Source organism: Protopterus annectens, chromosome 9.part0 (genome assembly GCF_019279795.1).
Source record: "Protopterus annectens isolate FY-2018-M chromosome 9.part0, PAN1.0, whole genome shotgun sequence".
Taxonomy (NCBI): Eukaryota; Metazoa; Chordata; order Ceratodontiformes; family Protopteridae; genus Protopterus; species Protopterus annectens.
This window is the reverse complement of record NC_056743.1, coordinates 281667977-281740065: the sequence shown is the minus strand read 5'-3', so window position 1 is coordinate 281740065 and position 72089 is coordinate 281667977.

The following is a 72089-nucleotide window of genomic DNA, read 5'->3' as shown; positions in this document are numbered from 1 at the left end:
AAATTGAAATCCTTTTTTTCCATAGAATAGCTACTGCTCTTTTTTGATTTATAGGAGGAATGTGCTAAGGTCACATATTTGTTGAAATTCCAAAATTGATTATCTACTTCTGAAGAAAAATGTGTTTCTTGAAGGAAAACATTTTGTTTGTTCTGTTTTAGAAGATTTGCCCTCTTTTTAGGATTATTTAAAACCATTAATGTTTAATGATAGTAGGTTTAAATCCATATTCTAGAAAATAAAAAAAATACTTATAATCTTGAAGTTTAATGCACAAAAGAGGAAATAGATCTTAGGCTGAAGAAAAAGAATAGTAAAAAAAAAAAAAAAAAAAAAAAAAAAAAAAAGTTAATCCAAAAATACCTACTCATGGAATAACAAAGATTCCTAGTCTTCACTTCAGAAAACCAAGTCTCAAGACTAACTCTCACCTCGGACCCGGAAAAGAGAAAAGTCATTATCTGAAATATCTTACTAGAGCTCAGCATTATCAGAATGATTTAATGGGAATCAAATTTAAGACATAAGTTATATGTTTTAATATAATTAAAGAAACACACAAACACAAATGTAACATATATAGAAATAAGGATAACAACATGAAGTTATCATTTCTACTTTTATTAATCTAGGTGTTTTCTCTAAAACTGATAATCATGTTTTAAAAGTTCACATGTTAATATTACAATTCTAGCTAAAATAAAGTAAATAAAAATGATTTATAAAAATGACCATTCATCTTGATATTTTCTTTCCGTATAAGCTCTAGCAAGGTTAGAATTAAGTAAAAACAAAATTAAAATAAAAATAATGATTTAAGAAATAATTCAGTGATTAGCTTATTAGTTCATAGTCATAAATAATGAAGAAATATCTATATTTAATAAAGAGTGGAATCAGTATCTTAAGCATGTTGATTGCACCAAAAGATATCTAGTATTTATTAGATAAAAAAAATTAAATAAATTGACTGAAATGGTTGAGTCAGAATCAATAACTACAAAGTGTAAATTGCAATACTAGTAAGGTTGGACATAACTGATAGTAACATTGCTTACATATTAAAATGTACTAGAATACAAACATTTTCCTTTCACACACACATAATGTTATGAGTGGAATAATCAAATCATACTTGGTCAAATGACAGAGATTTTACTGTGGGAAATTACTTCCTTTTGTAAAGAATCACACATGCATGAATCAGGCCTTGCATACTTCTCTTTAAAATGAAAGTCACAGCCTTGCATTACTTTTCATCGACAGTACAGGTTTCAGTGCTATTGTGTCCTATATCTTGGCCTATTCAACCTGTTCCAGATTTCCATTAGGGAATTTTCTACTTGAATTCTCCTGAAGAAATTGTTTCATTTGCTTAGGATGTAAACTCTGTGGTAGTGTTATCACCTTGGTGTTTAGTGCTCATATGAACTGGTAATATCAAACTGATCTTCTGGAAGCAAAGTTTTACAGAGGGGACCACATGTTTAATCAATGTCAGCTGCCATCAGTGTAACACTGAGACTGAGAAAATAATTCTGGTATAATTATTAAACTATCAGACTACTAATTATCAGACTGACATTGCTAGATCTATAAATAATAAGAGTTAATGGTTGCCCACATTATGATATGTAAATAGACTTCACCCATGTTATAGAAGGGCTATTATTCACCAGTGACAGAAGAGCAGAATACCTCATTCCGTTCAAATGTCTTAGGCTTAACACTTATAAAGCAGATATCAAGTAATAGAAAGCAACACTGGAGTATGCTGTAGAATGTTTATGATTTCAAAACACTATCACAAAGTTTACACAAATCTCCCAAGAAATATAATTGTTGATTTTTGTTGCTTAACAATGCAATGTCTGATAACACTATGCTATACTTTCAAAAAAGGTTAATCAAAAGAACCAGGAACATTTCTTTTCTCACATCTTAACTACAACCTCATCTTGTACTTTGGTCTATTATTGGCAAATTTGTGATCTCAAAGGCTGATACAGGAGGCTGAGCATAGGGGACATTTTTATTTTTGATACATTGAACCGGTATATTTGTACTTCATGCAATGATTTCTATAAAACTAACCCCAGTGCCACTAGTCACAGTCTGAATACATCTACAGATCACTCGTAGTTTAATTTATTTCATTATAAAATCACCTTTCTTACAGAGTAAAAAAGCTGAAGTTGCATGAACTTAGACTTGAATTCTTTTCATGTTTTGGAAAGTTATGGGGGAATGAAGACTTATGTAATAGGCAATTACATTTCTTGACAAAAATATTTCATAATAGATGATGAGGACATATTTTAAACCACTGAGTGTGAAATCTGAAATAAATAGAGCTAGCATGTTGTCTCATAGTATAATTCTAAACACTAAAATGTAAAAACTCAACCCTTTTTTCTTTCTTTTTTCTTTCTCTTCTCAGACTATTCTATAACACATAGATAATTGTCTATCATTAATACAACAGTATTAATGATAAACAATTATCAATTCCTACAAAGTCCCAGCTTATCACCAGAGCAAGTTTGACTAGTCCTTTTGTGAAGCTGTATTTTAAGACTGGAAATAAATGTTGTAATATAAAGGATGTCAGCACTAACACTTCTTCTTACAGAAAAACACATAGACAAAAATTATAACAATACAAGGAATCGGCTCTCCAAAGGACCCACTAAAGGCTCACTAAAGGTGATCAAAAGTTGTACACAATGTGATAAACTAAATGCTCAAATCCTTAATTAACCAAGACTTTATCTGAAGTTAGAAAAGCATGCCATCTACTACGCTCTACCAAATCCCTGAAACCCCTTAAAAGCATTGTATCCATTAAAGGAATAAAAAAATCAAAACTGGCTCTCCTTATCACACCACTTTCTGGCATTGAACTATCTAAGTAGCCCTTCATCTTATTGGATAGTACTTTTGGTACATAAGTGAGTGAATTTAGTTTGAACTAAATACATTACCTTTGATAAGAAAATAAAGGAATGAAAAACTGTTCAAAGCCTCCTTTTAACTTTAGCTTCATAACTCAAAGATTATCACTACATTAGTCTTTTAGAAACCGTTGCAAGCAAGTAATGTATTGAGATGTTATTAGAAACAGAGTGCATTTACAAGATAATAATTTGAATATTCTAATAAAGTCATTTCCTCCTGAAGGCACATACTAAGCAGGAAAATCATCCTTGTGCTCAGCAGCAAAAGCTTCAGTCATTTATATGAGCTCAATTGGCAATCAAAAGTCAAGAAGAAGGAGAAATGGATATTTGTGATGTCAATCTAAAAACAACTTGCACATCCATCCCACAAGTCCAAACCAAACCAAAACTATTCAAGTCCCTAAGTCTAAGCAAATCAGTTCAGGAACAACATAAAAAAATAAATAAAAAAAAAGCAAGGACTCACTTCCTCAATCTCTACACTTGCAAACCTCTCCGATATGAAAAGCACCACATCAAGACGACATTCAGACTTCAGCAGTCTCCTACCTTACCTCTGCTATACAACATTATAAACCATTACCAGCAAATCTGATTAGGATGTTCCCACTCACCTGTACTGTAGCTACAAGATTGTCTGTTAAAAACAAAAACACAGTCATCACTGTTCAAAAACATATTTAAATGAGAAGAAGGAAGGAAGTAGCATATATTAAAAAAAATACCATCCCACCTTCTGTTTTGCTTTAAACTCATTAAAGCTTAAAAGGACAGTATCATTAATATTTAAATAGCCATCGGAATGAATAAACTTCATAAGTTAAATAGCTTTACTTATACAGTATATTATACAAATACTTAATCAATTTAAAGTGAATGGGAAGAAGGAAGGCATACTATGGTTTGTAAAGGAGAAAAAAATGTTAAGGATGTAGTAAGTGATAGAAAGGAAATGTATAACCTAAAAGTATTCTAATAAGTTTTAAAGGAAAAATAAGAAAATGAACATCTAATGAAACTTTTACCTGTTATATGGCTGGAGAATATTTAAAATGAAAAAGATATCTTATTAAAATAATGATATAAAACTTATTAAACTGATAAGCCCATTTTTTAGAAATTACATCTTTAGAAAAATCTATTGTTTTGCTTCTTTTTCTTGACATCTGACCAGTTTTCTTTGTCTGATGACCTTTTAGGAGTGGAAGATATCCAACCCATATTTTCTGAAAGAGAAATTATGTTATTATGTTTAATAAAAGAGAGTGCTTCTTCAGTACTGGAAGAAGTTATAGTGCCAGAAGACAATTAAAGTTTTATTCTTGCAGGGAAAACAAGTTCAGCTTTAATATTGTTCTGTTTAAGATTTTTAATTAATGGCCAAGTTTTTCCTTTCTAAGTTCCATAGTCTTGGATGAATAATCATTTCAAATCTAATAGATGACTGATCAAATTTTGTTGGAGCTTTTGACCAAGCAGCCTTAATTACTGCTTTTTTTTTTTTTGTCAAGACAGGATAAAAACTTGACTATAATAGATCTGTGCTTAGTTGTAATATTATAGGTAGATATTTTTCAAATCAGTGTGCTCTTTCTTGCAAGTTAGGGACCTTGGGAATCCAAGTTTTTTTTAAAAAAGAGACCATATCATCACTTTCTGATGTTTCAGGCAAACCAAATATTATTCCTTCTCTCTCAATATCAAATTTCTGTATCAGCCAAGAATTGTGATTTTTAGTGTTTCTTTTTGAAATTCATTTTCTTTCAATCTGTTGTCAATATCAGATAGTGCACATTCAATATCTGAAACTTTAGACTGTAGCTGTTGAAAGATATTAGTTTGTCTGAGACTGTTTTCTTTGACTTCTTGAAGATTTTCTTGGAATCCATCTATTTTGATAGTTAATTCTTGAAGTGTTGTAGTCATCATATGTAAGTCCTTCTTAATGGTAATATCTGAATGATTGTTCTTTGAGTATCTTTGTCTCATCTTTCAGAAAATGAGACAAAAAAATCCCTTGTATAATTTGACAGTAAATTTACTACAAAAGAACCACAAACTTTAGGATATATTACATAACAGACTTAGATGAAAGCTGTTTATAAAAAATATGAAGATTTGATATTTTTTCCTGTCAGAAATTATAATATAATGCATAGCTATGAAATGACATGTTAACTCAGTGCCATCTTTGCTCAGCTTCCTACCCTGCATGTTTTGTGAGGGAAGATGTGTAAAAGAAGGCAAAATGTTAATTGAATATTCTGTTTTGGAATTCATTCTATTTCAGATGGAGTCCTGATAGTTTTTTTCTATTTGTGATGTTCTATCTCATGCCAACATGGGTAGAGCCAGCATACAGAGTTCCAACATGGAACTTGTGCCTAATATCGTAAAGCACAGATAAAGGGTCAGCAGATTCTTATTTAGCAAAGATAATGAAAAGGTGCTCAGTTTTAATTGTTCACTCTCAATAGTTTAATAGCTACAATATATTTTCCTTAGATTAAAAAAAATAAATAAAAATAAAAAAAATAATGAATGTTCTTGTGTTCTGGGAGACAAGACCTTGATTGCTTTGTCTGCCATGTACGTGTGTTCTCTGAGATAAATGACACTATTATTCTATGTTGTTTTTAATAATTTTTATCTAAACAGTTTGGTAATGTAAAGTTTGCAACCTTCGAGCCGTTTGTGGATCACTGCAACAGAAATCACGTTTGGGCCCATTTTCAACAAGTTTTCTGTCTGAGGAATTTCTGGTGTGTCAGTGCACAACTATATTTTCCACCTTCACCAGAGTTTGAGGTCTCTGCAATAAGTTTTTGCTAATGATTTTTGCAATAGATGAAACTGTATGAGGATTATGATAAATTGTTTGACGATTGTGTCAGATTAAGGAACAAGGATAATGTTTCCTTGAACAAATGAGAGCAGTGTCTAATCATAAAAATGACAAGGAAGGGTTTCCTTGAAATGTATGAGAGCAGTGTTTCATCAGAAGTACATTTCCTTACCATTATGATGGTGGGTTTTAATCATAGTTGCACATTTATATATTTTAGTATGTGTGCGCATTATATTGTATTACGAATACAGTGGGTGAGAATTTGGATGTATGAAAAGAGACAGAGTCTGGGATCCCAGCAAAACATATGTTTAATAAATATGGTCAAGACAGCTGTAATTATTTGGAAAAATGGTCAGAGCTCACTAAGAATGATAGTGCACTTCAGTTCTTATAGAGAGGAACTTTTGCCAAGGACATTTTATTTATTTACTTATTTGACATTTGTTGACCAGGATAGTCCCACTGAGCTATGGCCCTTTTTCAGCAGTGGCCCAGGGGAAAATCTCCGAAGTACAACTAAACTAGTATTGTGTTATGAAAAGTAAAATAAAATAAAACAAATTATGCAGCAGCCATTTCAGTGCAAGTAAAAGAAAGCAGCTACAGAGACATTAATACAATGTTGTACATATAAAACCTGGTAATTACAAGAAACTGGTAGTAACACATATTGGATTGTCATCAGTGGACAGGCATACAATTTGAATGCAGTTTGTTTTTTTTAGTTACAGGAGGTGTAAATATTTATTATAAGAGCCATACTGTAAATACAATGCAGATGGCAGGTTATCAGTACTAGGGAGAGTAGGAGGATGGACAGTAATAAGACAATGTCATGTAATAAGAGGAGATAACTTTATAGAAGAAAATTAATGGAAACAGAAGAAGTGAAGAAGAGTGAGGGATGGGGTTCAAGTTGAATGATTACAGTGACAGGTCCAGGTACTGGTTAGGATGTTTTTGAGAGCTTTCTTGAATTCCTGGACTTGAGTGATATTTCTGAGGGTCATAGGAATCTTGTTTCATGATAGAGCAGGGAAATAGCTGTAGAAATACTGACCAACAGATTTTTGTGGCTTGTGAATCTGTAAGAGACATTGGTTTGAGCTTTTGAGGCTCGGGGGGGTATAGAGAGAGACAAGTGAGGGGATGTTAGGGGTGGAGGAGCGCTTGTTCAGGACAGAGTGGGTGATGAGTAGTTGACTAAGTAAGAGTTTTGAGAAAGATCTAGTCAGTCGAATGCACTCCACCACAAGTACAAATATGACTCTGTCATTGTCCATGTTGGAGTGAATGACTTGAGACGTACCTCCCTGGACTACATGAAAAGAGACATGGAAGAGCTCTCGGATCATGTGGCCCAGGCAGGTATGACCTTAGCCCTGAGTAGCATCCTGCCTTCGCCCAGAATGATACCACAATATAAGGATAAAATGATTGACTTCAACAATTGGCTAAGCTTATGGTGTCATTCAAAGGGGATCCAGTATCTGTCTGCCTGGGATGACATGATTGACAGACCACGATGCTTTGCCAGAGATGGTCTGCACCTGTCGTCCCTGGGATTCAGGTTACTGGCTAAGGCTCTTGCCACCCCTATAGTGCCTTTTTTAGGCAAACTTCAAAGGACAAAACCACCACCGTAACAGGTACAAGCATGCAAAATCTGAAGGTAATGCTACTCAATGCTAGAAGTCTAAACCTCAAAATGCACTCTCTCGAGGCACTCCTAAAAATGGAGAACATCGATATCTGTGCAGTAACTGAGACCTAGTTCAAGGCTCCAGAGAGCACCCCTGCAATACCAGGCTACAACTCTTACCACACTTTTCGGCCACCAAACCAGGACCAAAACACTAAAGGTGGAGGAGTGTCAATATTCACCAAGGGTATTCACACCACCAGGCTAGTTGGCCAACACAATGTGTCTGAAATTCTCCAAGTGCAACTAACACTAGGTAAGACTGCAATCCAAATTGTAGCTTGCTACAGATCCCCCACCATACCCCAAGATTCTCACTACACATTTCTAAACATACTGGAAAATATTAAGATAGAACCAAACACCCTAATACTGGGTGATTTTAACTACCCTGCCATTAACTGGGAAAACTACTCATGTCCCAACACCTTTGCGCAACGGTTCTTGGAATTCATAAATTCCAATGCCCTGGATCAACTAATCCATAGTCCCACCAGGGGCTCCAATATCCTAGACCTGGTCATTACCAACATAGGAAATCAATGCTCCATACCTATGGTCACCCCCTCGTTAGTCAGGTCTGACCATAAGCTAATCACCCTTAACATCCACATCCCACCCCCACCCCCCAGTAAAGAAACCACCATAAAAAACTTCTCCAAAGCCAACTTCATGCTACTGAAGTCAGAAGTGACAAACTTCATAACACCCATGCAGATGGGAACTGAAAGTTCAACTGCTGAATCCTACACTAAGGCACTGTACGAGCACATCCACTCATGCATGAATCGTGCCATCCCAAATAGAACCAAAATGTTCTCATCCAAAAAAAGGAAGCCAATCTGGTGGTCCCCTGCCATAAACAAACTTTACAACAAAAGGAAGAAACTTTTGCAGAAAAGAGGAAAATCCCAGGATGCAAAAAACTCCCTTACTGGCCTCAGTAAGAAACTGAGATGCCTCATAAAATTCTCCAAAGCTAGTTACGAAAATAAAATTGCCAAAGATTCCAAAGACAACCACAAAGCATTCTATAACTATGTCAAAAATCTAAATGGCAATGCTCAGATCTGCACTGAGCTAAAACAGAATGGCATTAAATATACTGATCCAAAGGATATTGCCAATATCCTGGCAGATCGATTCAGTGCCAACTTCACCCCCCTCTCACCCCCTAAATGGCCCATCTCAATACCGGAAGATTGCCAAATTCCAGTAATAACGGCCACACAGGTACAAAACGCACTCTCTAAAGCCAAGAATACAGCATCCGTGGGATCAGATGACATACCGGGCTGTGTACTACATGAACTACAATATGAACATGTACCTCACCTAAGTGTCATGTTTAATCATAGCCTCACCTCAGGTTTCGTGCCCACTGAGTGGCGCAGAGCTACAGTTATCCCAATCCACAAGGGGGGATCCACCTTGGATCCCGGAAACTACTGTCCCATCAGTCTGACAAGCCTTATCTGCAAGGCCATGGAGTGTATTATCATGAAACTTATAAACAAGGACATTGGCAACCTTCAAACACTGGACCCCACCCAGTTTGGGTTTGTGAAGGGCTGATCTTGTCTCCTGAACCTGATTGACTTCTTTGAATCAGTCTCCAGAGCCATGGACAAGGGTAAGGTGGTCCACACAGCCTATCTAGACCTTGCCAAGGCCTTTGACACCATCCCCCACTCTGGAATCATAGATAAACTTACTAAGTTGGGCATTAATCCCTATGTCACCCAATGGGTTGCTAAATGGCTTACTGATAGAACCCACACTGTAAAAGTAGCCAACTCCAAATCCAGCTCCAGACAAGTGACAAGTGGAGTACCACAGGGTTCAGTCCTGGGGCCGCTCTTGTTTGGCATCTACTTCTCTGAAGTACAGGTCAACACTAAGGGACTCTGGCTAACAAAGTTTGCAGATGACTGCAAACTGGGAGCCATTATTGAATCCCCAAATGATGTGGATACTCTACAAAAGGGCCTTACAGAAACAGATGCTTGGTGCCAGAGCCATGGGCTCAAGCTCAATGCCAAGAAATGTATTGTTATCCCCTTTGGGAAAAAACATGTATCCATGAATTACCATATAGGTGGCAGTACACTAAACACAGAAAGTGTGATAAGAGACTTAGGGACACAGGCGGACAGTGGTCTCACCTTCGATAACCACATCGCCACAACAGTCAGGAAATCCTTCTATATGGCACACCTCATCACAAAGGGCTTTTCATCCAGAAAAAAGGAGGTCATTGTCCCACTGTACTCATCCCTCATTAGACCCATTATAGAATACAACGCCCTATTTGGTATGTACCTCTCAAGACATCTGCAACAACTGGAAAGGCCTCAGAAATACCTCACTAAAAGAATCACAGGCCTAAAGCAGATGCCCTACGCTGACCGCCTTAAAAAACTCCAGCTATACTCTGTCGCATATCGTCTACTCAGAGGCGATCTCTGCTTAACATACAAGGCCATGTCAAACCCAGAGCTGTTGGACATGCTACACTTAAAGAAATCCCAATCCCTCAGAGCTACATGCTCCAGGGATCTAAACCTTGTCATCACAATAAACAAAACATGCTGGAGGGATAGGTTCCTGACCCAGAGACTCCCCAGACTCTGGAATAGATTGCCCATACATGTCAAGCAGAGTGCCTCTTTGGACCTCTTCAAGAGGAACCTTGACGATTGGATGGGAGAAAGGAAATTCACCCCAGGGATCACGTCAGTCACCCTGCTAGACAGGGGTCCAGGAAAGTAAATAATGTGGGAAGAAATAGCCAGGGAATTGCTATGGCTAGGCTTGTATAGGCCCTAGGGCTGATAGCCTAGTACCAACCTATGAACCTATGAACCTATGAGAGCATGACAGTGGTGGGATTTAGAAGGAAGGTTAGCAGTGAATCAAGCAACTTTGCTGTAGGTGTTTTCAAGTTTGGAAAGTAGTGAGGACTGTAAGTTTGTTAAGACTTACAAGCTGTAGAAGAGGTTAGGAAGAAGGTATGCTTGAGCAAGTGAGATTCTGGAGTCTGGTGTGAGGAATCTTTTGTTTCTATACAGTAAGCCAAGCTTTTGGTGAGTTTTCTTGATACAGTGAAGTAAAAGAAGGTCACACAATCTTAAAGGCAAATTGTAACAGAGAAGACATGAAATACCTGCCTGTTGTTATAATTCAGCAAGATTGAAAACACAGCTGCAGGCATCTAATAGAACAGTAAATGTTGTTGTTGTTTGTCTTTCGGCTTTTCCCGGTTAGGGGTCGCCACAGCGGAACTCCAGTCTGCTAATGATTGGCAGTAGATTTTCATGAACGCCGAGGTGCCAGCTCGACATTCAACCTTCAATGAAGGCGCACCCATTTACGCATGTCTTTCGAACAAAGTACACTGAAGAAAAATCCCATACCTGCGGTCTCTATATCTTGCAACAGTTAGAAAAATTAAATTTAATCAACCCGAGTCTTCTAATGATGACTGTCCTCTGATTCCTGCACCCCCCCCCTTCAACAAATATTCATTCTGCTTCTTATGAAGCTGACAGCCCTCCCTCTCTGACAAGGCTGGTGGGCAAACAAATTGCTAGTAATCCACGTACTGCTTCCCTGATGCATCCCAAATTACTTCCAATACCTGTACCCACCCCCATGAATCAGTTTACAATACTAGATTTTGACAACAGCAGCATCAATCTGACATTTCACTTTTGGATCAAATTTTAATGAGAATAGCCAGCAAGGGTGAACTGTTATACCATTAACACAAACATCCATCTAATAGAAAACACATAGGTAAGTTAAAAAGATTCAGCAATAAAAGCACCCACTGAAAGACAAGCACTCTAAAAACAATTAAAATGTTAGTCACACAGTTCCCAGTAATCACTGATGGAGAAGAATATTAGTGGAACCCACCTACTAAACAGCGGACAGAAGAAGCATCAGATGCTGATTCCTCCACAGGCAGCAATATTCCATCTAGTACTCAGATGCATCCTTTGAGGGCGGTATTTAATGCTGCATCTACCCAGGACAGTGATGCTGAACCTATCATAAGGGTAGTACACCCATGGACTGCAGTGGATTTATAAACTATTGTAGGCTATCTCCCTCTAATTCGAACACATTCAGCTAAATATGCAGAAATATTAGAAGGACATATGCAGTTACAAAACCCCACTATTGAAGATTTAAGAGCAGCTCTGAAAACTTCAACATCCTTCTTACATTTTCAGAAAAATACAGGAGAAATCAGTCATTGGCAACAGCATTCCAAAACATACGGATGATAGGTTCCTAACTGCCAGAGAAAATGTATTAAAGGCAATCACTACAGCATATCCCCTGAATTAGGTAAGAAATAAGGCAAAACGAGAATGAATGCATTGATTCATATTTGCAAATCATGATAGCTGCATTTGAAGCCTTTTCTGGGCATCCAAAACCTATAGAAGGAGCGGCAGCCAGTGGGTTGTCAGCAGCTTTTGTAGAGGGCTTATTATAACCAATTCAAGAACAGATTAAAAAGGTTTGTTTAACTGGGTCCAGTTTAGATATTCATGAAATCATTAATCAACCACAATATGTAGCAGATAGTGTAGACAGAGAAGGAAAGGAAAAACAAAAGAAGTTAGTTGATGTCCAGTTCCAAGAATTCACTGATTCACAGGGAAGGTGGCAGGGAAGGATGAAGTGTGGAGGAAGAGATGGATTTAGATTCTTTCAACAACAAGCCCCAGGACAATAAGAAGCACTAAAAAATGACTAAATAACCATCCAAACACCACTATGTACTCAAGAAAAATAAAATGCAGAATAATTTAATAGTATTTAGCGCTTTCATCTCCTGAAGGAGACTTCAGCAGAATACACCATAATACATTAAATTATCAATTTAAATAAGCTTAATTAATGACATCATGATTTACATCATTAAACCTAGAACCTTACAAATACAATTAAAGGGATAAACCCATAAAATGCTAAATGCATTGAAATACCTAATAAATACATAAAATACTTACAATACAATACAGTACCCCTATTAATAATAAACAAAAACTTCATTACATCCAAAATGTATTTTAAAAATCCTATAACCTATTTGCTCTCTCCATTAACATGGCAGCAACAGATATAGTGTCATTCAGACCAGGTGGAAACATAGCGGCTAATTTTAGCTGCCACTGTGTTTCTTTTTTCTTCAAAAGATTTTTCCAGTCCCCACCTCTTGGATTCATCCTAATAATGCCCAGAATCCCAAACATAAACTTTACAAATTCTCCCGGTGGGAGGTTGGCATAATGGTTAAGGTGTTTACCTTGCAGACACAAGGTGCAGGGTTTGATTCTCACATACAGAAATTGGCTAGGCTTAAAATGGCCCACAAGGGCAATTAGCCTAGTACAAATCTATGAAACCTATAAGGCATTGGTTAATTTCTTATTTTTCATATCATTGTTGTGCTCATAAACTCTGTTTTTTAACATGCGTTCTATTTTACCCACATAAAAGTGGGTGCATGTCATACAGTTTGCCAGATATACCACCCCTGTAGTGCTACAATTCCCCTTCCTAAATAGTACTCTGCTCTTCAAATTATTATTCAAAACTAAACTGTCTTGCTTAATAATATAGGGGCATTGTGCACACATACCCCTTGCTCTAGTTCCTGAGCAACCCATATTTGTCCCATCTAATTTAATTTCAAATAACTTTTTTAAGTTCAAACTCATTTTATTGACATACATAGGTCATTCACCCGCTTTACTAAAAATCTCAGTGTTGGTTCTAAAAATATTCCAATTCATTTCCAATGTTTTTTTTTTTACTCTATTAGTGTTGTTGTTATACTGAAAACAGAAGTTTTATTATATTTTCTGTTCTGACAACCTTCCAAGGGACCCTGGTCATTATTGCTCTTAATAAAACATTCCCCTAAAAGTGGCTAATAAAAGGTATCCTATTTGCCATACAATTCACTAACAATTTCATCCACTAAATATCTAGGATACCTCTCTCCTGAAACATATAAGAGACCTTTTCAAGCTCTGGGCCCAAATCCTCAAAATGTGAGGTCACACAGGTTACCCTAATAGTCTGACCCTTAGGTATACTTTTTTTCTGTCCCATTGGATGATTGCTTTCAAAGTGCAAATATGCATTACAAAAAGTATTCTTTCTATATACCCTGGGCCTAAAGGCATTAGCCCCTTTGGATATGAAAGTGTCCAAATAGTTAATACCATTTAAATCATACTATGTAAAATCCAAAAAATTTGTACTCATATTTAAATATTGCATAAACCTAAATATTTCCAGCTCAGGGCCCCACCATAGGATAAAAATATCATCCAAATAATGTGAATACAATTTTATATTACGCAAAAAAGAACAGTCCATAACATATATGTTTTCCCAACCCAGAAGGACCAAATTAGCATACACAGGCATGCATACTGCCCCCATAGTGTCCCCCTTGATCTGTTGATAGTATTCACCCTCGAACCACAACAAATTATTGTCCAGGACTATACTCATTAACTCACAGACCAATGTAGCCATATCTTGCTGTAACTCGGATTCCTGGAATAAGACCTGTTTGATTAATGCAAGGCCTTCCACCTTTGTAATTCTAGTAAACAAATCCTTTAACATCCACCATTAAAAAATGATATCCTCTGCCCATAATTCCCTCTTCAACAAACCTAAGAACTCCCATGAATCCTTCACTAAGTGTGGGGTCTTATCAACCACATGTTGCACACATGAATCAATCAAGACAGATAAAGGGTGAGTCTTTGATCCCGTTGCAGCCACAGTGGGTCTGAATGGGGGTTTTATGACATTTTTATGGGTCTTGGGTATCCCAAAAAATACTGGTATCACGGGATCCTTCCTATACAAAAATTCATATAAATCAGAATATTTTCTCCCGTCAAGTAAATATTCCTCAAGGTATGAATCAGTCCTATAATAGGAAATATTAATCTAATTCTTGGAAACACCCAAGTATGTAATACATTTTGCATCTCATTCAAATAGTCCAAACTTTTATACAATACCACCCCACCCCCTTTGTCTGGAACCATAAACAAATTTGTGTGTCCTTTCTCAAATCAACCAGGAGATTATATTCACCTTCGGTTAAATTCCCCTATCTCTTATTATAACACCTAGAAATCTTATAAATATCCTCCAGAACTAACTTCTAATAAGCCTCCACTATGGGATGTAGGGGTGGGTTATAAATACTTCTTTTTTTAGGTAAATAAATGTTCCTTTTAGAACTCACTGCATTTCCCCCCTCCTCATGACCCAACATAATTTCAAAATTTTATTTCCTTGTGTACATTTTTAGGACCATAATATTATCAACTAAGTCACCCTTAGTTGAGGGAATGAACTTTATCCCTTTGGAAAATAACCGAAAATAGTCATCAGTAATACTTCTATCTGTAAAATTATAAATGGTAAAACCATTCCTTGTATTTACAATATTCTGTTCTATATGTACTAATCGCTGTAATTGTTCCCATTTTGATAGACATTCCTCTTCCGTGGGTAGTAACTCTTGTTGTATTCCCTCTTCTCCGTATAATGCTGTGCTAATCTCTCTGAGTGTCTAGCCACTGGAAAATCCTGTTCACCATCCATATTCCATACCTCACTACCTCCAACTGTATCACTATAATTAAAAAATTCCCTACCTTCCTCACTATGAATATTATGCTGTTTATTACTAATCAACTGTTTTGTGGGGTGCACTTGTTTATTTTGATCATTTTTCTGATCCCTCTCCAACTTTTGTCTTTTTCTTTTTGAAAAATATTGTAACACCACCTCTCCACCTTGTCCAACACTTTAAAATATAATGCATTGTATTGAAAAAATAATAAATCTGTTTTAATTTTATTATCCAAAACATGTACTTCCTGTGCTACCACTTCCCTCTGTTTTTCATAATAAAAGTCTTTTTAAGCAAACCCATCCCAATCTCATCAAAATACTGTACAAAATCATCAATGATTTCATCATTATACACCACACCAAAAGGAAATTTGTATAATCTTAAACCTTGTGGTATAATTTTCAAGAAAATGCAATGATTTAAATAAGCAATGTCCATTTCCAGTGTTTTTAGTTTAAAAAGTCTTTTTTTCCAACTGGAAAATTACGTCTTACAGTGAGCAAGCACCAATCATATCATTGTCCTTAGCACACTCCATTGTAGTATTGCTATTTCCAGAAAAACTGAACTGTTTAGATAAAAGATTTATAAATTTAGCTTTAATGTCAGTTTGGTTCTGACCTTCATCTCCTCACCATTGTGAGGCGTTCATATCATCATGAAAAATGCTTACATTACTATCATCAGAATTTTTGTTAAAATTAACAGTACCTTGAGCCAAACGGTTGTCACCACCTTGTTTTAAATTGTTCGTCGCACCCAGTTCACCTGGGCATATATCCTGGGATGAAGAGCTGGAAGAAATAGTCAAATTATGGCTCTGTTCACCTAGAACCAAAGTTCCTTATTGCTGCTGTCCCGGATCTCTTCCCAATGTGACCCGCTCGACCAAGCCTACTGCTGGTTCCCGTAAAATCATCATCATGGGGGTTTTGTAAAGTGGAACACGACTGAGTACTGATTTAAATTGGTACCTTTTGGATGAATATGGGACTGTGAACCCATAAAAGACTATCCAGTGGTATAACATGAACAGTTCTCCTTCTGTGTGATTAATTCAATCAGTTTCATCAACTCCCCCTTGAGTTGCGAGACCTCATACCTCAGCTGCTTCACCTCCGCATTGGCCTCTTCAGTTACCAAAGTACCAGAAAGGTTAAATTCATCCAAAGCATCCATGAAACGTGGATTATGGATGGATAAGGTGTGTAAAGCTTAAGCCAGGAACAAAGTCACCACACCAATTGTAAGACACCAGGAAACACTAAGAAAAGACTAAATAACCATAAGCATTCCCTTTCCTGTACAGGATTTGTAAAGTTTATGTTTGGGATTATGGACATTATTAGGATGAATCCAAGAGGTGGGGACTGGAAAAATATTTTGAAGAAAAAAGAAACACAGTGGCAGCTAAGCTAAAATTAGCTACTATGTTTCCAACTGGTCTGACTGACACTATATCTATTGCTCCCATGTTAATGGAGAAAGCAAATAGGTTATAGGATTTTTAAAATGTATTTTGGATGTAATGAAGTTTTGTTTATTATTAATAGAGGTACTGTATTGTATTGTAAGTATTTTTATTTATTTTGTAGGTATTTCAATGCATTTAGCATTTTATGGGTTTATCCCTTTAATTTTATATGTAAGGTTCTAGGTTTAATGAAGTAAATCATGATGTCATTAATTAAGCTTATTTAAACTGAGAATTGAATGTATTATGGTGTATTCTGCTGAAGTCTCTTTCAGGAGATGAAATAGCTAAATACTATTAAATTATTCTGCATTTTATTTTTCTTGACTACATAGTGGTGTTCGGATGGTTATTTAGTTGTTTTTTTAGTGTTTCTTGGTGTCTTACAATTGGTTTGGTGACGTTGTTCCTGGTTTAAGCCCCAGAACAATACCAGCAGAACTTTTACCCTTCCACATCACCACAAGTCCAGCAACATCAAGAATGCATGAATCCCTGCTTTAATTGTGAAGAAAAAGGACAATGACATAATAAATGCCCACTTTCCCCACAGACAAATATTCCTTTCAACAGACAAATTTGCCAAATGTCTAACACACCTTCGGATGTGGAGTACTGCTTGTCAGCCAGTGGTGTAGCAACAAGATCCTTAATTCACCTATGAGCAGGAATCACAGCTATTTCCTTTGGTACCAGTTGACCAAGAAGGCCTTTGCTAATATTGCAATATATAACTCTTCAACCCTTCTCTTCCCTTTCTTGTTAACACAGGGGCAACTTCAACCCTTCTCTTCCCTTACTTGTTAACACAGGGGCAACTAGATCTTTGATCAATTCATCAAATGCTGAATATCTCCCGTTATCCAAGAAGAGGTGTGGGAGTCTTCAGTCCATTAAATGAACAGCATGCCTTTATTGTAGAAATCACTGGCTGGTTAAATGTTTTAGGTAGCAATTTATTATGTAAATTGTGATATACTGACTATTTTACTCCAGATGGAGTTTTTTTGACATTCCAAATGAACAATCTTCTTTGGGTCTGTGTCATACCTTTCAACCTCTGAGTGAATGAAATCTGGACAAATTCCCACAGAATGGGGGGGGGGGGGCAAAGGCTCACAAATAAGGACATAGTTTAAATATTGCTCTTATAAATTTAGAAAGTTGCTAGAGTAACAGGGTTTGTTTTAACATTCATTTTCTGAAAATTTTGAAGTCTGAGACTCAGATGTATGCCATTATTTAGTGACTTCAGTCTTCAGATCATCCCAGTGATTTGCCAAAAACAAAAATTCTATGAGGAACAGAATAAAAATATGTGCAAAAAATCTGGACATTCTGTGAAAATCTGGACTTTTGAGAAGTATGGACTCCGTGTTCAGCTAATGTTTGGACAAACGAAGATGGTCTTTCCACAGTACTAATATCAGCGCAAACCATGAATGTTGCTGACTTGGAAGAGCTAGAGCCTATCCCTACACAGCTTTGATAATGAGGTGGGGATTGTAAAAGATCCTGAAACTGTAAAAACTTGTTTTAAAGCTTTGTGAGTGCCTTATCATGGTAGTTCAGTATCCATTATCAACATAAGCAGAGAAAGAAATCAAACCTATAATTTCTGCATTGCTTCAACAAGGAATAATCATCCCAACTTGAAGCCAATGTAACATAAATGTTACCAGTTAAGAAACCAGGGAAAATACCTATAGATCTGCATAAGGTTTAAGACCAGTTAATGCAGTAGTTGTACTGAGTTTTCCTGTAGTACATAACCCTATTACAATACTATCCTGTGAACAGCTACCACATTTTCAGTGATAGAGAGAAAGGCAGAAAAAATATATCACCATACAGCCAGATGGTCAATATCTGTTTGTATTTACATATAGAGAATAACAATGCACATGGATATGTTTACCACAAGGATATGTTGAACCAACCACTCTTTTCTCTAGAGAAATGAAAAAAACAGATAAACAAAATTGAGTTCCTGTGTGGGTTTACTTTAATACTCTTTGTAGATGATTTGCATTTAGTTTTAAGTTTTATTCACATTCATTCGCTGTAGACAAGATACTCCCCAGGATTCACTAATCTTCCGTGTAAGACTAGATTAGTCTTACACAGAAGAGCCAGTCTAAGAGTAAGATGGCAGCGTGCCATGCATATTAATGAGGGCATGCTGCCTCAACTCTAAAGCTAACACGGAGCATGGGCGAGTGTAGGGGGCATGCCGGACTGCCAAGCAGTCCAAAAATCCATGTCCCTGCAATTTTGAAACTCGGGAAATGTCTAGTTACATGAGCGAGTCCGCTCATGTGTGTACATTCTAACACTACACTCCCCCATATATTAAACCCCGTACAAATATAAAAAGTAAAAGAAATGTTTTTTTTTTTCATTTCCGATATAGCTGCCTGTATTTGCGCGGGTTTGCCCATTGCTTAGCTACAGTTAACAGTTTAGACACCAAAGAGGATAATAAGAAAAATATATGCAAATTAAGTGAAATAGTAATAACGTAGCTGTTAAAGCCTTTGCACAAAGAGGAGGCATTCCTGGTTTGAATCCCACTACTACATTTTCCATTGGAAATCTGTATACAAAAATATTTCCTGACATTTATTATTTAAAATTTTTAAAAAGCATTGAAATGTTATATGTAGTAGTGAACGAATTTTACACACACATATATATATATATATATATATATATATATATATATATATATATATATATAGGAAGGTGAAATGGTTATGCATACTGATGCATGAGTAACTTATTTTAAGCAATGTAAAGCACTGCTAAGCATATTTTACCAGTATTGAGCATATTTATATTTAATTGCTCGTAGCTGAGCACTGCGTTAACTAGCACAATGTCTTTGTGCGGAGCTACGCATCGCGCCAACTAGCGCAACCAGAACATGTTTGTGTGTAGCTGCACACTGCGCTAACCAGCACAACATTGGGCAACATCGAGCAATGTTGGGCAACGTCAGACAACATCGAGCAACGCTGAGCTAAGTCGGGCAAAGTTGAGCAAAGTCGGCTAAACATGGCCACACCTCCTTTACTGTACCTTAACCATTCAGGTCTGGCCAGTAGGAAAATAAAAAGCAGTGACAGGGCTCGAACTCGGAATACTGTGCACCATAGTCATAGTACTGAACCACTAAGCCATGACAACATTTCATTACCATGCATTTTCAACAGACACATATCTATCAAAGGAATTTTAAACCTTGCCAACATCAGCTAAGCTGGTGTGCCTACAGCTGAGTTTTTTCAAAACTGGCCAATCACAAATAAGTGCAGGAAATGAGGCATATTTAAGCTCTACAGGTGGGAATACTTGCCATAACTGGTTGTAGCTCCCTTCTGCAGTCAGCATGGCCGGTGTTGGAGAAGGCACTCGATTTCAAGCGCAACGTTGTTGCATTGAGGAGTCAAAAGTAATGGTTTGGCTCCTTGTCCACAATCATGAGGAAAGACTCCTGTGGGGCCAATACCAGGACACCCAATACAAAGTGGAGGCCAGGAACTGTCTAGCTTGTGATCTCACCAGTGTCACTGGTGTTCCTCGGACTGGTGAGCAGGTCAGACACCATTATTCTGACCTGAAGCGACGTAAGGAGGATCAACTGGACCAGTGGATCCAGGAGGCCCTTGGGGTGGCAAATGCCCCACTACTGAATAAGTAGCCATTGTATTAAGTATTTAAGAATTGCTATTCTTGTCTATACTATTGATAGGTATGTCTCATTATCACTGCATTTACTTCACAGCTGCAGGTGTCCGGGCAATGAATCAGCAAGCCCATGAAGATAGGCTGCAAAGGCTGCATCACCAGGCAGGTTAGTAATTATTCTGCATGTACTGTTATATAAAATAAATGAGAGACCCTTCAAAAAAGTGTTTTAACCCAATAAATAAAGGTATAATAATTATTTAATAATTATTCTGCATGTACTGTTATATAAAATAAATGAGAGAGCCTTCAAAAAAGTGTTTTAACCCAATAAATAAAGGTATAATACTTCTTTAATAATTATTCTGCATGTACTGTTATATAAAATAAATGAGAGAGCCTTCAAAAAAGCATTTTAACCCAATAAATAAAGGTATAATAATTATTTAATAATTATTCTGCATGTACTGTTATACAAAATAAATGAGAGAGATCCTTCAAAAAAGTGTTTTAACCAAATAAATAAAGGTGTAATAATTATTTAATAAAAGTATAATTCCTGGAGTGCGTCTGTGTGATTTTCTTTGATATGTTGTTGTACTGTTGCATTTTAGAAATAGTACTGTTGTATTAAGCAGTGTTAACCCACACTTGGGTAGGCCCATATAAAGTGGATGAAGGGAGTGCCAGTAGCTTTTATGCATATTTACAGCCCTCAACTGTTGGCTCATGCCCAGCATGTACAGGTTAATCTGGCACATGAGTAGCTTGGTATTGTGTTCCCTAGAAATGTCAGTGTGCTGCCAGAAATGTAGGGAGCTGTTAACATATAACTGATAATTTCACCTGAACATATCTAGATAATTATATGAAAGTAGAGCTCTCAGTGTACCATCTCAGCAGTAGTGTGTGTGTGTGAACAACTCTCAAAATATGTAGCAGTAACATCTGCATCCTGGACAGTTTGTATGTCAGGTACAGCTCATGTATATAATGATCTAGCAAAATCCAATTGAACAATAGAAGGACATTGGGTAGTGTAATAATACATGTAAGGGGCATATAACTGCAGTTAATAGGAATGTAGTGTAAACTAGAAGGATATATAAGTTTTTAATTGAGCTATCTTTTTCCACCCTACTGTATGTGCATAAAAAATGCAATTCCACACCTCAATGGGTATGTCTAATCTCAAAACATTTGTTGGGACATATGTCCTATTGGTTTATAAATATTTGCATTTATTTCTATGCATGTGCCCTGTTCAAATACCACAATATTGGTGGCTTGTTGCCTTTAATTAAACCTGCATGCTGTTGTAATGTCCACTGTTGTTCTATATATGCATGTGTTATGCTTGCTTTTCAACTGTTGAAACTCTGGTGTGTTGGGTTAATGGGAATACTTCTGCATGCTGTTATAACTAACTGGGAATGCTGTTGACTGTTACTAACCCATATCTTTATTAAATTCTCCAAAACATAGTTCGTATGGGAAGGCCGGTCCCAGCGGACCCACCTGTCCCACCTCAGCTGGCCATGGCACCTGGCACCAGCAGGTCCGGTGCCCAGCCTGGGACCTCCTCCTCCATTAGCCCTGTGCCACCTTCAGGTGGAAGCACTGCTGGGGGTGGGGCTTGGCCCCCTGTGCAAGCATGCGTGGAGGAGCGCCACCTATCACCCTTCGAACGGTCCGGGCTGTGGTGCGTAGAGAGATCGAGCGTTCTGTTGCAGAACCTCTACACCAGCTTGAGGCATGAGTGGTGCAACTCCCTGGTCAGGCTGCCCCTCCTACACAGCCCCCAGCACACCCCCTCTGGGCTGTAAAGGTGCAGTGGTGACTGCACATGGGTGGGGATCTCAGTTCCACTGTTGCCATCTGTGGGCTCATGGGCTTGCAATTTCCAAACATCCCTCCCCGTCAATGGTGTTCACCTACCACATGTCATATTCCACCCCTGTATGCATCTTGTTTGCCTTGTCTGTTACCTCCCCAACCTACCTCCCCAAATATACCTACTTCCCCTACCCCACATTCCACTCTCACCTGAAAAAAAAAGGGCAATCTGCTCCCAAAAAAAAAAATACGCCCCATACATAGCTGCCCATTTTGCACACATGTCCCCTAGGCACATAAAATGTAATTTAATTGGCATTACAACATACTTTGTTGTCCTCACCCCTCTCTCAGGGGTTGAAGGTTTCATATTTACCTCCAAACTTATTCCATATGCACAGCTGTTGCTGTTAAAGAAATGGGCAGCTATGGTCCTTCCCTACACCCGTCCTGCACATCCTGAGCTATTTTCTCTACTGTCTTTCCCTCTTTGTGCCCCTTTTTCACCACTTTCCTATCACCCCATTTTTCTTTTCTTTCAAAGAAATGAGCGGGGGGTTAGCGGGAGTAAGCACTATTAAGCAGTAGTTAGCGGGTTTGCATGAGTGTGCACTTGTTTGCGCTTAGCTAAGCATTGCTAAGCATCACGCAAACTCACTTACAACTGCTTAAAAGTGCCTTAGTCACTCTGTATTTGAGGGCCCTTGTTCTGCTCAGCAGCAAAATAAAACACCTCTGTCAGTCTCGAACCCCGGACCTTGTACACACTACACTGCATGAAGTACCACTAAGCCATGGTAGATATACAAGTTGGTGCTGAAATAAATATATCATGCATCAGAATGAGTGAATGTAAAGGAAAAATAGGAATGCCATACCACAGGACTTGTTCTGTGTATCTTTACCAACTGTTGTTGTGGGATTACATTACATGACTGTGATAAGAGAAGCTGCCATTCTAGCAGGAAATAATGTTACACAATCACTTTACAACCCCCCACACAGTATCATAGCAGGACACCCACTGGCATATCTGTTTAGGGCAGAGGCCATACCTCCCAACTGTCCCTAATTTTCGGGGATGTCCCTGATTTTGAAATAAAATTTAGCTCTGTCCCTTTGAATCCCTCCAAAAACTACTGACTTTGGCCAGAAAGGTGGTGAATTACACATAAAGAGTAATGACAATAATTAAGAATTAGACATTTCTTTTACTTCAGAAAAGGTGTATTATTCCATATACTCTGGTTCTCTCAAAGTTTCAACTTAATGGCATTAATATTTTAAAGATGTCCCTGACTTTTTCTTTACTTTTCCCTGAGTCTGTTCAAATATGTACCTGAGTGTTTGAGAGGTCTGGCAGAGGCAGAAACACAGAGCCATATCAGCCTTTCTGCTGTTACACACTGTGCAAATAGCTTTGGAAGGAGTTCTGGAAGCATACCCTTATGTAGGAATACAACACTGAAATACAAAAGGATGTAGCCATGTACTGGTAGCAACCAACTGTAACAATGCCATTGTTCTAGTGCTGAAAAGACCTGTGTGGTGCACAGACAAAGAATAACAGGCTAATCTCTGGTTACCATGTGGGTAGGTCCACAGTTGGGAGTTATGCAGACAGACTACTTGCCTTGATAAACTAACATGTACACAGCAACCCTGTAAGTCCAGCAAGATAAAATTCACACAATAATCCGTACGCTCTCTGTACTTCTGCACCCCTACCCAAATGTAGAATATACCTGTGTGTGCAGGGTCTATCAAGGATGTAGGTAAGCATACTCACAGTACTGAAATGTGTCCAGTTTTCTGGAGCAGCTTGTGCTAATGTCAACACTAAAAATGCACAAACTGTTTAGAACTGAGTAAATGAATATTCACAGTATAGCAGTTCACAAACAATTCTTGTGCCAAAGGAATACATCTCAATAACTAGTCGGTTAGTTAATAACTAGGCGGTTAGTTGTAAAATTTGAAAAGAAAGTACATCCTCCTATGTATCTTGGGTTAGCATTTTGAGGGGTGAGTACATTTCTACACTGACAAGTGTGTACTGGAAGCAGCAACATTTAGGTCTGAGTACAAAATGTAAATCACTGGCTTACACCCCTGACTTCTGATATAAGAACTATACCAACCTTCTGTCTTAAACAATGATGTCCACAGCAAACAAGGATGATCTCCATCTTGGAAAGCTGAAAGGGCCATGCCTACCTGAGTTAGCAATTTATAGTACTGGGTTGCTATTACAGTGATAACTGCAATTACTACACAACAGGCTGCATGCAATTAGCAAATGGTGGCCACTAATTAGTGCAGAGGCCATCACATGCTCATGTGCAAATACCTACAAAATCAGGCTGCAATCGCTGCCAACAAACTTAATCACTCTATTGCAGAGACTGGCATAGAGAGAGAGAAAGAGAGACAGAGAAAAGGAAAAATAAAAAGAAATAATACCAAATCATATAAAGGAAAGGTATGTGACACATATGTATTTACTGGCATATAGTAGATGTTTTTGAAGAGTAGTCTACATAATGTGAACCATTCATATGTGGCAGCAGTACTTATCTATGACCAGATGTCCTGCTTAACTACTGCTATGGACAATACAGTGTATACCTGTGGGCAGTGGGATATACCTGTGAAATGTGGAGCTCAGCATTAAATGTCAAAAATCTGATCCATGTTATCTGTGTTCTGTACAGTAGTGTGGCCAATGGCTGTTGGGGGGATTAGTGCTACCATTATATAAACATAGGTGTGACAGAGCAACACATGCATGATAGTCATATTAAAGTGTAGCTTGCAGTCTAGTATGCTTATCTAGCATTTGTAGCTATATATACCCCCTCTAATGTTAGTGTGTGTTCACATGTGACAGCTGCTTGTGTTGCAGCAAGACCCAACAGTTCAGCTGTGAGGTCCAGGGACTTACAACAGTGTGGACCTTGTGTGTGTATGCCACACACATATGGAGAAATATATATGTGTCATATATATTCACATCTGTATATGTGCATAGAGCAGGGGACATATTGCAACTGTTTGTGAAAGGTGGAGATATATATGTTGTTGAAGGTTAGTATGTGCATATTTGTATGTAGGTTTTAGTGTGTGACAAACAAGACAGCATACAGTGCTGGTATATGACATGTGGTGGTTAAACAGTGTGGGTAGTTTGTTCAGTTTGCAATGTTGAAGCCAGTGAGGCCTGCTAAGGCTAACTTGGCTGTGAACACTTTCAATGCATTTATAACAAGACTGTGTGATATTATTACATTACCGTACACCTCACATCCTTTGTATAATTGATATTCCCACTATGAAAGGTGAAATGTATATGTGCCTACATATATATGTATATGTACACCAATGGATGTGTATATGTATATATATATATATATATATATATATATATATATATATATATATATATATATATATATATATATATATATATATATATATATGATGAGAGAGAGAGAGAGTCATATATACTCATACACACCTACATGTATTTGTTGCAATAGATTCTCGGTACTGTTGTCGGACTGTTATGGTCAATGTGTTTGTGAATACGTCAAAGATATGTATTTGTGGGATAGCTTAGTGGGAAACTGTTTATGTCATGGTATTATGGGCCTTGCTTTGATCCCAGCAAAAGCTGTGTATTCTGTTGCAAGGCAGAAAAAGTGTTGTGGCATACAGTGTGATTAAGTCCCTTGGTTTTAACTGGGGTGTGTCATTGGAGGCTAAAGCACTACATCTATGATTATTGATTGGTACTGATGTTGAATCCAAATTCTGTGTGTACTGTAGTACTACTTGAAGCTCTGGGCCTGCACAGCAAAGTATGGTGTATGTCCACATTGCTTGCATCCACTGTTTTGTGATGTCCCTGTATTCATCACAGATTACATTCCTCAAGATTAAGGTTTTGGAAGTACTGACACACAGTACTGTATAGTATAGTAAAGCTTATCTAGGTTGCCATACCTTTGTGTCCTGTAATCATGTCTGATGTGTGTGTGGGTATGTCTGTAACATGTCCTCTGTCATATGTGTGGTAAAACATATAACTGCGTATCTAGCAACATTTATAGTGTACTACAGCAGTATGCAACCTATATTCCCAATTGTGCACATATTTTGGCCACGGGTTTGCCATTAACAAGTTGTGTGGTATAATAGTAATACATTTACTGGACCTTACACTCATTGTGATGGATGACATATTTCTTTACACATCAGCTTAATGTATGTCTGCTGTGGCTAGGTGGTGCATTGTGTTGCATACAGTGTGCCAGGTACTCTTGTATAGTCTTATATAGTGATTTTATTTTGTTGCTGTGCAGAATATGGTTCATTAGATAGAGTGAGCCAGGCACTTTCAAGCAGTTGTGGGGTGAGCAGTGTTAAGTGGTAGTTAAAGTGTTTCACTCTCAGTTAGCTAATAGGTTGCTATATATGGCAGTTCAGTGATATCTGTACTGTATAATGTTAAATGTGCTATATGACTTGCTCAGACATATTTTTTTCTTTATGTCTTCCAGGGATCATGGCACATCGCAGAAATCCCAGCTATAGTAGTGCTGAAAACGAGATCATTACTAGCTGTATGATTCAGCACTGCAGTCTAATGTTCTCACAAACCAGCCAGGACCAGCAGGAACATGCTGCAATGTGGCAAGACGTCGTCCGGAGGGTAAATGAGGTAGGCCTGCAAAATCATACATATGAGCAGGTACACCACCACTGCAGTGATCTACTCAGATATGTCCGTCAGCATGCTTCTGATGTGCGGAGACAACACCTTGCAACAGGAGGTGTGTTAATACCCCCCCCCCCACACCAGAGTGGAGGAGCTGCTCTTGAGCCTCGTGGCACCTGCCCAACAACAATAGCAACAGACATACACCATGATGGAGGATGGAGCCACCCAGCAAGCACACATGGAGCATGCAGGTAACATGGCATATCTGTAGACTACTGTTATCTGTATTGGTAGATCATGCATATGTGAGATGTGGAGTGTGTAGTTAGAAGATGTGGAGCCTGTTGTTGTGCAATACTGATCATTTGGAACATTATCTGTAGGCCTGTGAATGTAAACTGTTGTTCTACTGTAAGATTGCAAACACACAGTAGCAATGCCACAGTTGTGGCCACTGACAAACTGTCTCATCTCTATGTAGGTCCCTCTGGGGTGACATCAAGGCAGCAGACATATGCTGGTGAGTGTGTTCTACATTTATTATTGTAAATAAAAAGTGCATGTCATATTTAAGGTGTAGGCCATGTACACATGTAACACACCTACCCATAATACATGCTGTGCATGTTTGGTGTAAGACCACGCACATCTCACTAATGTGATTAGCTGCCTCAAACACATGCAATACCCAGACCATCTCAAACAAATGTGGCTACACTGTAGTGACCATTGGATAGGCAAAGTTGATACTCAACATGCACATAACATACACAACTATGTCATACACAGAGCATTTTAACATGCTACACATAAAGAATTCACAAACCCTCTGTAAAGACACACTCCATTATCCAAAATCTCATCCACACATTACACATAATACACCTGAGGGGAAGAGGACTATCATGGGGCATTTAAACACTCTGCAACACACTACACATTTATGTCAGGGAATGCTCCTTATTGGCCTCCTTACAAACCCATGTAACAACTGGTTGTCAAATGGTGAATGTAGCCAAGGTAGTACAGTTCTGGTACAGCATGATTAGTGCTGGTTTGGGAAACATTTGTAGCCTTGAGTGACCACATGATGCTTCATGATGACGGACTATGGTACTATGCCCCATCCAGTTATTGTAACCACAGTACTACACATAGCTTTCATTGCTATACACCTCAATGTTGTGTGTGTACAAACATATGCACCTCTAAACAATATGCATACTAATCACCATTTGCACAACTGAAACATATATGTCTTGTGATGCTATTGAGTGGCTAGGTCATATGACACACACTGGGTATGTGTGATTTTTAAATATGCAGTTGTGTTTTAGCATGCCTTGTCATGGATGACACTGGCATGTCCACAATATGATCTATACTCAACATAACTACTGTACATTGGGTATGTGGACGAATGGTATTCCATCAATTATACATGCACCACTGATGATGATGTGTGAATACTCATCATGCATGTGCTAAAACTGTGTCCACAATTATTTGCTAAAGACACAGAGGCTGTAATCAGCATTGGATACATATCTGACACACAGATAAACATCCAGCCATGGTATGTAGACCTGTGAGTTATGGTGCACAGCACATTACAGACTTTTGAGTACTTGCACAGCAATGTTGTGTCCATGTATGCATTGCATTCCAGGGGGAGGCCAATCACCTAATAACAAAACACATGCATCAAAGCCATGTATACTGTTAGTAACAAGGACTGTCTACACTTGCACTGCATGCTGTTGAGCAACACATGTCCTGCATGCTGACGTGTGATATGACTGTTTTCCTTGTGATACTGTACCCCACCATCACCTGCTATTATGTATGTTCTGGGATTGCTGGTGTGTGTATGTGTGTCTGCTTTAGGGAGGAGTGTATTTGTATGTGTGCATATGCATGTGGTCTGACATCATGTTCAGGTCTTAAAGTGTGTTTCCTGTTTTCCTCTCACAGGTGCTGAGGTGGGGCTGGTTCAATACAGCAGGGAACCTGATGTCACTGAGACAGATAGTGATCATGACGATAGGTGTGTTGAGGCACAGGCAGGTTTGTCAGGGTCTGTTGTTGGGCCACCAATTGACAGTACACAAGTCTCCACCCCATCATCCATGCACACAGTCATACTGCCTGTACATCCATCATCACAATTGCCAGGACAGTGTGGTATCTATGGCACATGTATCAGGACACAGCAGCCATAGCCAGATATCTGGAACGATACCACATAGGCAAATGCCCAGGTGTTCTCGTCAGAGCACTGCTGGTCATCATGCCCCTGGCAGACGTGCCGCAACTCTTTCAACCACACGCATGTTCCAGGCTGTCATGGAGGCACAGGCATGAATGGAGTGGTATACCAGACAGGGACAAAGGGCACAGAGGTCTCATAACACTTCTGTAAATTACAGTATCTGTGACCTAGCAGCTGCTATACGTAATTACACTGAGGTCATTGATAGACGTTGAGGTGAGACATTGGATGTCCTCCACAATGTCATGTCCATGTGTCAGGACAGTGTAGGATGGTTGAGATGTAGACGTATGCAGCTGGAGGTCACCGTGGACATCCAGCAAGTCACAGCCCCTTCCGTAGTATCAGTACCAGCCCCAGCCATGTTGGGGGGGCTGTCCATAGACCATCCTAAAAGACCATGTGTATGTAGCTCTGGCCAGTCCCAGCAGGGACCTGGATCCAGTGGACATATGTCAACCTCTTTTGATAGTACCCAGTCTGGATTAGTACCTGATACTGTCTGTAGCACCCCTGCCAGGCACAGGTTCCGTATCCGTGGCCAGAGATGGTGATCTGTAAAGCCTGCCAGGTACAGTCTGTACCTGTCCCACAAATCCCTGTATATGGCAGCCACATGGTGGAACTGTGTGCATGCAGACACACACACATAAACCAGAAACCTAGGGCAAACACATACCCGCACACATTACATCAGCATTGGCCCATAATAGTACTCATGGCCCTCACCACACACTCACACACACACGTCGATTGTATGGCTCAGTTTAGGCTTCTGGCAAGCCAGCAACACACCCTGTGCATATGATGAAACCTGTGCCACCTCCTGTCATCTGTAACATTTATGCAGGAACAGGCTAACATGGTGCTGATGCACATGGTGACTGATAAAGTATAGCAATGGTTGAATGTGTAGCATGTTGTCAGCAGTAAAGTGTAAGGATATCCTTGAAGCTGTAGCTGAGCAGGCATGATGCATTAAAGCTGTAATTAGCAATGTTGTATTGTTTACACCAGTGTTTATTCCAATTGTGTTTTGTTTGCCCATGTGCCACTTGGCTGATGTATGTAGTTGTGTCAGCATGTGTCATACAGTGGACAGAAAGTGTGGGGTGTGTGCAGCACAGGTTTGCAGGTGTACATTTGTGAACATGGTGGAGGTGCACTGTCTGCATGCAGGTGCATATTGGACACATGTGCAGGGTGACATGCCCTGTATTAGCTGGTGTCAACACTCCATAGTTTCTATTGGTGGCCAGTATGCATTGTACTACCCACATTTTGGAACTTGAGTATGCATGTGTGTATATGACACGGGTTGACACTGTGCTGTGGGTGATGCTGTTGTTACCGTCTGTCATTGGTTTGCATTACTAAGGTTAACACTGTCCCAGTTACATAATCCTGTATTAATGCACACTGTTCACCTACAGGGTTGCATGGACTGCGCTATCACAAACACAAGAAATTCTCACTTATACAGTAAAAGTGCATTAGTCTCATGGACCCCTGCCATAAATTAAATATATAATAGAAGGTGTGATGTTATACAAAAAAAGAGTTACATACCAAGAAGGGATAACCTCTCTGATCAGTATCGTTGGGAAAATTCAATCCCTCAATAAACATACAAGGCAAGCTTCAAAATACAAAATGGCAATGATTCCAAAGACAACACTAAAGCTGTCTTTACTGTTGTTCATAATCTACAAGAGAAATCTCAGATTGGGTCACAGTTAATGTAAATGGTCACAAAGTACACTTATCTGACTGACATTACCAATTCCTTGTTAGACAGTTTGAATGCGGATTTCACTACCCTGTCGGTATACAAGGGCCACATTTCCAGACCTGCAGAACGTAATATCTGATGATTCACAGACACTCTAGTTAAAACATCTCTTTAACAAGGTCCACACCACAGTGGCAATGGTACTGGACAGTGTCCCTGGCTGTGTCATACACAAGCTGACATATGAAGTCACCACTCACCTAAACGCTCTGTCCAGATGGAGCCTCTATACAGGTTACATAGATGTGGAATGACGTACAGTAATGGTGTTCACAGTCCACAAGGGTTGAGTTACAACATCTTCTTCTCCTTTCGGATGCTCCCATTAGGGGTCGCCACTCCCACTCGGGCATCATAAATAAGCTTACCAGCTTAAATATCAACCCCTATATCACAAGATGGGTTGCAAACTGGCTCAGAGATAGAACCCACATGGTCAGAATTGCAGGTGCCATGTCCAAATCCAAACCAGTTACAAGTGGCGTCCCACAGGGCTCAGTTCTGGGACCTCTCTTGTTCGGTATATACTTCTCTGAGGTTCAGGCTAACACAGGGGGATTATGGCTGACAAAGTTCGCAGATGACTGAAAACTGGGGGCCATAATCGAATCTCCAGCTGACACAAGCATCCTCCGAAAGGGTCTCACAGAGATGGGTGCTTGGTGCCAGAGCCACGGCCTCAAGCTAAATGCTAAAAAGTGCATAGTCATCCCCTTTGGGAAAAACAAGGTGCCCACAAATTACCACATAGGTGGTAATCCATTAATCTGGAAGAAGTAATTAGAGATTTGGGGACCAACGTAGATAGTAATCTCTCCTTTGATAATCACGTTGCCAAAGTGGTTAGAAAGACCTTCTATATAGCCCACCTTATCACAAAGGGTTCATCTAGATCAAGAGAGGTCATTGTGCCTCTACTCATCACTCGTCAGGCCCATAATTGAATACAATGCCCCTTTTGGGATGTACCTTACCCGACACCTGCAGCAACTGGAGAGACCCCAAACGTACCTCACCAAGAGGATCATGGGCTACAAACAGATGTCCTATGCAGCTCGACTAAAGAAACTCCAGCTCAACTCAGTTGCTTACCGCCTACTCAGAGGCGATCTATGCCTGACATACAAAGCCATGTCAAACCCAGAATTAATGGACATGCTCCACCTCAAAAAATCCAAGTCCCTTAGAGCTACATGCTCCAGGGACCTAAACCTCAGCACAAAATTAAATAGGACATGCTGGAGGGACAGATTCATTTCCCAGAGGCTCCCCTCACTCTGGAATAGAATCCCAATTCATGTTAGACATAGCCCCTTGCTCACCCTCTTCAAGCGAAATCTTGACGCGTGGATGGGAAATCGCAAATTCACCCCTGGGATCTCTTCTGTGTCCCTGCTAGACAGAGGCACAGTAAACTAATCTTAAAAGAGCACCTTCTGTGACCTACTTTACAGAGATACATTAGGCTAATCTAATAGGGAGGCTGAAGCCAAATACACTCTGGCTAGGCTTATAAATGCCTTAGGGCAGATAGCTTAGTATCTACCCATGAACCACAATACATCATCTGTTTCCATGTCTTCCTGCCGTCTGCATCTTGCACTCCCCCACCATCCTCCTGCATGTCCTCTCTCACCACAGCCATAAACCTCATCTTAGGCATTCCTCTTTTCCTGTTACCTGGCGGCTTCATCCTTAGCATCTGTTTCACAATATACTCTGCATCCCTCCTCAGCACATGTACAAACCAACTTAATCCTGCCTATCTGGCTTGGTCTACTAACCTTCAAACTTGGCCTGACACTCTAATATACTTTATTCTTAAACCAGTCCACCCTCGTCACACCCAGTGCAAATGTTAACATAAATTGATTAAGGGTAGAACTACAACAGGTCCTGGAAACTCTCACCCTATAAGCCAGACAAATGTTATCTGGAAGGCTATGGAGCACAGCATTATGGAACTCATTAACAGAGACATTATGAACCTGCAAACACTGTACCATACCCACTTAGGTTCTCTAAAGGCCAGATCATGGCTCCTACACCTAGTAGACACTTCAAGCCAGTCAACAAGGTTATAGGTGAGGGAAGGGAGGTCAACACAGCCAAGCTATAGCTCACCAGCAATTCATACCCATCCCACATTCTGGTATTATACATAACCTCAACAACCTGCCCATAAACGATTGTTAGATGATGGCTTGACAACTGATGCACAGATGTAGGACACACAGTAACATTTGCAGCCTCCATGTACTATTCTATGCCAGTAACAACTGGTATTCACCTCCACTCAGTCCTGGGACCACTCCTGTTTGGCATATAGCTTTCTTAGATACAAGCAAACACAGTAGGGATATGTCTGCCCAGGTTTTCTGACAATGCATACTGTGGGCTATACTTCATTCTCCAGATGACACACACATCCTCCAAAAGGGTATCATACAGACAGATACCTGGTATCAAACTCATGCTGTAAAGCTATAATCCAAACTTTTACAAAACAAAGTATCTCCAGAGTACCACATAGGTAGTAGCCCCCAAAATGTGGAACAGGTACTAATGTATACATAGAGCCATGTGTTAAGTCATCTCTCCTTTGATAATCACATTACCAATGAGTTTTGGAAATCCCTCTGTGGAGCACATAAGCAATAAAGGGTTTACATGCAGATCCACAGAGGTTGTTGCACACCTATAATGATTAGCCATCTTTGCCAGACTTTGCTTGCTTTTGAACAGATTTCAAATATACCTCAAGCATAAACCCTCACTCACACTATTCAATAGAAACTGTGATGAGTGGATGTGAAATGGATGACGTAGCCCAGGGATCACTGTAGTGGCTAAGCTTGTCACAAGCATACAGAAGTGACCTAAGGTCTGGAAAGTGCCAGCACGCTCTGGCAAAGATAACAGATGTGTTCATGGAGAAAGCAGCGTACCCACCTATGAAATAATTGAGGTCACATGTATGTATATGTATTTGCCCCACAGCTACCTTACATGTGTAATGCACATGCAGTTCTCATTGTGATATGTCATACACTAGAAAAAGCAAAACCCACTCCACATTGACCAACAGTGTCACACACCTGGAGCACACACACACAGTCAGCAAGTGCAAGGTTCAAACTCCTTCCTAACTACATTATGATACTACAGCAGTACGCATTTACATGACACGCTATACACATTACTGGGAGTTCTCCTTTCCATAGGTATATTTGTAGGATGGTGACATCATCAGACTTGACAAAGATGACTATACCACTTTCAAGGTGTGTGGGTAGACTCCAAAAAGGTTGCTCCTCTCCAGGGAGACACACACACCCACTCTCACACAGATGGCAAGTGCAGGATTCAAATCCCTACCTAACTACATTATGATACTACAGCAGTACTCATTTACACAAAGAGCTATGCACATTACTGGGAGTTCTCCTTTCCACAGGTATATTTGTAGGATGGTGACATCATCAGACTTGACAAAGATGAGTATACCACTTTCAAGGTGTGTGGTTAGTCTTCAAAAAGGTTGCTCCTCTCCAGGGAGAGACTCACACACACTCTCACACAGTTGGAAAGTAGTGCAGGATTCATACCCCTACCTAACTACATTATGATACTACAGCAGTACGCATTTACACGATGCGCTATACACATTACTGGGAGTTTTCTTTTCCACAGGTATATTTGTAGAATGGTGACATCATCAGACTTGAAAATGTGGGTTACATTAGGTGGCCTACATAGAAGGAATTTCTAAACACTTTGGCAATGTGATTATCAAAGGAGAGTTTACTATCTACCTGGGTCCCCAGGTCCCTAATTACATTTTCTGTAACTACTGGATTACCATGTATATGGTAATTTGTGGGCACTTTGTTTTATCCAAAGGGGATGCATTTTTTTGGCATCCAGCTTGAAGCCATTGTTTTGACAACAGGTATCTGTCAGTGTAAGACCCTTCTGGAGGATGTCTGTGTCAGCCAGAGAGTCGATTATAGCCCCCAGTTTGGAGTCATCTGCAAACTTGGTCAGCCTTAGTCCTCCCGTGCTTGCCTGTACCTCAGAGAAGTATATATTGAACAGGAGGGGTCCCAGGACCAAGACCTGTGGGATGCCACTTGTGACTGGTTTCGAGTCGGACATGGCACCCGCAACTCTGACCATGTGTGTTCTATCCGTGAGCCAGTTGGCCACCCATCACGTGACATAGGGGTTAATGTTCAAGCTGGTAAGCTTGTCTATGATGCCAGAGTGGAGAATGGTGTCGAAGGCCTTAGTGAGGTCCAGGTAGGCTGTGTAGACTACTTTCCCTTCATCTATGGCCGTGGCAACTGTTTCAAAGAAGTCAACTAGGTTTAGGAGGCAGGATCTGCCTTTAACAAAGCAGAATTGGGTAGAGTCCAGTCTCTGGAGGTTCCCAATGTCTCTGTTTATGAGTTCCATGATAATTTGCTCCATAGCTTTGCAGACTAGGCTGGGTAGGCTTATAGGGCAATAGTTCCCAGGTTCTGTTGTGGCACCATCTTTGTGGAATGGGATGACTGTTGCTGCATGCCACTCTTTGGGTACATAGCCTGTGGTAAGGTTGAGTCTGAACAGTGGATGTAGGTGAGGGTTTAGTTCCTTTTGGAACTTGTGTAAGACGCAGCCTGGGACACCATCCAGTCCCATTGATGCTGTGTTCTTAGCTTTGAAGAGGGCTGTTTTTACCTGCATGTCTATGAAGTCTGGGGCTCTGCATTCTTCTGGGATGGACATGGGCCCTTTTGGGGGTGAGGGGGGGTTGAAGTTTGCACTAAACTTGTCCACCAGGATGTTGGCAATGTCAGTTGGTTCAGTGTATTTTTTGCCATTTTGCAGTAGCTGAAAACATATCTGAGACTTGCCACCTAAATGTTTGATATAGCTAAAGAAGGCTTTGTGGTTATCTTTAGATTCCTTGGCAATTTTTCTTTAGAAACTGGACTTGGATTATTTTATGAGCGATTGTAGTTTCTTGCTAATAATGATCAGTGATGCCTTTCCTTTTTGGAATTTTGCTCTATCATGTGTTAGTTTCCTCCTTCTGTTGTAAAGCTTATTTATGGGCAATGACCACCAGATTGGTTTCTTCTTTTTGGAGGAGTGAGTCTTGGTTTTAATTGGGATGGCTCGATCCATGCTTCCCTGTAGATGCTCATAAAATGCACTTGTAAAGGATTCTGCAGATTGGATAGCATTATCCTATAGCAAGGAGGCTTTGAAACTTTCCACTTCGGTCTTGAGAAGTGTGAAGTTTGCTTCTGAAAAGTTTTTCACAGTGGTTTCGTTGACTTGGGGGAGGGGTCAGGATGTGGATGTCCAGTGTGATTACTTCATAATCTGATACTACCAGCGAGGGTTTTACCTCTGATGTGGAACACTGATCCCCCATGTTGGTGATGATCAGGTCCAGTATGTTGTCACCTCTAGTGGGCATGGTGACCAGCTGTTCCAGGCTGTTTGAGTTTATAAACTCTAGGAACCATTGGGAAAAGGACTTTGTACTCAAATAATTCTCCCAGTCAATGTTTGGGTAGTTGAAATCTCCTCATATCATGGTGTTTGGTAGGACCTTTATATTTCCCAGTGTTCTCAGGAATACTGAATGAGGGTCCTGAGACAAGATATGTGATCTGTAGCAGGCTATAATCTGATAAGCAGCTTTGCCCAATGTTAGTTGCACTTGCATGGTCTCCAAGGCCTCGTGCTGTGCCACTAACCTGGAGGTGTGGGTATCCTTTATGAAAATGGATACACTCCCTCCTTTTGTATTTCAGTCTGACTTTTGGGGCCGACGCTCGAAGGGATTGGGATTTCTTTAAGTGGAGCATGTTCAACAGCTCTGTGATTGACATAGCTTTGTATGTTAGGCAGAGATCACCTCTGAGTAGGCGATATGCGACAGAGTAAAGCTGGAGTGTTTTGAGATGGTCTGTGTATGGCATGTATTTGAGGCTGCTAATCCTCTTTGTGAGGTATTTCTGCAGGCTTTCCAGTTGTTGCAGATGTCTTGTGAGGTACATAGCAAAAGGGGCATTGTACTCTATAATGGATCTAATGAGTGATGAGTAGAGGGGAACAATGACCTCTTTTATTCTGCATGAGACACCTTTTGTGATGAGGTGTGCCACGTAGAAGGATTTCCTGACTACTGTGGCAATGTGATTATTAAAGGAGAGTCTACTTCTCACCTGTGTCCCAAGGTCTCTTATCACACTTTCGGTGTTAAGTATACTACCGACTATGTTGTAGTTCATGAGTACAGTGTTTTTACCAAAGGGGATGACAATGCACTTTTTGGCATTGAGCTTGAGATGTCCACATCATTAGTAGTCTCGATTATGGCTCCTAGTATGCAGTCATCTGGGAGTTTCATTAGCCAGAGACTTTCCATGTTAACCTTGCTTTCAGGGAAGTAGATACCAAACAGGACAGGACCCAGGACTGAACCTTGTGGTACTCCACTTGTCACTGGTCTGAAGTCGGACTTGGAGTCTGCTACTTTCACAGTGTGGGTTCTGTCAGTGAGCCAGTTGGCAACCCATCTTGTAACACAGGGATGTATACCTAGTTTAGTGGGTTTATCCATAATTCCAGAGTGGGGGATGGTGTCGAAAGCTATGGCAAGATCTGGATAGGCTGTGTGAACCACCTTACCCTTGTCTATGGCTTTGGTGACTGCTTCAAAGAAGTCTATCAGGTTTAGGAGACATAATCTGCCTTTTACAAAACTCAAAATGGTTGTGGTCCAGAGTTTGGAGATTACCAATGTCTTTGTTTATAAGTTCCATGATGATACGTTCCATGGCCTTACAGACCAGACTCATCAGGCTAATGGGGCGCTAGTTCCCGGGGTCCATGGTGGCTCGTCTCTTGTGTAGTGGGATAACTGTTGCTGTGTGCCATTCAGCAGGCACAAAGCCTGAGGTGAGGCTATGATTGAACATGGTACGTAGGTGTGGTGCCAGTTTGTTCTGTAGTTCGTGTAGAACACAGCCTGGGATGTAATCTGGTCCCACGGATGCTGTGTTCCTGACTTTGGAGAGTGGATTTACCTATGCAGCCATGATGACAGCAACTTTGCATTCTTCCGGTATAGAGATGTGCTCTTTCATGGGTGAGAGGGGGGTAAAGTTAGCACTGATCCAGGCTGTTGGCAATATCAGTTGGGTCAGTATATTTAGTGCCATTGTGCTGTAACTCAGAGCAGATCTGAGTGTTGCCATTGAGATTCTTGACATAGCTATAGAATGCTTTGTGGCTGTCTTTAGAATCAGTGTCGACTTTGTTTTCATAACTAGCTTTGGAGGATTTTATCAGGGATCATAGCTTCTTCCTGAGGCTGACCAGGGAGCTCCTCCACTCATGGGATTTTACCCTCTTTTGCAACAGTTTCTTCCTTCTGTTGTGCAGTTTGTTTATGGCAGAGGGCCACCAGATTGGCTTCCTTTTCTTGGAAGATAGCATCTTGGTTCTGTTTGGGATAGCACGATGCATGCACTCATGTAAGTGCTTATAAAGTGCAATTGTGAAGGATTCAGTAGTTGTAACAGTATTGTCCATCTGCATGGGTGTCCTGAAGTTTAGCTCTTCTGTCTTAAGAAGCATGAAGTTGGCTTTGGAGACATTTTTAACATGGTTTCCTTAATGGGGTGGGTCCAGCATGTGGATATATAGGGTAATTAGCTTATGGTCAGATGGGACCAATGAGGCGTTGACTTCAGGTGTGGAACACCGGTCAATCAGGACAAACCAAACCCTATAACCAACACAAATAACCACAAAGTTAGCTAAATGCTACTCATTGCCAGAAGTCTCAGCCTCCAGATGCACACACTTGAGGCACATCGCACTATGGAGAATATTGATATCTGTGCAGTAACAGAAACCTATTTCAAGGCTCCAGACAGCACACCGGCACTACCAGGATACTACTCATTCCATACCTTCCAGCATCAGGACCTGGATCATAGCACATAGGGTGGGGATGTATCCATATTCATCAAGGATACCTACACCTCTCTCTACATGCTCTGTACAGGATATGTACCCATAGAATGTTGCAAAGCAACGTTCTTCACACTCCACAGGGGTGGAGCCACACAAACCCCTTGGCATTCATGCTCTATGAGCCTGTCAAGTCTGATCCTTAAGGCAATGGAGCCAATCGTAATGGAAGTCAACAATAAAGAGATTGTGAACCTTCCCACAGTTGAGCACACCCAGTTTGGCTTCATCATATGCAGATCACGCCTCCTGAACTGGGTGGATTTCTTTGAGACCGTTACCCAGGCTACAGATTGAAATGAGCTCAACACAGCCTACCTATACCTCACTACAGCCTTTGACACCATTCCCCAGTCATGTATCATAGATGAACTCAAAAACCTGGGCATGGATCCATACATCACAAGATGGATTGCAAACTGTCTCACAGATAGATCCCACAAATTAAGAGTTGCTGGCTACATGTCAGACTCTACACTGGTAACAACTGGTCTCCCCCAGGGTTCAGTCCTGGGGTCCCTCCTGTTTGATATAGACTTCGCAAATGTACATGCCAACACAGGAGGGTTGTGGTTGACTACGTTTGCTGGGAACTGTAAAGTGTTTGCCATAATAGATTCCCCGGATGACACAAATATTCTCCAGAAGGGACTCTGAGACAGATGTGTGTTGTCAGAATCATGGCCTCAAGCTCAATGTGGAGGAATGCATAGTGATCCCCTTAGGTGAAAACAAAGTACACCCAAACTACCACATAGGTGTTACCCCCCTTAAAACTGACAAGGTAATAAGGGATCTGGGGACACAAGTAGATAGTCATCTTTCCTTTGACAGCCATGTTGCCAAAGTGATTGGGAAGTCCTATGTGGCCCACCTAATCAACAAAGGGTTTACATCAGGATCCGAAGAGGTAGTGGTGGCCCTCTACTCTTAAGTCATCAGACTCGAGTACAATGCACCATTTTGGATGTACTTGACTACGCATATCCAGCAGCTGTAGAGACCACAGAGGTACCTCACCAAGAGGATTACTGGCCTTGAACAGTTGTGTTATGCAACACAAATGGTAAAACTAAATCTGTTCTTCGTTGCGTACCGCCTACTCAGAGACACACTCTGCCTAACATATAGAGCCATGTCCAACACATAACTGCTGAGCATGCTCCATCTACAGATAACAAAAGTGAGTCACCCTAAACACTCCAGGGATATGAACCTCATCACAACAATGAATACAACATGCTGGTGGGATAGAGTACCATCCCAGACACTTGCCTTACTGTGGAACAGAGTCCCAATGTACATCAGACAGAGCCCCTCGCTGACGCTCTTCAATAGGAACCTTGATGAGTGGATGGGAAACAGACAATTCATGCCAGGCAGCACATCAGCAGACCCACTAGAAAGGGCCTTAGGGTACTAATTATTAGAACGAGGGCTTGGGAGACTACCCAATGGGGTGGTGAAAGCTGCACAACTTGCCTTGGCTAACATATGCCTTCGTGAAGATAGGTTCATAGGTATGTAGTAGACTATGTGACAGGTACGTGTCTACAGATAGTATATGTGTACTTCATTGTACCGTCATGTTGTACAGCAGGCACATGGACCACATACACTGTAATGCTTACAGATACTGGTGGCTGTTATGTACACTGGGTGAGATGTGCACCTCATGTCTTTTGTGCCATTGGGATGTGTGCTGGATGGGACAGTCCTGGATGGCTCCCTGTCATGGTCACCCTCGTACACATAACTCTGCCCATCCATCTTTGGCTTATTATACTGTGTTCCCCCTACATATATATAGGTACATAGGTAGGTAATAGGCTATCTGCCTGAAGGCATATATTAGTATGGCCAGAGTGTGCAGCTATCACCACTCATGGAGTTAGTTCCCTTGGCCTCTGTGTAGTAGAGCTGATGAAGTGATCCATGGTGTGACAGTTCAGTTTCACATACACTCATCAAGGCTCCTCTGGAAAAGTGTCAGTGATGGACTCAGCTTAATGTAGGTTGGGTGGGAGCCTGTTCCAAAGAAAGGGAAGTCTGTGAGTTAGTAATGTATCCCTCCAACATGTTCTATTTATTGTTGTGATGATGATATCCCTAGAGCATGTAGTACAGTGAGCTTGGGTTTACTTCAGATAGCACATGTACATCAGTTCTGCATTGGACATGGACCTGCCTGTTGGGAAGAGATCACCTGAGTAGACAGTATGCAACAGAGTACAGATTTTGTTAAATTCAGTCTTGTTGCATTGGACAACTGTTTGAGGCCAGTAATGCTCTTGTTGAGGTACGTCAGTGGTCTTTCCAGCTGCTGAAGGTGCCTAGTCAAATTCATCGCAAGTGTGTTGTGGTACTCTATGATGGGTCTAATGACTGATGAATAAAGGGAACCTCCTTTGACCTACAAGCAAAGACTTTGGCAGTTTGTGGGAACATATAGCATCATTTTCTAACCACTTTGTGAATGTGTTTCTGGAAGTAGTGATGACTATCCACGTGTCCATAGATCCCTTATTATTACCTCCATATTTAGGGTGTTGGCACCTGTGTGGTATTTGTATGACTGTAGCTTGAGGCCATAAGTTTGACACCACATCTGTCTGACTGAGACCCTTTTTAAGGATGTCTCTGTTGTCTCAAACATCGATTATGACAACCTTTTTGCAGTCATCCACAAACCTTGCTAAACATAGCCCTCATGTGTTTGACTGTATTTCTGAAAAGTATACACCAGACAGGAGGGGTCCCAGGACTGAGCCATGGGGGACAGCAGTTGTTACCAGCTTGAACAGGAAACCACAATTCTTACCTTGTGGGATCTATCTGTGCCCCAGTTGGCAGTCCATCAGATGACATACGTGTTTATGCACAGGTTGTTGATTTTGTGGATACAACATCTGTGGGATGTTGGAAAAGGGCTTTTCAAGGTCTATGTAGGCCATGTGTAGCTCATTTCATTGATGTATGTCCTGGATGACTGCCTTGAAAACTGTCTAGCAGGTTTAGAAACTATGATCTGCCCCTGACCAAACCAAAATGGGTAGGGTTGGGTGTTTGTAGGCTCTCAATAGCTCTGTTTATGAGTTCCATAATGATGGACTCCATGGCCTTGCACATCAGGCTTATTAGGCTTATAAGACAATAATTCCCATGGTCTGTTGTGCACCAACACTCGTGGAGTGTGCCAAACGTTGCTGTAACCCATTCAACAGTTTCATATCCTGTACAGACGGTGAGTCTCAACAGACTGTTCAGGGGCAAGGTCTGTTTGTTTTGGAGTTCACATATGACACAGCCAGGGAAACCATGGTATAACATACACGCCATGTTTTTAGGTTTGGAAAGAGCTGTTTAACCATTGTATATGTGATTTCTGGGTTTTCACAATCTCCAGGTATGATAATGGGCCTTTTTGTCAGTGAGAAGGGGTTAAATATCTATGAACCTGTCTAACAAGATGTTGGCAATGTTAGTCATGTACATGTATTCATTTACAGTTTGCACTGACTCAGAATATATATGAGTTTACATTGATATTTATGACATAGCGAAAGAAAGCTTCATGGTTCTCTATGGACTCTTTGACCATGGCTTGGATAATGTTAGGAGTGCTCATTGTTTCTTGATGATACTGATTGGAGATTTATTGATCTTCTTTGTTTTTTCACTTTCTTTGAACAACTTAAGTACTTGGAGTACATAGTTTGATTATGACAGGAGTCCAATATATTATATGGGTCTGTTTTCATACCAGTGTGTGCACAAGGCAGGATTGGTGAATAGTGACAAGTGTCTAGAGTAAGAACTGCAACTGCCAGATATGTGTGGCCCACTGCTGTACTCAGACATGGCCTAAGTGTGTGAGCATGCGCAGTATGACCTTTCAGTATGTTGCTGACTGAAATTTGCTAAATTTGTTTACGTGTGTGAGCATGCCCAGTATGACCTTTCAGTATGTTGCTGACTGAAATTTGCTAAATTCAAGTGTGTGAGCATGCCCAGTATGAGCATATATACTATATGTGTGTGAAAATCAAGTTGATTTTTACTTCAGGGCTCACCTTTGTGTTGTACACTGACAGGAAGCATGCTGTGACTGCAGGGCTTCCATGAGTCACTTTGCATAGACTTATCAACATTTCTACATACAGTGAGGACAGCTATTATTTGTACATTTCTACCCGGGGGGGGGCACATCTGATTGTTACTGTGGGTGTACATAGGATGAGGGGTTCACCTGACACTTATACACATTTGCTAGGCCTGCACTGCTATGTCAGGTACTCCATTTCAGTCTGTACTGTTGCCTATCGTACTGGCTTGAGGCATACCACTGTACTACAGACCTTAGCTTCCAATTACATGCATATTAGTTTGTGACTTCATAGCCAACCCAACCCACATCACACTGCCTGGCCTGCTGTTATCTGTCTGCATAGGCCTGGGGGAGGTTACTCATATAAAACAATACACGAATCGTTGAGCAAAAGAACTTTATATAGCAACACACAGAAAAGCTTTTGGGCAAAGACCCTTCTTCAGTGCTTAACATAAAACTATTAATCAAGCAACATGCTTTATATAAGAGCCTAAAGGTCACATGACAGCAGCCATAGTCATATGACTGACATATAATAATAAAACTTAAAAACTTAAAATAAAATTCTAGAATACAAACAACAGTGAGAGTAATTCACATACAAAATTAACATATCTAATTATACAATTTAGTATGTTGTATCTTTACTAAAATTGGTTTCAAATTAATAGTGGAATTCAAACCTGGAGGATGATCTGCCGCGAGTCTAAGTATCCACTCATATTCTCTAATCTCCAAAAAAATATTAATATCCCCACCCCTAATAGGTGGAGTGACCATATCTAAAACTCTAAACTTAAAACAATGGTCACTTCCATATATTTTTATATGCTTAAATAACGCATTAGCCTCACATTCCCTTCTAATTTCGGACTTATGCTCAATTATTCGATCTTTCAGCTTATGTGTAGTCTTCCCTACATAAAACGAAGGGCATGCTACACATACAGCTAGATAAGCAACATTATTAGTACTACAATTAGCTACAAAATTAAACCTATAGCTCTTATTCATAGCTGGATGGACAAAAAGAAAGTTGGGACTATCTGCAATATCTATGCAGCATGAACATTTCAAGCATCTATAAGTACCAAAACGAGTCAAATTACAATGATTTATACTAGATCTAATATTAGAAACAAAATCTTTATAACATATCAGACTCTTTAAGGTTCTCATATTTCTGTATGAAAAATATGGCTTACTACCTAAAATTCTACTGACATCAGTAGAAGCCATTAACACAGGCCAATTTTTTTTTCTATAATACGTTTAATTAAATATGTCCTATCACAAAAAGTCATAACATACCTAATCTTATCTAGCCCATACTTACTAACATTCATATTATGCATTGTTTGATGAGCATCACTATCCTTAAAATAAGGTTTGTACATATACTCTCTATTGTGTATTACATTAGCCTTAAGCTCTAGTAACATTTCACGTTCATATCCACTCTCTAAGAACTCATTAAACGTGTCATCTAATTGCATATGAAAAACTGTATCCATATATATTAAGTCTACTGACCCTAGCGAACTGGGCTTTAACCACACCCTTAAAAACATGAGGAGCATGCATACTACCACGATATAGATACCTACTTGCATGAACCTCCTTTTTATGAATAGTAGTTTGTAACACCCCATTATCTAAGGTAATTTTAACATCAAGAAACAGAGCTTCAAATTCAGAAAAACTCTCCTTAAAAGTCAAAAAAGTAGTAGATGCATTCAAATATGATATGAATTCCACTAAATCATCCGAGGAACCCTTCCATATCATAAAACAATCATCAACAAACCTTTGATAAAAACAGACATTATCATTAAGGAAATTAGAACCATTATATATATATTGAGTTTCCCACTTATGTAGAACCAAATTTGCATATGTGTTTGCAACCGGTGTGCCCATGGCCACACCGGTAAGCTGCAAATATAGCTGCTGGTCAAACATAAAACTATTATTACTCAATACTAGATCTAATAACAAGCAGATATTTTCAACATAATTCACAGACATAGATTTCTGTGCCATCAAAAATTCCCTGATAGACTCTATTCCATAACTGTTCAGTATAACCGTAAATAGAGAAACAATATCCATAGTTACGAACAGAAATTCCCCTGACTCAATCCTTGTAACTTTCAAACCACTATACCAATCATGTAGCTTTCCCAAAAAATCAGCAGTATCTTTTAATATATTGCTACATTGTAACAGAAATGGGTGTAACTGTTTTTGTAAATAAACAGAAATTGGTTCTGTAATCCAACCATTTCCAGAAACAATGGGCCTCATAGGTGGATTAACTAAAGATTTGTGAATTTTGGGCAAGCCATATAGTTGGGGAATGGTCAGACATGGCACAGTAAAAAAATGAAACAAATCCAGATCTATATCACCACTAATCTGGAGATCATATACATGCAAGTTAACATTGCTAATATGCTTTTTAACATCATCAGCTGAAATATGCTTAAAGGCATTAACATCATCGAGAAATTCAGTAATGGCTAAAAAGTACTTATCAAGTGACCATTGTTTTAAGTTTAGAGTTTTAGATATGGTCACTCCACCTATTAGGGGTGGGGATATTAATAATTTTTTGGAGATTAGAGAATATGAGTGGATACTTAGACTCGTGGCGGATCGTCCTCCAGGTTTGAATTACATTATTAGTTTGAAACCAATTTTAGTAAAGATACAACATACTAAATTGTATAATTAGATATGCTAATTTTGTATGTGAATTACTCTCACTGTTTTTTGTATAATAGAATTTTATTTTTTTAAGTTTTTAAGTTTTATTATTATATGTTAGTCATATGACTATGGCTGCTGTCATGTGACCTTTAGGTTCCTATATAAAGCATGTTGCTTGATTAATAGTTTTCTGTTAAGCACTGAAGAAGGGTCTTTGCCCGAAAGCTTTGCTGTGTGTTGCTATATAAAGTTCTTTTGCTCAATGATTTGTGTATTGTTTTATATTCTTGGATTCCAGTGTTTGGTTGGGAGGTTACTCATATGCCTCTTCAGAGGGCATGATACAGCATTTGTTTGTGTTTGCGTTTGTCTACATTTGTCCTGCTGGCTGTGACTCTTAGGTATGTGACCCACCCAACTGGTATGTGTGAGTGAGTTAAGTTGTGTCTGTGCCAGTGAAATGCTGTCATGGCTTAGTGGTTCAGTACTGTGACTATAGTGCACAGTATCCTGAGTTCAAGTACTGTCACTGCTTTTTTATTTTCCTGCTGGAAAGACCAGACTGCTTAAGGAATAGTAAAGCAGGTGTGAGCGTGTTTACCCCACTTTGCTCAACTTTGCCTGACCTTTCCCGACTTTGCCCAACATTGCTCAACGTTGCCCGACGTTGTGCTGGTTAGCACAGTGGGCAGCTACACACAATTGTATTTAAATATGCTCAATACTGGTAAAATGTACATAGCAGTGCTTTATATTGCTTAAAATAGGGCACTCATGCCTCAGGTGGTGCTGCAGGGCTGCCTATGTCGGATGCACATAGTACACTCCCTATACATGTTTGAAAACAGGTAGTGTCAAGTTAGGCATCCCTTTTACTGTATATGCGAGTCAGAGAGAGGTGTCATTTCCAGAGTTCCTACTGAGTCAGTGTATGTGCTATGCGTTGCCTCTTTGCCAAGGCCAGGGCATACTGGGCACACCTCCTTCTGCCTACTGGGGAAGACTCAGGTTGTTCCTCCAAGTGACACTGTGCCTGTGCAGGCCTTGACAATGGTGGGGGGCTGTTTGGCCCTGCCCCATGCTGTTCCTGCTGCAGCTTTCACAGGATCATATTGTGTAGCATGGCACATACCATGACAATTTGGGTACATTTAGTTGGTGAATACTGCAAGGCTCCACCATATGTGATTAGGCACTGGAACCGTGACTTGAGCATCTCAAACACATGCTCAATAATGTTTCTTGTTTGTGCGTGTGCCTCATTATGGAGTTCTTGTTTGGGTGTGTGTGCATTTCTGATGGGTGTCATCAGCCACGGCTCCAGTGCATATCCAGCATCCCCCACTAGGTGACCGTCAGGGATGTCGTCATTGGCAAATCCCTGGTACAGCTGCGTCAGATGCCAGATGTGGGAATTGTGATAGCTTCCAGGGCAGCCAGCACACACATTCATTATTATGCCCTGGGCATCGCACATGACCTGGCAGTTGATGGATGGGAAGCCCTTGCAGTTGATGTAGACCCTACCCTGCTCAGCGGGTGGTGCTTTGATGTGTATGTGCGTGCAGTCTATTGCACCCACTACCTCAGGGTATTCTGCTATTTGGTGGAAAAGACGCATGTTGGGGAAATATACGTGCTCACTGATGTGCTGACATGGCATCCAGGAACTGGTGCAGTACCCTGGATGCTGATGCCTGTGAAATCCCCATCATATCACCAGTTGGTCTCTAGAGGCTACCTATAGCTAGTATTCTTAGGCCAACACATACCTTGGTATCCACTGGGATGGGTTCCCCTCTGTTGGTTCTGTGTGTGAGGCGTGGCTGGCACAGCTCAACAATTTGCTGCAGGAGGTCTCTGTCCACCCTGTAGTGCTCCACTATCTTCAGCTCATGTAGCCCCTGGTAGGTTACCCTGGGTCTGTACACTCTTCTCCATCTCCTCACTGTGGGTTGCTCAGCAGCATTCACAACATCACCACCCTCAGCACCTTGCACATGTTGGTTTATGATAGCAAGAGCAGCCCCTAACATTTTGTCTGACTTAAGCTTTTTAAGTTTTCACTCTTTGTATACTGCAGTGTTGCAGAGTTCTTGGGAAAAAACAGGGGATACTGATGTTTGCAGAGTTTAAAGTGCTGGGCTTGGCTAGTCTGCTGCCTGTGTAATTGGTTGATTTTGATATATTTCACCTGGCAGCTCTGCTAGTTCTCCTTGGCTAACTTCCTACTACTTCTTTTCCTTCCTTTTCCCTTTCTGTTTCCGCCCGGAGCAGCGCCGCGCAAACGCGCTCACACACTGTGTGCCCATTTGCAAGAAATTTCAAATATGTTCACGGTGTGCACCTTTGGTTTCTGGTTTTCAAATAGGACAGCTGTAGACATGCCTCTTGCAATCCTGAGCAACTCAGGGCAAACACAAGCCACTGTGCTCCAATTAGCTTACAGCCTTTCTGACATACCCCCTCATGATGTCACCTATCTTCTACTCTATACTCACCTACTGCTACACTTCCACTCTTGGGACATGGCTCACATGCTGGGGAAAATTGGGATTCACTATCCTTATCTTCATTTGCATAGGATTGCCTACTAATGCTTGGTTACATCTCTCATACTGAGCTTTCCCCCTTAGCAACCAGTACTCAGTGGCCATGTTGTCTTCAGCCTGCCATTCACCTGCATGGCAGGATAAGCTATTTAGTGAAAATGCCTATTTTTGGCTATTTTTAAATTATTTTCTTGTTTTTTTAAGCGCTACACATTTGCGCAGCGCTGTGCTATGCTTAAACATCGGAGATCGGGGGAAAAATAGATTTTAATAACTTTAAACATTTAAAAATGCCAATGGCCTTATATTTGGCCATTGGCATGCTTTCTCAACTGGATGCATCCTTTATTTGGAGCTGTCCTAGCTCTGTTTAGCTATTTGCAGAATGGTACTCCGTTACCAGCGGAGTACATTTCTGCAGGTAACACTACTCTTCCACAGACAGGTTAGTGTTTCCTGGATTGCAAATTTACCTCATTTGCATAGCTTTCAGCAGCAAATGAGGTAATTTGCATACCATGACACTGTCCGTGCAAGAGTAGCTTTAAAAGCTCTCATGCACGCCCCTGCCAGCTGTTGCTGGATCGCTCGGCAGACATATTAGCTGTCTGACGTCTTACTCTACTCTACAACTCCGTGCAAGCTTTCGTAAATCTGGCCCACTGTCTTTCTTTTAACCAAATTAGTGGAGTTAGGATTCAATGTTAATAAGAGAAAATTATGGTTATGAAAACCACAAGTTCAATATTTGGGACATCTTAATTTAAGAAGTTGTAGACAAATCCTATTCTCATGCATTGCTGCTGTGCAAGCTGCACCACTTACCACAGCATTAAAACAACTACAGGCTTTATTGGAACTGTCAGGTTATTGTCAACAATTGGTTTCTAACCATGCAAAAGAAGTGAAACCCTTGGTAGACTTATTAAAACAAAGTACTCCAGAACCCCTGCCCTGTCAAGAACATCACAAACAAGCTTTTGTCAAGTTAAAATCTTTACTCAAACCCTCCTGCTCTTAGATTGCCAGATTATTCAAAAAGATTTTCCCTTTTTTGTTGTGAAAGAAATCTAGCATTAGGGTTATTAGTACAGTGTAGAAATTATGGTTTTAGAACTATTGATTATTTCAGTACCAACCTTGATCCTGTAGTTGCAGCCCTCCCTGACTGCCTTAGGGTGGTGGCCTCGATGGGGTGCTTAGTGGAAATGGTGGCTGCCCTTGCTCTTGGGCACAAGACTTTTATGGCAGTTCCGCATTTTGTAGAAGCACTGCTACTGAACATTAGAATGCACTATTTATCTGCCATACAATTGTTTAAATATGAATTATATTTACTTAACAACCTTTCTTTAGACATCTACCTCTTTACCCTGTATCTTTAATTCCTACGACAGATGGAGAACTACAAGACTGAGTTCTTGTAGTTAACTATTGCTTCTTTTTAGGTCTGACTTAAAATATGTTCCATTAACAAACTCCATATTACATCTTTTTGTTGATGCATCTCATGTCCGAAGGAAAGATGGTAGATTAGTAACAGCCTTTTCTGTTTGCATTCAGAATAACATTCTGATGATGGGACAATTAAAGAGAAATGTGTCTGCTCAAGTAGCTGGACTTTTAGCTATCATTGAAGCATGTAAATTAGCAAAGGACAGAACAGTGATAATTTTTATACACTCACAGTATGCTTATGGGGTAGTTCATGATTTGGGGACACTTTGGAGAAAACTGGGTTGTTAACATCAACAGTGACAGTTATTAAAAATTCTGTTTTTGTTAATGAACTATCAATGCACTTTTATTACCAAAGGAGGAAGCAGTGGTTCAACGTGCAGCATATAATACTGATGATGCCTTCACTTCAAAAGCCAGTAGGTTTGCAGATATGGTGGCCAGACAAGCTGCATTGTCTTAAGCTATTCAGGCTTCATTTTTGAGCAGTTACATGAAAGTAACTTGTCTGTTTCTTTACAGGAATTGTCATTTTAAGACCAAGCTGATGACTCTGAAAAGTTAAGGTGGATTTGTAATGGCTGCAGTCGCTCTTTGGATCTCCTGTGGTGCTGCCCAAACAGAAGACTAGTAGCCTCATGTTGGTTTCTAACTCAATTGGTTCAAGCCTATCATTTGTCTTTTCTTTTGGGAATAAATATACTAATAAAACACATTTTGACTGCTTGATATGCCCTTACCTTTCAGGGGTCATTCAGGATTATATTAATAGAATTCTTGTTTTGTAGTGTACAGTGTGTCAAAAACTGATCCTGTCCCTACACAGTCCTTGAAAAAGCTGTGAGAACCTTTTTGTTGCTTACAGTTGGATTTTACTGAACTTACACAGAAAAGTTTAAATATGTTTTAATGATTATGAGAAAAATAGCTACCACCAAATGCAAGTCTCCAGGCCCAAAAAAAACATACATAGTCCAAATGTAAACAAACCAAAGAAGGACCAGGAGCAGGCTGCAGATTCAGTTTCCAGAACAGATAACATCCAAACACAAAACAACACTAGCGCTTTCATAGGTGTGTACCCCACTTCGTCAGGTGTAAAAATGTTTCATTTAAGCATCATTTTATACTCTAGAGGTGCTGCAAAACAGCCAGTAACTGGTCACATGATATTTTTACTGAAATATATATAAAAGCATACATAATAATGTATTGAAAATACACATGAAACTTTATTAAAAGTATTTAAAAATATATATATATTAAAAAATGCATATATTAAAAACTGATACTTAAATTATAAACACATATGAAAAACTTTTTCATCGAAAAAGTGGTCTCTTCTTTAAAATAGGCTTCAGCAGTATATGGTCATTTAAACCATGCCCACAGTCTGCTTACAGTCTAACAATCCATTTGGCTTCTAAGGCCTTAGTTTTATTGCGGACATCACAAGCTCTGATCTTTTCATTAACCCTTCCTATCACAATAAACTTACAAATATGTCCATCATCATTGTCACTGACATGCTTAGAAAATGCACTAACTTTATCCCTTCTATTAATATGATATATATATATATATATATATATATATATATATATATATATATTCTCTGATTCAATCTTTAAGTGCCCTATCAGTTTTCCCAACATAGAATTTAAAACATTTCAAGCAATGTGCAAGATATACCAGATGTTTAGTATTACATGTAGCAGAAATTTTAAAAATGTATCCCCTTTTTTCATCTGGGTGCATAAATTTAGTACTGGTGTTCCAAGTAACTACAATAATTACACCGTCCGCACATAGTTAAACTTTCATATTCTAAGCTTTAAATTCATTCCTTGGAAAGCATAGCTTCCTTTTAAGGGACAGCTCATTCTTAAACAAAAACCTAGGTTCATGATGCATTACTAATGTCTTTGTCTGAGGTTAAAATACCCCAGTTTTTTTTTCCTATGTCCATATATTTATATGCATCAGATGAGTAATATAGGAGCATCTTAAGTTTCCTTATAGTATTAGTGTTTTGAATGTTACTAGAGGCACTTCTGTCTGAGAAATAAGGTTTTGCAACTGAATATCTAAGTTTGGCCACTTCCTATACATTATTCTCTACCATCTTCTCATCATAACCTCTCTCTCTTAAATTTTTAATAACATTGTCAGTGCAATCTATAAAGTCTGCTTCCCTTCCGTTGAGCCTAGAAGCTCTAAAAGCTTGATTTCTTTCAGCATTCTTAAAATGTACTGATGTGCATGTTGTCATGTGACAACAAAGTATTCACATGGCATGGTTTTTTGTATTGTTTTGTGTACAGCCTGTTGGCATCCCTCAATATTGCTACATCAAGGAAGGTGATTTCATCTACAGAGTTTATGGAAGTGAATTTTAAGAATGTGGTACTACTATTAACATAATACACAAATTCAGATAACTGTTGCTTGGTTCCATTCCATAAAATAAAAAGGACGTCAACAAATCTTCTAAAAATGAAATATATTTACTATAAGGACCTTTTAACAAATATTCATCTTTCCAAACCACCATAATGGCATTGGTGTAGCTATGGGCACACAAGGTGCCCATAGCTACGCCATTGCTCTGCCAGCAAAAGGTTTTTCCAAATACAAAAACATTACAGCATAGGACAATTTCAAGTAAAGCCTTTAGAAGTAAAATTTGACTAACTTCAAAGTTAGAATAAGTCATAAACTTTTCTATACTCTCAATTCCAATTTAATTTGGAATCACCGTGAAATGTGAGACCACATCCATGGTAACAAGTAAGTAATCAGCATTAACATCTAATGTTTGTATATGGTGAAACAGATCTTTCAGAAAATGTTCAGAGTCCCTTAGGACCTGTGGTTTTTCATTCAAAAATGGCCTTAAATTATTTTCTATGTATATAGAAATAGGCTCAGTAGACCATCCTCTCCCTGAGACTATAGGTTTAATTGGTCGATTAGTTTTACTTTTAAGAACTTTAGGTGATCCCTGTATAAAGGGAATAACAGGATGTTCTGTAAGAAAAAAGTTATAGCGCTCATTAGTTATAAGACCTTCATTCAACAATGATTTTAACTTCTCTTTTATCTGATTAACCATTCTGTTTATTTTAACATTTGTAATTTGCATATATAAACTGGTGCCTGCTAACATAGTCTGCATAGTTTGTGTATACATATGAGAGTCTATGACAACAATAGGTCCCCCTTTATCGGCAGGCCTGATTACAAAGCTAACATTTTCCTACAAGTTTGTTAGGGCCTTCCTTTCATTCTTATTTAAGTTATTTTTCATATAACCTCTGTTGCCTTCAGCACTTTGTATTTTATACACTTCTTGTATACACATTGTCTCAAATGCATGTATTAATGGATTAACTGGTGGTATAAATGAACTAGGTTTTCTAAATAAGTTCATTTCTCCACTTTTATTTCCTTGATGTAGTGATATTGAGGGATGACACCAACAGGCTGTACACAAAACAATACAAGAAACCATGCCATGTGAATACTTTGTTGTCACATGACAGCATGCACCCTCAGCACATTTTTAAGAATGTTGTAAGAAATTAAGCTTTTAGAGCTTCTAGGCTCAATGGAAGAGAAGCAGACTTCATAGATTGCACTGACAATGTTATTAAAAATTTAATAGAGGTTATGATGAGAAGATGGTAAAGAATAATGTACAGGAAGTGAACAAACAGAGATTCAGTTGCAAAACCTTATTTCTCAGACAGAAGTGCCTCTAGTAACATTAAAAACACTAATACTAAAAAGAAACTTAAGATGCCCCTATATTACTCATCTGATGCATATAAATATATGGGCATAATAAAGAAAAACTGGGGTATTTTAACCTCAGACAAAGACATTAGTAATGTTATTGATCATGAACCTAGGTTTTTGTTAAAGAATGAGCTGTCCCTTAAAAGGAAGCTATGTTTTCCAAAGAATAAACGTAAAGCTTTAGAATATAAAGGCTGAACTACATGTGGACTGTGTAATTATTGTAGTTACTTGAACACCAGTACTAAATTTATGCACCCAGATGAAAAAAGGTGATACATTTTTAAAATTTCTGCTACATGTAATACTAAACATGTGGTATATCTTGCACATTGCTTGAAATGTTTTAAATTCTATGTTGGGAAAACTGATAGTGCACTTAAAGATCAAATCAGAGAACATATATATCATATTAACAGAAGGGATAAAGTTAGTGCATTTTCTAAGCATGTCAGTGACAATGATGATGGACATATTTTTAAGTTTATTGTGACAGGAAGGGTTAATGAAAATATTAGAGGTGGTGATGTCCGCAATAAAATTGAGGCCTTAGAAGCCAAATGGATTGTTAGACTGTAAGCAGACTGTGGGCATGGTTTAAATGACCATATACCTCTGAAGCCTATTTTAAAGAAGAGACCACTTTTTCGATGAAAAAGTTTTTCATATGTGTTTATACTTTAAGTATCAGTTTTTATATATATATATATATATATATATATATATATATATAAAATACTTTTAATAAAGTTTCCTGCGTATTTTCAATACATTATTATGTATGCTTTTATATTTTTACCACTTTCTTTAAGCAAATGTGTATATGGCTTTAAGTAAAACATCATGTGACCAGTTACTGGCTGTTTTGCAGCACATCTAGAGTATAAAATGATGCTTAAATGAAACATTGTTACACCTGATGAAGTGGGGTACACACCTATGAAAGCGCTAGTGTTGTTTTCTGTTTGGATGTCATCTGTTCTGGAATAAACTACTTTGAAATTGGAATCTGCAGTCTGCTTCTGGTCCTTCTTTGGTATGTTTTAATGATTGTTGATGTTTTTTTCTGAATGACTTGAATCATATCCTTGTGCCAGAAATGACACATTTACTGTAGCTAAGAAACTCCTCTTTGAACTAATACCATTGGTGCTCCTTGTTGCATTCAGTCTCACCAAGATGAGCATTTCAGAAGTCAAGCAATACTTTAGACATAAACGTGCAATACTATTGCCCACATAGACCTAAAACTTCAGGAATTGTTGAAAGAATGAACCAAGCAATAAAAGTCAGACTTGCAAAGGTATGTGAGGAGACTCGTATTAAGTGACAAGAGGCTTTGCTCTTAGTTTTGTTTAGTGTACTTAGTGTAGTTAGCATTGCCAGAAAATTGTCCCCTCACAAAATTCTCATGATAAGACACATGGGAATGCAAGCCACACCCCAACAAAGAAATCTGGAGTTTCAAAATGTTGATGAATCTGTTTTTCTTTAAAGGAAGTGTCTCCTTTCTGTCTTGTAACACCTGCACAAACAAGTCTTTGGAGCACAGAGACAACCCATTTCAGGCTTGCAGCTTGACCTACAACAAACAGATACGATTTTCCTTATATTCTTCTCATGAAAACATTCACTTTAGCCAAGACGGAAAGGACCTTTCCAGGCTTTATTCACCACCCCCACCACCACTGCCATCATATGTGAAGGATCAGCCACTTGGACTTATGGGTCTCATGTCAAGAAAGACCACTCTGGTGGCAAATGCCAATAGGACATCATCTATGCCACTCCTCTTGATGCTGCGTAACCAATCTCAGCACACACCAGATGAAAAAAAACAGTAAAACCACAGTATCCAGAAATGAAGTCTATTGATTCTTTAACAACACCGTCATGGCTGTGTCCAGAGGTTAAATCCAGTGAATCAACAATGTCATCCTGGTCAGTGATAAGACTTAGTGATTCTTCATTAGCATCTACAATATTTTCATCAACATTACAATTGCAAGTGAAGATGAATGATTCAGCAACATTATGTTTAATGGACGATAACTAGAACTAGGCCTAAGATCCAGGCATTGAATCAGGGGACTGACTGTTATTTGTGGAATCACATGCAGCAGAAACTTTAGGTTGGAGTTAGTTTGAGAATTAATTTAATATGGACTATTGAAGAACAATTTATTACCCAGGTTTGCAATTTTTGAAAACCGTCTTCAGCCACAAACTAGTTGACATTCATTTGGACTTTTTAATGGAATAGCTGTTGCAGTTCTTACAATTTTACTGCATTTTCTCTAGTTACCTAAAGCCATCAGAACTCTAAGTACTGATCAATTTTTTATCAGAGATAAGTGTTTAACAAAAATCAAAGAGAGACATTTGGTTAAAATTGAGTAAAAAAATAAATAAATAAAAACAGACTGCCACACCAAATTTAATACTTTCTCTAATGCCTTATACACATATGCAAAGACTATAAATGTTAGTGACTGTTGGGTGTATGCACATATACCCACTGCACATGATGGGGTATTCCACTAATTCCAAGTCTAGCAACTGATGTTGAAATTAGATCAGCATTTTGTGCTATTTTCTTAAGCAGAAGCCTGAAAGTTAAATATAATTCTAACCATTTTTCAGTAGTCCCACAGCTAACAACTGTAAAAGGATGCACTTGTTATTTCAAAAATGGGACTTTTATGTCGAAAGCAGTACCAGTAACTTCACCTGGAAAATATGCTGTGGGGCTGCAGGATTGAGTATGGCAGCATTTCATGAATTATGTTATGTTTGTGGAGACCGAACATGTCCCTGGTTTTCAACAGACTGATTGGGTTGTTATATAGGCCGTGTCATCCCAGCTATATGACATACAAAGGTTTTACCTAGCGGGAATATTTGTAATGCTGACTGCACAAGGAAGGCAAAGGACATTAAAAATCCACTTGGAAAAATAGATGCTTTCTGGATTTATAATCATGTTGTAGAGAAGACTGCACTTAAAGGTTTGGTACACACATGGATCTTGGTGATGGTTTTATTTCTGGTGCAGAAATTTTACCTGCTTATGGTGCATTAAAATCAGTAGGAGAATTGAGAAAACTATCCAAATTATTCGGAATATTAAGTAATGTTACTTTTGAATCAATAAATCAGATTACAGTTGAAATGACTGCCATGCATAGTATGGTGCTGCAAAATAGAGGGGCACTTAATTTCACCCTTGTTTCTAAGGATGGTACGCATGCACTCATGAAAATGGAGTGCTGTTCATTTATACCTGACAATTCAATTACCATTCATAGTTACATAAAAATTAAACAAAAGGCTGTGGAATTGTCTTATACAAAAGAAACAGTTGTCTGTGGCCATGGTTAACCAAATTATTTTCCGGTAGGGATGAGGTATTTTAGAATTTTTTATGTTAATTACAATAGTTATTATTCTTTTAGGAGTCATTTATTCATGTGTAAAATTTTGACTATGAAACTCATAGAATCCATAAAAATCATCAAATTACAAAATATTAATATTAAAAACAGAGCAGGAACACTGACACTGATCACAACTGTAAGAAGTTATGATGAGGAAAATAACAAGAACAATGTGTTGAAGAATTTTATTAGACTGTATGAAAATCTGTTTGAGGGAGAATATGTAACAGAAAATTATTTGAACTGTATTTTTATTCTATCAAGACAAAGACATTGTCATTGCCAATAAACCTACATTAGCAAAGCTTTTGTATTAGCATTGTGCATGTCAGGGACCGAAAAAACTGTATGTGATGAATGATAGCATATGAAAGGTGTAGTCCCATTTAAAAAAAATGTTGCCTTCGTTACTGACTGTGTTAAAAGCAATTGCTGAGGTGGCCCCTGTAATGACCTGTTGGAGCTCAAAGAACTAAGGTGGCAACTAAAACTTAATTAAACCATTAGGCATGGTCTTAGTGACATGGTGTCTGTTAGCAACAGTTTGCGGCTTAAAGCTTCTTTTTATATGTGATTTTTAATTGTACTTTTAACTTTATTTCTATTATGCTGTGACAGTATTGATTAATGTTTTCAGCCATTGCTAAATGTTATGGTTTAGTGTGGCCTTGGTCTTATACATTGTAAATATAATTTTTTTATTCACATCCGTTTTTAGTACATTTGTTTATTCTATTTCAGTCAATGTTTTTGGTTTGGGGTTTAATTTATGTGGTGTCAGTTTTGATTGGATTGAAACTATTCAATTTGTATAGAAGTTTATTTGGTTTTATCTGTCTTCCTTGGTTTATCAGTCAGTGTATGTCATAGATGTAATCAATGTGATTAACACTTTGCCTTTAAATTGTAATGGTTTATCTTTAATTAGCTTAACTTGTTCAGTTAAGTAGGAGGGATTTCAAGAGAATAAACTATGCCTATGTACTTGCGCTGTTCTTTTCATTCTGATGAAGTCTCTGTGTGGGATTAAAGTGCTTAATGTGGATTAAATGAACATGAATGTATTTAAGAGTGTATTTTCACAGTCCAGTTCCTATGGTTCAGGTTTGGATTACACAGTTGAATTTTGTTGCTTGTTTTGTTCTTGGATAATTAAGACTGATATATCATCTTCCAACACGAGTTGAGTGGGTACTAGCATACTTTCATCCCAGAAGGATATCTTCACCTCCACAGGAAACCTTACATTACTTGTGCAGCAGTTTTCCCAATGTGTAAGATGGGTTGGTTTGCCTTTGTAGTCTCAGTGAGGGTTTGCCTTACAACGGAACTCATTCCAGCATTGAAGAGGTCAGATTTTCTATCAGTAATCCTAACATTACTCCAGCATAGAGACCACCCTGTTGTGTCTTTAACACTGGCAACAGTGTCAAACAGAGTTATTCCTCTGTGTAAACCATAATTTGAAAGGGGATTCTTCTTTAGATAACCTTTCTGAATGTACCTTACAAGACTAGCTTAATGAAAAGGTGGACATGCAAAGAGTTGAAGATGAATGGGCTTGTTCTTTTGGTTCTTTTAGCTTTACCTATTTCAGACCAGGTTAATGAAATACAGGAAACTTCAAATTGAAAACAGTTACTTTAAGGAATGTATCCAAGTTAATCGCGTTCAGTTTTAGAAATATCTATCTGGTTTGGTTAAAGGGTCCAGTCTACAGAATGAAATTGATAGTTTGTTTAATTACCAGAGATGAAAATTGCTGGAGGTAATGATTAAAAATAACCTCAAGGATATGGATAAATTGCTTGGGGAAATTATGTGGATTAATGATAGTTTAACTTCTGATTTGCTTTTTCCATTGAAAATGAATGACTACCATAGTATTGTTTAACAATGTTGAGATTATTATTTGTGATGTTAAGATTAAAAAAGACACAGGGACAAAATGGACTATGAATGGGGAGTTGCATACCTACCACCCTGTAAATAAATGATTATCCAACTACTGTTGGAGTTCAGATGTTTTACAATGGTGGAGAGGACAAGGATCCCATCTATGGGGGTGTCCTGAGCCAAATAAATGATGGCTCCCTTGGAGTTTCCTTTACCCAAGAGAGCAGAGAGAATATAGAACAGATTACTGCACAACCTACAACAGGAAAGACTGGATCAATGGAACAGCAGGAGAGAGGAAAACAGAGTTTGGCGTTACAGGAGATAGTGAATGTGTCAATTGCCTTTAACCTCAGATATGATTTTAAAGTGTTTAATTACAGTGACTTTAGGGTTGCTTATAAATGGGCTCAGTTGTTTGAGAAATGTTTCACCTTTGTACCATGCAGAAGAGCACATGTGGATGACATCCTTATTGACCTAAAACTTTGAATTTTTAAGAGTTTTGAATCCAGAAACCTCTGCTATATTCTCCATTCTCAAAGTCTATAATGTCATATATGATTCACTGTTGCGTCCATTTGTAGATGGTAAAAATTCAAAAACTTCCACCTTGGCCCAATGTATCAATTTCCATTTGAAAGAGGTGGTGACCAACATTGCACACCTCTACAAAGACTTATAGGGATTTTTGCAAAGTATTTCCAGGGACAAATACAGTAATGATTTTATTTTTGTCACCATGGATGTCAAGAACTTCTTTTCAGTTATTTCTCATAATTTGGGTCTAGAGAGGTTCTATGATTATTTGTGTTTTCAAAGTACATTGGACCATGGTAAGATCAAGCTTCTCAAGGACTTAATGGAAATTGTGCTGGTGAGCAGTTTCATCTATTTTGAGGGGCAGTAGTTTAGACAAAGTACCAGAGTAGCTATGAGGGCCACCTGTGACCCAGTCTTCCCCTACCTAGTGATGGTTGATTATGAACTTAATTTTGTTTTTCTGTCTTGTTACAGCGGTATGTGGAGTTTGTATGGATGACTACTCACTACTTGGATGACTTAATCATTTCTGGATTGGTGGCCTTGAAAAGCTCAATACATTTTTTTGTTTCTTGAAAGCACCAAATTTATCAGGTTTACCTTGAACTACTCCATTGACGACATTAACTTCCTAGATGTTACAGTCACTAAAAATGGAGAAAATTATTGTTTTGAATCAAACATCTATAGGGAGCCTGATAGATATTTTATAAAAATAAAGTTGACTTCCCTCATAGTAACAGCATGCCATTGTTAGAAATAGTATGTCCTACAAAGCCTGCAAAGTATGCTGAAAGAAACACGTAGAAAACAAGTGTGCTCAGCCTAGAAAAATGTGTTCACAGCAAAGATATGCTGTAGGTTTAGAAAATTAGTAACATATGGCTATGATCATAGAAGCTTGTTGGAATAGCAGGAGAAGCAAAATACATGCAGATGCTCAATTGTCAGAACTTGTCTAACAAAGAGAAATGGTTGACAGCGTAAAAAGAGAAATGGCTATCATGTCACAAGATTTTACCCTGCTCTTCTTTGAAACTGTTAAGGAAACAGAAAACTGGTGAGGCTCACAATATTCTCAACTGGTGTGGTCCACAGTAAAGCCACAGATATGCAAAGAATGTTTCAGTAAAATTTATCGGAAGAACCTATCCATAAACATAGACTGTATAAAAACAACTGTTTAACTGGACACTTGACCATGAACTGAGAGATGTTTGAGGAAGTGCAGTGAATGGGTCAATAATCCATGTTATAAAGAAAATATTAATATCCTGACAGTAGTGTCTGATCAGTTGTATTAATAAATATGACATTAAGTATGAATATAGTTGTACAGTGTTATAGTCTGTCATTTGCTATTTTAAAAGAGCCGACTTATTCTAACTCTATGCTGTACTTTTCCATTTGGCATCCACTACATCAAAATAAAGCACTGGTCAAGGGCTAGATGATTAGGCTTGCTCACATGATTTCACAACAGGATATCTTTTCCAGAACAGTACTAAATTAAAAAACATGTTTGAGATACGGGGCTTTCCCCCAACCTTCTTAATGTTATTATGGGAGAGGTTACACGCAAACGGGACCAGTCTATTTTTTCCCTTGATTGGGAAAGTGGTTTCTTGCACTGGTAGTAACACCGAAGTTATGATGTTAGGTAACTACAGAAAGGCCCTGGCTCTCACATTCAACTTGGAATTTTTTGGACATTAAGTCTGTGATTAAAATGGTTGGTGAACAGGTTCAGGTCCTGGGTCCTCCCCTAACATTGTTTACAAGAGGGGCGTATCATTTAAATCTTTTATAGAAAAAAAAATATCTACTACTTTGCATGATGAAATGAGGGTATTGTAATCAATATGGATTTATTAAGGAGGGCTCCATTTTTAATATTGCAAGCTATGGTGATGTTTTCCTGAAGCAGAGACTTTATTGTTTGAGCTTTGGGTCACTTACATGGCACAATGCCAGGTCTGCCCTGCTTTCTATACCAGGAAAACTGTAAAGCCCCTTAGAACTAGAATTTGTCCGCATATGTACGATGTTGATAGAATGAGCAGAATGCTCTTTTTAGACACATTAAGTTGAAAAAGTCCCATGGTTTTAAATTCTTTGTTATTGACTGTGTTGACATCAATGGCCAGGGGAAGAGTGCCCTGGAAGGACCTCTTGGAGCTCAAAGAACTAAGGTGGCAACTAAAACTTAAATCAACCAATGGGCATGGTCTTAACGACATGGTATCTATTAACAGCATTTTGTAGCTTAAAGCTTCTTTTTGCATGCATTTTTTATTGTACTTTTAACTTTATTTCTATTATGCTGTGACAGTATTGATTAAAGTTTTCAGCCGTTGCTGAGTTTAATGGCTTAGTGTGGCCTTGGTATTATACTATAGCAATAACCCATGCCTCGGTGTGGGTAATGCGGGATTTACCCACGGTTGGTGTGGTTTCCAAACAAAGACAACCGTGGGTAAATCCCGCATTACCCACCAGAATGAGTTATTGCTATTATACTATGACATTATTTAAGAAAAGAAAGAATTACTTTTCTTAACTAATGGCATTGTATAATGCCTCTTTGCTGCCCTTTCGCAGCTGTCTGGTATCCGCGGCAGTTCTGATGTACTGCACATGCCTACGCACTACATCAGAGCTGTGGCCAAAAGCAATGGAGAAAGCAAGATCTCCTTTGCTTTTTACTGTTTCGCTATGTTAAATGGGTTTAACATAGCGAGACAGCTTTAAAATATGCAACGGAGATGTCCGTTGCTTATTTTAAAGCTGTCTCGCTATGTTAAACCCATTTAACATAGCGAAACAGTAAAAAGCAGCGGAGATCTTGCTTTCTCCGTTGCTTTTTGTTTTTAAACCTGTCTCTCTATGTTAAATGGGTTTAAAATAGCAGACAGCTTTAAAATAAGTAACGGAGATCTCCATTGCTTATTTTAAAGCTGTATCGCTATGTTAAACCCATTTAACATAGAGAGACAGGTTTAAAAAAAAAAGCAATGGAGAAAGCAAGATCTCCGTTGCTTTTTACACACTGTGTTGCTATGTTAAAGGAGTTTAACATAGCGAAACAGCTTTAAAAAAAGCAACGGAGATCTCCGTTGCTTTTTTAAAACCTGTGTCGCTATGTTAAACTCTTTTAATATAGCAAGACAGTGTTTTAAAAGAGACTTATACTAATGGAAAAAGTCCGGGCGACCGGACCTTTTTCCATTAGTATAAGTCGATTTACAATGTGCACGCTAGCCAATCAGCATGCACATTTTGGAATATTAATGGGGGGTCATGGTATAAATTGTAAATATTTAATTTTTGGTGGTGTCAGTCTTCATCGGATTGAAACTATTCAATCTGTGTACTAATTTCTTTGGTTTTATGTTTCTTTCTTGGTTATCAGTCAGCATTAGTCATAGAGGTAATCAATGTGTTTAACACTTTGACTTTAAATTTTAATGTCTTATCCTTAATTAGCTTAACTTGTTCAATTAAGAGGGGTTTCAAGAGTATATAAGGTGCATATGTTCTTGCTCTGTTTTTTCATTCTGATGAAGTTCTTTTGTGGGACGAAAGTGCTTATTATATATTTATTTAAGAGAGTATTTTTGCATTCCAGTTCCTGTGGTTCAGATTTGGATTGCCGTTGCCCAGTCATAAAAAATATATGATTTGAATGATGTTTCATATCATCAAATGAGGGAATGCGAAGTAAAAAAAGAACTGAAAATGTTCATTCTATTTTGGAACTCATTCTGTTTTTGATAGTTTTAGTCTGTTTTTGATTATCTATTTTCTGCCAACATGAATACTGCTAACATGGATAGTGTCAGCACAAAATGTTCCAATGTGTAACTAATACAGAAAAGCTCAGATAAATGGTCAGCAGAAAAATAATGCAAAAGTTTTCAGTTTTAAATATAAAGTAATTATAGTTTAATAGATACAGTATATTTTACTTGGATACAAAAATAACATAAAAGAATAAAGCTCCTTGTGGTTTCTGGAGACAAGACCTTGATTGCTTGGTCTCTATATGTGTTCTCAGTAATAAACAAGAATATTCTTCTATTCTGAACTGTGTTATCCTATGTTATTTTTACCATAGCAGTTTCCAGTACTAAGGATATGCTGTGAGCAGGGCAGCATCATTACTTTGCTTCTGGAAACTTTCTTCTCCAGGGTACATCCAGCAATTTGGATTGCTCTTTCATGACCCTTTCCCTCTGCCTTTTGTAAGTCCATTCTAGTTGTGAAATATTGTCATGCCCTTTAGCTGCTGGGTTTACTGTGAAACATTGCAACTCCCCTAGACGAGACACAAAACATTATAAGTGTATAATGCAAACACCCAAAACTTGGGTCATATTTCTTTTATTGAGAAGTTGTTTCATTAAAAGTGGGAAAAGCCAGAGCACAACAACACTCAGTGGAAACCAATACCAATGATGGGAATATACACAAGTCACCCTAGGCCAAAACAACATAAGGGAAATTGGTTTTCTGGAATTATAGGAGTCCATCAGCATTTAGGAATGGAAGGGTTAGCAGGAAAGAATTTGAAAGGGGTGATTCATGGACATTTGAGAAAGGGCAACAACAGAGGTATGATAATTGCAATAGACATTTGCAGAAACCCCTTGTTTAAATTTACAAGCACCATTAGAGTACCCAGTATTAAGGAGATCTGAAACGTTAAGCAGCAGAATGCCAATCAATTACAATGGGGGGGGGGACTAGATGAGTATTTCAATAGCACAAATGATAATGGTTGTGAAAGGAATGTTAGGGATATGGGATGAATAATTCAACATAATAATTTTATGTTCTCATAAAAAAAGTATAACATTTTTAATGATAGCTTAATACTACATATTTTAATTTATTTATGAAGTGAGTGAAATTTGTTTCAAGTAGAAAAAGTGACACAAGTAAAACTATTATTGATCTCAAAATGTTCATTAGGAAGAAAAAAATTGGATATTATATATTCCAAAAAAAAGACAATAAGAAAGTAGCAGAAAATAATTTAAGGAGAAAAAGTGTTCATAATCCACCACTACATCCTCAGTTAAAGAATTTTGAAATGTTAGTAGAAAAAAGTGTTGAGAAAAGAACTAACAAAAACTAAGGTATGGCCCAACCTCCCAAAGATTGAAAAGCATGTATTGAAAGAGTTAAGTAAAAACCCAAACATTAGAGTAATGAGACTGGATACATGGTGAAGAATGATCATAATGGATCAAATTACGTGTGTAGGGAAGATGATGGATATGTTAGGTGACAAAACAAAATATAGTAGGGTTTATAAGAATTAAATCTCTATTGCTTATTCAAAAATAGATTATATTTTGAATGATTTATTAGATGAGCTAGTTGAATTAGACACTTAATTATTTAAAAATGGACAGACCTTTCATCCCAAATATATTTTGAATCCCAAAAATACATAAAAATGTGGATGTTACCCTACTTAGGCCTAATAGTGTCAGAGAATGGCTCAAATATACATTCCATAGCTATGTACATTGATTCAAAACTTAAAAGTATGTGTGAACAATATGAAGGGTTCATAAAGGACTCTTGGGAGTTTTTGAAAACCATGGATAATGAGTATTATAGGAAAGATACTATATTTGTTATGGTAGATATCATTGATTTGTTTTCAGTAATCCTTCAGAGCACAGTGCTTGAATGGTTTGAAGAGGCTATGGTGGAAAAATGAATTTTTAATTTCAAAGATTTTAGGGTTCTTTTGGAATTGATGGAAATTGTGTTGGATAATAATTTTATTGATTTTGATGGGGATTTTTTTAAAACAAATTAGCGGGATAGCAATGGGAGCTAGTTGTGCTCCCTGCTATGCTAATATAATTTTGCCAATGTGGTAGAAAAAAAAATCATTTTTAATTCCCCTTTTAGAAGATACTGGACAATATCTGCATATTTTGGGTAGAGACAGAAGAAAAGTTTACTTTTAAATTGCTTAGGAAAAAGGTGAACTATTTAGACGTTATCATATGCAGTATAGATGTTCCATAAAGATTTAAGTCCACAATTGTTAGGACAGACACATTTGCAAACTATTATTTTGTATGAGTGCTCATCCACATAGACAAAAGAGGAGTATCCTAAAAGGAAAATATATAACAGCTTCGAGAATGATCTCTGATGATGATGATTTTAGACAAGAATGTACTATTTTATAAAATATGTTTAGAGAAAGAAAATACTCGGAAAAGATTTTTGATGAGATAATGGAGGAAGTAGTGCAAGACAGAGGTGAAAGATATTGTCCAATTTTGGGTAAGAAAAATATTTATTTAAGATCTAATAAAATAATCAAAGTGCACTTAAGGTGGGTAAAGAACAAATACAGGGTATGAAAAGACCTTTATTATGTAGCATAAGAAGGACACTACTGGTATAAAAACATAATAGCAGAAAAATAGGAACTGTTTAGGAATTTGTCCAATTTAGAGGGCATATTTGATTAACCTATTAGGTTTATATACAAAGAAAGTTTCAGTATTAACATTTTAGAGAATGATAATAGGAGACATATTGTGCAGAATGATAGAAGGAAAGGGACATTTAAATTTGGAAGATGTGCACAGTATCATTATATTTTTAACAAAAAGTGTAGTATATATACTGGATAGGACAGGATTTTACAAGCCAATGTCTTTGCCAGTTGGAACAGCAAAGAAATCATTTACCTGACTACTTATAAGGAATGCATAGCTTTTTATATAGGGAACACAGAAAGGGCTTTAAAACATAGAATTTATGAACATTATTATGACATTAGAACACAAGATAATAACAAAGCTCTTTATACACACACAGTTTGAAGTGTAAAAAAAGCCATGTTTTCATTTTTTGTTCTAGATTCAGCACGATATTAGTGGTTGGCCATGGAAAGAAAAAATCGAATATCTTGAAATTTATTGGCAATATGTTTTACAGGCAAACAGTTCCCCAGGTTTAAATGAGAAAATTTCTTTAGCACCTGTTCTTAAATTAAGGGCCACTATGTTTACAGTTTATTTATAGGTGTACTTTATTTATTTGCCCATTTATTTATTTATTTGTGGAATTCATTCCTATTTATTGATTAATTTAAAATAAGGTTGCTTATAGATTTTAAATAAACCACATATTAAGAATTTCCTTTTAACATAAGAAGTTTTAGGTGTGGCCACTAGACGGTAGCAATGCCTGTATATAATGTTTAAATAGAATATTAGTAACAAATTGGGAAATTTATCTCGCCTTAACATTTCTTCTTTTTTTATTAGGTTATTATGTAACCTCACTTTTTAAGCATTTTTTTAATAGTAGCTGTAGAGGGACATGGTTTGCAATAATCAGATTTTTGTAGTATTTTTTTATTTGTTTTTAGCATATGGTTGTTTAATTTTTCAGAAAGGGTTGAATGGTTATAATTACTCTAAATTGTTTTTGTTGATCATTTATTAAGGGTATATAAGGTGGGAATGGTAGATTGATTGTTATCTGATGAAGTCCGGCAGATATAGATGAAAAACACTGTGATCAAGTTAAGTGTTTAATTTTCTTCCTTTTTACTGTGTTTTTCTTTAGTTTTTAATAAAAATCTGCCCATTCATTTTGGAGGAGAGTCCATTTTTGATTCTTTTTACACTGCACCTCCACAATACCTATTTGTGTTTTTAGGAAAAGCCAGAGCAACTGATCAAAAAATCAGCTGAATGAAAATGAACAGTTTTCCTGAATGAAAAAGTGCCTGAACAGCAGAGATTTCAGAAATTTGGCCTTACCCATATATCTATATCTATAGCTATATAGGAAACCACAAAAAACAATGCACAGAATGCAAAAGAGAGTGCTCGGACCAACTTAATATACTACCAAAACTCTGTTCTAGCACTTCTCAAAAAATATAAATAACGCAAATGATTGTGCCACGGGGTGAAACTGCTTTGTTGTTTCATCTTTATCTATATTTTTGAAAAGTGCTGGAACAGTTTTGGTCATATGTATATGTGTATATATATATATATATATATATATATATATATATATATATATATATGTATACACACACACACACACACACACACACACACACACGGGGTGATTTTTTTATTAGGTTTTCGATCTTTTGAGGTTTGAATGTTTGTGATCAATCATTTGTAGTTTTTTGTGTTTTGTCATACACCCAAAAATACATCAGATTAACACAGCAGTATACAAAATAAAACAGAACAGTAAAAAACAGTCATTTTGCAGGGAGTCTTCTTCTACACCCCAAATGTGGTGGTTGTGCTCCTTTACGCCCTCATTTCTATATATTCTGTCATTAAAGCTGCACACACATGGAAAAGAAGAAAACTTTTAAAAATATGAAACACACCTTTCCTCCGTCTCTGAGTCCTGTGATGTCAGAAAAAGAACTGCATCTTCAACAAGGCAAGATCTGACATATAAAGACATCAATGAGATGTAAGTATGATATGTGGTTAAGGTTCAATAAAAATTCACATAATCAGTGAAAGTACTCATATTTTCATCATCAGTAACACTCACTGTTACCAAGTGCAGTAATTGGCAAACCACTCTGTCCTCCTCATCACCTTTTCCAAGTCCTTGTTTAGACCCTTCCCTAATTCTCCACTTATCTTCGATTCTTCAGTGAAGTGTTTAGAGAGATGCTAGAGATTGTGAGCTGATTAAACCTATCCTTTCTATCACTGGTTTTTGGTTGTTTTGTTTGATATCTTGGTGCTTTCATGGTTTGGTAAGTCTGTTTAGCTATCTGCAGTAGTCATAATTGTGGTCCTCAGAATAGTGAAAATTAAAGTGTGAACAGGGAACATATATACTTCTGTGAGTGGATCATTTAGAATATCCTCCTTACTCCGAGATGGAGAGAGCTCCGAGTTAATACATATAAGTAGGTGTGTGTTGAGGGTACAGCATTCCCTCTTCAGGTTTATAGGTGTAAACTAGGCTAATAACTACTGGAGCCTTTGTAATTCTAGCAATCAAACCAATTCTATCCTGTTTGTTTTTTTTTTTTTTTGTCTCAGTGGTTATTTTAAGGGGTATATGCAAACTAGGATAAGATTTAAAAGGCTCCCTCTGTCCATTAGAGACATAGATACTAGACCCAGAGTGTATTTCAAATTTCTTATTCATTGGTCCAGGATTCTCTTGAAAAGTGTTAAGGAAGACTTCTGCTTCACATGGATGAGAAGCCTGTTCCAAGAGGGTAACTCTCTGAGACACAGACCTGTTCCTCCAACATGTCCTATTTATGTCACAAGCAAAGTTTAAATCTCTAGATTGATTAATTCTGATGCTATTTGATTAGTAAATATGCAAGAGAGACATCAGACTGCGATCCAAGGATATCTTGCATACCAGTCATAGAATGCCTCTTAACAGTCTGCAGGATACTGAGCATTCTGCATAGGATATGCGGTTTACACCCTCTATTCATTTTGTGAGGAACCTCTGTGGATATTCCAGTTGTCGCATGTACCTGGTCAAGTTAGTACTGAGGGGGGCACTGTATTCAATGATTGGACCAATGAGAGACAAATATAGTGGGACAATGACTTTCTTGGATCTAGATTCCATGTCCTTATTTATAAGTTGAGCAACATATAGTGAATTCCATACTACCTTAGACATATGTTGGTCATAAATACAGGACTGACGCACTGCATCAGTCCAATATCACTTCATATCCTTCCTCTGCCTTATGCAAAAGGGCACTTTTCCTAGGTTCTAACAACTGCCACTCCATTGTCCCCTTGGTAAAGCATTTTCTTTCTTCCTCTCTGACAGTACATCACATACCCACCCTTATACAGAATAGCACTCTGCATCCTCCAGTCTGTCCATTGTGGATGTGGGGAACATAGCCTTCTAAATGTAGTGTCACTGTCTCCCCTAAAAACATGATTTTTTTGTGACATGCTTTAGCATATTTATTATACAATGATAATGTGTGGAATGAATTTGATTTTTCAGTGTGGCTGCCTCGCAGTTTAAATTTGTTTTACTGTTTTCAAGTCACTGACATTAGATCCAATCGAATGTGATGTTTGCTTCCATGACACTTTCCCCTCCTTGCTGCTTAACTTAAAGGCATAATCATGAACATATGTTTTCATAATGCAGCTTTGAACACCACTATCCTTTGTGGAATAGGATGGAGTCTGCCCTGGAAAAATATGTGCGCTTGTGTGTGAAACACAACAGTTTCCTGAGGGATTTAAGCAAGCTAACAAACATATAACACAAAAATAGCTTTTATGGAATACTCCATGAAGCATGCATTCATGATTTTCCAATGTTTGTTAACTGTAGATATGTATAAATGCTCATGAACACAGGACTGTTTCTTAAATTGTTAGCTGATTATTCTCCTGAGAACAGAAATACTTATTTGGGGTGTTTTATGCATATTCTTTCATAATATGGTTTCTGAAGTTCTGTTTTATATTCACAGTGCAGTCAGTGTTTTCTTATATGGTTTTCATGTTTGGATGGAAAAAGATATATACAGAGATAGGCGTACTACTTAATTATTGTAGCTACATTGTTCAGACTGTGTCACACAACCATGTAGCCTAAATTATGCAAGTATAGGAGGTATGAACAGGCAAGCGCTATCTAGCAATCTTTATATAGTTATAAAGTTATTAAAGGAAATTACTTAATACATAGTTTGTTTGCCTGTTTCTTATCTCAGATCACTTAAACTAGATATCACACATTTCTGTGTTTTCAGTGTGGGTGCAAAATGAATATGTCACCCTTCACTACAGCACCTAGTTTATAGGTAGGTACTAGGCATGCAGTCCAGAAACAACTGTGGAATCTGATGGAATTTCCTAATTGCCCCCAGACTGTCTGGTTAAGTGACTTGCCCAAGGTCACACAGTAGACAAATTGATCTTGGAGGAATCAGACCTTGGACCACAGGAAACAGTTTAACAACTCTGATCATTAATCCTCTGTAGTAAGTGCTAGTCTAAATGTTACAGCAGATAGTGCTTAGTTACCAGTTTAAGTTATAAAAGAAATACATTGCTTTCCTTCTCTTTTTTTTTTTGCATTTCTTTTTAATCACATTTCCCAGAATGGATACTATATTTAGCATATTTGGTCAGACTGAAGTATATTTCAGAAGAAAACACAGTTTCAGTCTTAATGAAAAATAAATCAACTGAAATATTGATTACTACTGGTATCCACGGTGGTGGTGCTGTGGTAGCATTGTTGCCTCACAGTAAGACTCTGTCCGGTTCGATTCTCAGCTGGAGCGTCTTCTGCGTGGAGACATGCGTGAATGGGCGTACCTTCATTGAAGGTTGTGCATCAGGCCTGGCAAGCTGGTATGTAAAAATCAACTGCCAATCATTAGCGGACCGGAGTTCCGCTGTGGCGACCCCTAACCGGGAAAAGCCGAAAGACACAAACAAACTGTATAGGATCAGTAAAGTATTCCAGTGTATGGTGATAGGTAACATTCTGGTAACAACAAAATGACTTTCTTAGCTGTATATTCATCTTAAACACATACCTAAGATATGGAGGCAATATTCAGAAAATCACAGTGGTTATTTGCAGCTGTAATTACTGCAAAACAGTGCTATGAAATGTGGCTATATATATCTCATATACAAATACATGTTTTGCACTTAGGTCACACAACATGTAGGGCCAGATTCAATAAGGCCTACACTAAGTGTACAGGATGATATGTATTCAAGAACATTCTTATCACTTAGATTACACTAAGTGTGCATGTAATCTACACTTTGTAGTAACCTTTATGAATCCCAACAATATTTAAAGCTGCAAGAATATCAGTAGGAGTCATGTCTGTGATGTCTATTCACTCAAAACAGGGTTCCCTTAGTTTAGGCATTATTGAATCCCAATAGTGGTCTTAACTGTAAAAAAAAAAGAAAGCACACATTTGGATGAATACTAAACTGATTTAGTTGCATTTCGTGAAAGTAAGTAAAAAAAAAATGCATGAGGTTTAAGGCTTTGCATAATATGCTACATTTTTTGAATATATTCCTTGATCTGCACAAAAATGTAAACCTTGCCTTACCTTGCTGTTTACATTACACATAAACTATGTAAATAAATCCTGATAATGGCAGTCTCTAAAATTCTACAGTGTTGCAATATTGTTTCGCAGATTGTGATGGGTTAACATTTCAGAATGAATAGGTCTGTTCTCTGCTAGAAATTGAATAGATTTGCACTGTTTAATAAACATAGTAAAATGTTATCTAAACATTCAAGTGTTAATATTCTTTGCTATAATGCGCTGTAAGTCTGTCCATGAGAACACAGGTTCTATTCTGAGCTATCACCCATCATTTTAAGACACCTTATTCATAGTTTTGGAGTGTATAAGGCAGATCTTGTACAGTGTGATGCAAGGATATAGCATGGCTACATTAATTTCTGTGTTTTGGAATCCTGCCAGATTATGTTGATTTATATGGAGTACAG